Source organism: Nicotiana tabacum, chromosome 2 (assembly GCF_000715075.1).
Source record: "Nicotiana tabacum cultivar K326 chromosome 2, ASM71507v2, whole genome shotgun sequence".
Classification (NCBI taxonomy): Eukaryota; Viridiplantae; Streptophyta; class Magnoliopsida; order Solanales; family Solanaceae; genus Nicotiana; species Nicotiana tabacum.
The window spans coordinates 125,360,743-125,432,092 of NC_134081.1; the positions used below are offsets into that span (position 1 = coordinate 125,360,743).

At 39.5% G+C, this 71,350-nt stretch overlaps 6 protein-coding genes across 9 annotated transcripts; 4 read left to right on the forward strand and 2 right to left on the reverse strand.

The window, feature by feature from the left end:
• Window positions 1-7,117: 7,117 nt before the first annotated feature.
• On the forward strand, window positions 7,118-13,104 carry LOC107823210 (uncharacterized). Of its 2 annotated transcripts, none has more exons than XM_075239042.1 (11): window positions 7,118-7,357; window positions 7,630-7,734; window positions 7,818-7,972; window positions 8,064-8,157; window positions 8,743-8,813; window positions 8,902-9,008; window positions 10,099-10,220; window positions 10,461-10,549; window positions 11,254-11,313; window positions 12,274-12,378; window positions 12,474-13,104. In XM_075239042.1, exons 1-11 carry the CDS (start codon window positions 7,198-7,200, stop codon window positions 12,588-12,590), a joined length of 1,185 nt encoding a protein of 394 aa, XP_075095143.1. In that variant the 5' UTR covers window positions 7,118-7,197; the 3' UTR covers window positions 12,591-13,104. The 2 variants fall into 2 exon arrangements, with proteins under 2 accessions (XP_075095143.1, XP_075095139.1); XM_075239038.1 differs by having other exon boundaries at window positions 7,119-7,357; window positions 7,597-7,734.
• Window positions 13,105-16,686: 3,582 nt separating this feature from the next.
• On the forward strand, window positions 16,687-20,204 carry LOC107823208 (cysteine proteinase 3-like). The gene is given in 7 exon segments (NM_001326116.1): window positions 16,687-16,943; window positions 17,402-17,523; window positions 18,370-18,485; window positions 18,857-18,930; window positions 19,033-19,297; window positions 19,475-19,606; window positions 19,843-20,204. Coding segments are annotated over 7 exon segments (1,083 nt in total). The 5' UTR covers window positions 16,687-16,743; the 3' UTR covers window positions 20,017-20,204.
• A 526-nt stretch (window positions 20,205-20,730) lies between these two features.
• LOC107823209 (protein FIP1) lies at window positions 20,731-29,181 on the forward strand. Of its 3 annotated transcripts, none has more exons than XM_016649811.2 (14): window positions 20,731-20,915; window positions 21,994-22,085; window positions 22,158-22,262; window positions 22,406-22,455; window positions 23,201-23,267; window positions 23,802-23,874; window positions 25,533-25,588; window positions 25,772-25,868; window positions 26,093-26,177; window positions 26,502-26,564; window positions 27,126-27,185; window positions 27,776-27,868; window positions 28,656-28,718; window positions 28,816-29,181. In XM_016649811.2, the coding sequence occupies exons 1-14, from the start codon at window positions 20,866-20,868 to the stop codon at window positions 28,900-28,902; spliced, it is 1,041 nt and encodes a 346-aa protein (XP_016505297.1). In that variant the 5' UTR covers window positions 20,731-20,865; the 3' UTR covers window positions 28,903-29,181. The 3 variants fall into 3 exon arrangements, with proteins under 3 accessions (XP_016505297.1, XP_075095158.1, XP_075095156.1); XM_075239057.1 differs by lacking the exon at window positions 20,731-20,915 and adding an exon at window positions 21,748-21,847 and having other exon boundaries at window positions 21,994-22,081; window positions 22,158-22,315; XM_075239055.1 differs by lacking the exon at window positions 20,731-20,915 and having other exon boundaries at window positions 22,158-22,315.
• Window positions 29,182-29,448: 267 nt separating this feature from the next.
• LOC107823207 (uncharacterized) lies at window positions 29,449-37,908 on the reverse strand. The gene is made up of 15 exons (XM_016649808.2): window positions 37,547-37,908; window positions 36,786-37,031; window positions 36,109-36,233; window positions 35,763-35,973; window positions 35,434-35,559; window positions 35,110-35,366; window positions 34,476-34,583; window positions 32,132-32,273; window positions 31,877-32,042; window positions 31,499-31,656; window positions 31,082-31,405; window positions 30,848-30,922; window positions 30,649-30,718; window positions 30,388-30,545; window positions 29,449-30,150 (listed from the first exon to the last, which is right to left on the reverse strand). The coding sequence occupies exons 1-15, from the start codon at window positions 37,811-37,813 to the stop codon at window positions 30,001-30,003; spliced, it is 2,583 nt and encodes an 860-aa protein (XP_016505294.1). The 5' UTR covers window positions 37,814-37,908; the 3' UTR covers window positions 29,449-30,000.
• Window positions 37,909-44,455: 6,547 nt separating this feature from the next.
• LOC107823211 (uncharacterized) lies at window positions 44,456-45,372 on the forward strand. The gene has a single exon (XM_016649813.2). It carries the CDS (start codon window positions 44,536-44,538, stop codon window positions 45,160-45,162), a length of 627 nt encoding a protein of 208 aa, XP_016505299.1. The 5' UTR covers window positions 44,456-44,535; the 3' UTR covers window positions 45,163-45,372.
• Window positions 45,373-45,918: 546 nt separating this feature from the next.
• On the reverse strand, window positions 45,919-48,295 carry LOC107823206 (pentatricopeptide repeat-containing protein At1g11290, chloroplastic-like). The gene has a single exon (XM_016649807.2). The coding sequence runs from the start codon at window positions 48,190-48,192 to the stop codon at window positions 46,351-46,353; it is 1,842 nt and encodes a 613-aa protein (XP_016505293.1). The 5' UTR covers window positions 48,193-48,295; the 3' UTR covers window positions 45,919-46,350.
• Window positions 48,296-71,350: the final 23,055 nt, after the last annotated feature.

Sequence of the window (71,350 nt, forward strand, 5' to 3'; positions counted from 1 at the left end):
TCCAGAAGAAAGATGCAAAACAAAGGAAGACAATATTAGTAAATATTAGTATCACCACAATAATCATAAGAAAAATAGGAACACCATAAAATCTAGAAGAAAGATGCAGAGCAAAAGCGATAGCTAGTAAATAGGACATGCACTGAAAAGCGAAATAGTAAGACACAACATTGGCACTAGCTATCTTAGACAAAAACCCTACATGGCTAGTCCCACAATGGTACGAAGTAAGGCACGACTCGACTATATTAACCTATAACCCTAATACTCGACCTCCACATCTTCTTATCAAGTGTCATGTCCTTGGAAATCTGGAGCCTCGCCATATCCTGCCTGATCACCTCTCCCCAATACTTCTTAGGCCGCCCTCTACCTCTTCTCGTGCCCTCCACAACCAGTCGCTCACACCTCCATACCGGAGCATCTGGGCTTCTCCTCTGAACATGTCCGAACCATCCAAGCCTCGCTTCCCGCATCTTGTCATCAATGGGAGCCACATGCACCTTCTCCTGAATATCATCGTTCCTAATCTTATCTATCCTAGTGTTCCCACACATCCACCGCAACATCCTCATTTCTACTACTTTCATCTTCTTGATATGTGAGTTCTTAACGGGCCAACACTCAGCCCCACACATCATGGCCGGTCTAACCACCGCTTTATAGAACATACCTTTGAGTATCGGTGGCACTCTCTTGTCACACAAGACTCCAGATGCTAACCTCCACTTCATCTATCCTACCCCAATACGGTGTGTGACATCCTCGTCGATCTCCCATCCTTCTTGGTAACCGAATCAAGGTACTTGAAGCTGCCTCTACTCGGGATGACTTGCGAATCAAGCCTCACATTCACGCCCACTTCCCCTGGCTCAGCGCTGAACTTACACTCCAGGTATTCTGTCTTCGTCCTGCTTAGCTTGAAACCCTTAGACTCAAGAGCCTGTCTCCAAACCTCCAGCCTCTCGTTAACACCGGCTCGCGACTCATCAATCAGAACTATGTCATCGGCAAATAGCATGCACCATGGCACATCCCCTTGAATATGGTGTGTTAACGCGTCCATCACCAGGGCGAATAAGAATGGACTGAGCGCAGAACCTTGGTGTAACCCCATTACAATCGAAAAATGCTCAGAGTCGCCTCCTACTGTCCTAACCCGAGTCTTAGCCCCATCATACATGTCCTTAATCACCATAATGTAGGGAACCGACACACCTTTTGCCTCCAGGCATCTCCAGAGGATTTCTCTAGGAACCTTGTCATACACTTTCTCTAGGTCAATAAACACTATGTGCAGATCCTTCTTCCTCTCTCTGTACAGTTCCACCAACCTTCTAACAAGGTGTATAGCTTCTGTAGTCGAATGACCCAGTATGAACCCGAACTGGTTGTCGGATACAGACACTGTCAACCTCACTCTCGCTTCAACCACCCTCTCCCACACTTTCATGGTATGACTCAGTAATTTGATACTCCTATAATTGTTACAACTCTGGATATCACCTTTGTTCTTATACAATGGAACCACTGTACTCCACCTCCACTCATTCGGCATCCTCTTCGCCTTAAAAATAATATTAAACAACCTAGTCAACCACTCCAAACCTGCTCTCCCCACACACTTCCAAAATTCCACCGGAATCTCGTCTGGCCCGGTCGCTCTACCCATACTCATCTTACGCATAGCTCCTACGACCTCCTCAACCTCAATACGCCTACAGTATCCAAAGTCACAGTGACTTTCAGAATGTTCCAATTCGCCTAACACAATATCCCGATCCCCTTCTTCATTCAGAAGTTTATGAAAGTAAGTCTGTCATCTCCTCTTAATCTGGGCATCTTCCCTCAATACTCTACCATCTTTGTCCTTGATGCATCTCACTTGGTCCAAATCCTGAGCCTTCCTCTCTCTCTCAACTTGGCCAACCGGAATAACTTCTTCTCCCCATCTTTTTCCCCAATTCCTCGTACATACGACCATAAGTCGCAATCTTAGCCTCCGTGACCGCCATCTTAGCCTCCTTCCTAGCTACCTTATACCTCTCCATGCACACTCGCCTCTCCTCCTCACCTATGCTCCCCACTAACTTCAGGTACGCCGCCTTCTTTGCTTCCACTTTACCCTGGACCACTTCATTCCACCACCAGTCTCCTTTGTGCCCACCAGAGATGCCCGTCGAGACCCCTAACACCTCTCTCGCAGCCTTCCTAATACAGTCTACTGTCGCTGACCACATGGTGCTCGCGTCACCACTTCTCCTCCAAGCTCCCATAGCCGACAACCACCCCTCCAACGCTTGGGCTTTATCCTTAGTTAAGGCTCCCCACCTGATTCTCGGTCTCCCTCGAGTTGACCTTTTCCTCCTCTTCAACATAATACCAACGTCCATCACCAAGAGCCTATGCTGCGTCGCGAGTATCTCACCCGGAATCACCTTGCAATCCTTGCACAACCCTCTGTCACACCTCCTGAGGAGGAGATAGTCAATCTGAGTCTTCGCCACCGTATTTTGAAAAGTAACCAAATGCCCATCCCTCTTCCTAAAGCTAGAGTTCGCAATCACCAACCCAAAAGCCTTAGCGAAGTCCAACAACGATGTACCTCATCTGTTCCTTTCCCCAAAATCGAAGCCTCCGTGCACCTCGCCATAACCACCTGCGGTCGACCCAATATGCCCATTGAAATCCCCTTCTATGAATAACTTCTCAGCAGGCGAAACCTGGCGCACAATCTCATCTAACCCTTCCTAGAAGCGCCATTTAACCTCCTCATCTAGGCCCACATGCGGCGCATAGGCGCTAACGACATTTAGGGTGCACTCTCCAACTACCAACTTAATAATCATCAATCTATCATTCACTCGTCTAACCTCAACAATAGACTCTCTAAGTTCCCTATCCACCAAGATGCCCACTCCATTCTTACCTTTTTGGACTACTGAGTACCAAAGTTTATAACCGTCTGCGTCCCTCGCCCTCGACCCCACCCACCTTGTCTCTTGGACACATGCTATATTGACCCTCATCTTCTGGAGGATCTTCGCCAACTCTATAGATTTACCTGTCAATGTACCTACGTTCTATGAACCAATTCTCAACCTACAGACACCTTTGTTCCCTTTACCTCCCTTGCCTCTCGCCCCACCCCCTAAACCCTGCCCTAACTCCCGCCCCACCCCCCGTTCCCCCTGAGGACATGACCTCACTCGACCATCCCAGACCAAAGCCACTATACCTACGGCAGAGTAAGGGGAATCACTATCACACACAAGGCAACATACCAAACTAGAAGAAGACAAGTTGCAACAACAGATACACTAATACGGTAAATAAACTAGTACGAAGTAAGATGACAGTAATTTAACTCACACAACAAAGGAAATTGGAAAACGGGAGGTACCAACCCGCGAGTAGAATAGTAAATTCGAAGCAAGAACAATAGAACCTGAAGTCACCACAAGTGTCGAGAAAGGTGTTATCCACAACAACTATGTTTTGGAAGTTCACGCCCACTTCGCTCGAGGCTCACCGAAAAATTATCTCAACTGCCACCGCCACCACTGCAAGGCTAGATCAGTGCGCCAGAAAATAGGGAGGCGAGGGGTGGAAGAGACGAGGTATATGAACTTCTCTTTATGTCTCGTTATCAAACACATGTAGTTACTAGATCATACCAAAATGAAGGAAAGGTTTAGCCATAACATACCTTAACCTCGTTGAATCCTTAATAGCTTCCAAGCAACTCTTCAAACAACTCAACTCAGTCTACCATAGCATAAGGAGATTCAAAATCAGTGTTGAATAAAGGCTAAGTCTGTAACTTAAGCTAGTAGCTCATTTTATGTAAATTTGGGCAGCATCTCCCCTGTAACAAGGGACTCCTCCAATACCATATACCAACAAAAAAACCGGAGCAATACAATAAGAACAACATTAAAAATAGGGTACAAAATATTTCATTAACAAGTCGTCAACATATAACGACGAGAGGCAAGCTCGGATTGAATCCCTTCAGCACCCTTCAACCCCATTATCACCCCTTATAGTCTTCTTACATTAACTTAACAACATTATTAACATGACAATGAAGTAATTAATCAATGATTCCATCCTTGTATCATATATTTATAACAAAAGAAACAATCCACAACTCCAACTATCTTCAATTAGCAACTTTATTCATTTGTTCGTGTCTAATATATCCATTTAACTTAATCAACATCAAGATAACCTTAAGCACATGCAAGAACACAATACAAATACCTCCTACAGTAGTTTCAAGTCTAAATCCAAGTTATATTTAGCTTACAATATCCCTCAATGGCAATACAATAACATAGAAGTGACTTAAGCTAATCCAAGTATTATCTTATAGTTTATCATCCTAACAACTTAACCAACATCCAAGCAAGCTTAAGCACAATTAGTAGTATATTATACTCACCTTAGCCAGTAGCAACAACTTAAAATTTTAGCCAAACACAGCCCACAACTATCCTCAATGACAACACAACCTCAAAGAGGTGTTGTTTTTCACTAGAACTAGCTTTTGATGTTGAAATATGGTGTAATCCATTTGCAAGACTTGAAATAACGTAGGGTTGATATGAAAACCATGGGAGAGTATTTTACAGAACTTAAACCACTTAAAACAACCTCCCATATGAGCTGGAACCACCCAAAAATCAGTAACAACAAGAAGAACAAGAAACTTACTAGCGCGACGGGATTCCTGACACTTGATTTGTGTTGTTTGCCCTTTGTTTGGGTCTTGGATCATGATAAAACCTTGAGAGGGTATTTTTAGGTGTCTAGGGTCTGAAGATACTGAAAAATAATGAGTTAAAACGGGGTTGAGGCGTCTTATATATATCAATATATCTCAACCGCCATTGTGGGTCCCATAGAGAGCTTCTTGGCACAGTCTCCCGCAAATGCGAATATCTCTCTACTATGATGTCGTATCAATGAACGGTTTAATATGTTAGAAATTAGACCCATAGATCTTCAATTTTGTAGGTATATAACCCTATAATTCAAAGTAAATTTGGAGAAAATCGCATCTACATTTGGCCTAATTTTTAGCACATTTATGAATGTAACTTGTGATGACCTTTGCCAACTTTTGTTCCACAATTTGCTTGACTTAAAAATAAAACATACGACTATCATACGAATAAAATAACTCATAACATAACCTCCTTATATTGTTAAGCATCCTAGTCTCATCACAAAAGTACACGTTATAATATTCCTAACTTGTCGACATTCGACGAAACTTATTTTTTTCAATTTGTTTAGCTTCTTAGCCTTTCAACCATATTGGTACTTGTTATCCATGATCTTAAAGATTTGTAATCTCCAAGGTAACATGATTAACTTACTTTATGCACTCTCAAAGATGATCTAATTTCTGAGCTTACATCAATTGACTTACGACGTACTCTTACGTACGAAAACATGGGGTGCAACATAGTAATTCCCCTAGACCCCCCTTTGTAACGACCCGCTATAGGGTCGCCCCCTTAGGTTAGTATATATGCTTTTTAATGCTCCTTGTACTACTACGCCTTAATATAATTAGTTATCCCTTAAACCCAAAAAAAAGATATGATTTTGTGTCGTGCACAGTGGTGTAGCCAGGAATCTCGCCAATGGTGTTCAAACTTTAAATAAGTCAATAAATTTTTTTGTCGATAAATGGTGTACCAAATTTTTTTATAATCATTCTATGCAATATCTAGTTAAATAATAAAAATACTTGTAATCGAACTATAATTTTATAAATCAAAATTAACATAAAAAGACAACAATAGAAATTTTACTGATAAAAGTAAGCATAAAATTTTTAAAAAAAAGAGTCGAGAGGGTTTGTAATATGTACCCTGCAGAGAGCTTTTGTTGACGAAATTTTTGTAGAGCTTGACTTTTAAATTGTAAAATTTGTTTAAGAAATAACTTTTAATTAAAAAACTACTTTTATAATTAGTTATTTGTCTTTATATAAATTTCAAGTTCTAAGAGTTATTTTATTTAAATATAATTAGATTGAAAAAAAATCTAATAGATCATACATGCGGTGGTCTCCGTTTAATTTTGGCAAATAAAATGGGCAAATAACTTTGAACCCGTGAACAACATATCACTGTGAACACCCTAGATCGCTGGACTGCCTCATTCAACTATGTTAAGGGTGTTCAAAATATAATATACTGTCATATAAAGTAGTATTTGACTTATATACGCATTTCAAATTTTCAGCGAAAGGTGGCATAGTGTGGTTACCCCACTGGTCGTACGTTACTCGTAGTTCATGTTTACCAAAATACTAATAGGACAAGAAGAATAAACTTAAATAAATGCCATCCAACCGCTTAAACTAAAAATAGTCGAACAATGTATAATATAATGTATAATTCATAGATTACTATTTATGTCCCAATTTATGTGATACTCTTTTCTTTTTAATTAGTCCCAAAAAGAATAATACTTTTCTATATTTAGTAACAATTCAACTTTAAATTTTTCTTTTTACCCTTAGTGAAATAATTTATAGCCATAATAATTTATATGATTTGTTTTAGACCACAAGTTTCAAAAGTCTTCCCTTTATTTTTTAAACTCGTACCAGTCAAATACCTTCACATATATTGGGATGGAGGAAATATATGTGTAACCATATATAATTAATATAAAAACTATTTATACCGACTAAAAAAATAAAGAGTAAATCCGACCGGCTATTTCTATAAAGATCCCATAAGGATAAACACATATTGGTAGAAATGACACTAGGTTGTCACTCTAAAGTGCTGCTATTTAGGAAGTAGCCAGTGCGACCTGAATTTCAGTTTTTCTATTCAATTTTTCAGGACAAAAATGTCCTGAAGTTAAGAATTTTAATTTAAAATTTCAGGACAAATAAGTATCGGCTAATCTTTAAATAGCATCCGAGAATGGCTATCCATGGACTTGCCCCTACTAATTGCTAGTAAAAATGGACTACCAGCCCGGCCCAACAAGGTTTTTTTAATATGGATCAGGTAATTAGACTTCCTTGTTTGGACCATTTGATAAGTCCACACTTCAAAAATAAATGAACGGTTAGATCTACGTGACGAACACAAAAAAATTGGGGAACACCTGATTCTGTAGACATGTCACTCACGTTGTGAGGGTTTAGGCAAAGCAAAAATGCAAAGGGTTTTGAAGGCTCGCCAGCTCGTTAGGGTTTTGAGAAACTCGTCGTCTCCGATTTTGCTCAATTCAGTGTCACGAATTCAATCCCATTGTACCTATGAAGCTACTGAATCATGTCTCAACTCTTCTTCACGGCGTGGTTACTTTACCTCTGGTAATTATTCATTTTTGATTTGAGTAAGAGGATGTTTTCTTCTGGATTTTACTAGGTCAAAAATTGTGAAATGTGCAATTTGATCTATAGAAAGTATGATTGTTATTTGAAGATTTTCTAATTAATAAATTTTCAACGTAGACAAGTCTATACCTGAATGCTATAGTAAAGTTGTTTTCCGGCTAAATGACAGATTTGATTTACCGGTATCCTAAGATAGGTATATTATGGATAAACAGGTACTACAATTAATGGAAATTATATGCAAACAGAATGCAATATTCGGAGAAATGTATGTCAATGTGAGAAATGCTCTAGTATGCTCAAGGCATCATTTTCTACAGAAGCAGGGGCAGTTGAAAGTAGTAGTGCGACAGGTGATAGTTTGTTTTCGCGTATGGTTTTGAGTGGTTTTGATTTTTATATTTATATTTATTTCTGAATCGTAGTTTTAAAGCAGAGTCCGTGAAGGAACTGTATGACAAGATGCTGAAATGTGTCGTGGAACAAAGATCAGCTCCGCCAAATGCCCGGTTGTGGTCCCTAATACAAAGTTGTGCGAACCGTGAAGATGTTAATCTTTTACACGACATTTTGCAGAGACTTCGGATATTTGTTAGTCTCTTTATATCGTTGAATTTTTAGGAGGTCCTTGTTGATTTGCTCGTCTGATGGTAAGTAGCACGTGATGTATGTCTGAGTGCAGAGACTTTCAAATCTCCGTATCCATGAAAACTTCAACCGTGCCCTCTGCCAGGACATTACAAAGGCTTGTGTACGTGTTGGCGCCATTGACTTGGGTAAATTTCTGAGTTCTCTTTGCTATTCTTCAGTATTTAAGCTTAGTTGCTTGGTCCCATCATTTGTAGTGCAAACTTGTTAGTATCAGTAAGGAAGCTAGACTTTTAGACTGAAAGCGGAAGTGCATCTCATCACGTTGCTTTGACTCTGTACACTTGTTCATCCAAGCTAAGTAAATTTAATTTTTGTAAAAATTCTAGTTAAAATCTCCATTATTTTCCTGAGTGAAAACTCCCAAGTAGGAATATACTTGAAATATTTGAGTTTTTAAGAAATTTTTGTGGTTACAAACTTTTAAAAAGGGAAAGATTGACCATCCTAGGATTGGGATTGTTGCTGGGATGACACGCCGGATATGCTTTGGTCGTCTCTATGGATTTTCTAATGTGTAAGTTAAAGCTTTCTAGAAGACGAATAACTTGAGTAGGTCAATAAATGAGATGAAAGAAAAATTGCAAATATCATATGCAATTGATTTCTTTCAGTGGTATCTGAATGGATTGATGGATTGCTAAACTGAATCTTCAAGTATTTCTGCGTATTAAGAGCTTGTTGAGAGTGTTAAAGCTTCACTTTGTATACAGGTAAGAAGGTGTTGTGGAAGCATAATGTGTACGGATTGACTCCTAATATTGGATCTGCTCACCATTTACTGGTAATTTGGAGTTCTAGTTTGGCTTCATGATGTATGATATGTGTGTGATGACTAAGCCATGTAAAACTTTGGTGTTGTATGACTGCAGTTGTTTGCTAAACAGCATAATGATGTTAAACTGTTGGTAGAAATTATGAAACTGGTGAAGAAGAATGATCTGAACCTGCAGCCTGGAACTGCAGAAATTGTCTTCAGGTACTGATCCAGTATAAACTGTTACAGTGTTACCCAATATCTCTTCCCTCTTTGCTTTTTATTTTTGTTCTGTTGTCTAACTAAATCCCTGGCGAGCCTATTGTTCTTTACCAGCATGACACTTCTATATTTCTGAAATATGAGGATCATAATATCCATGAAATTGTCAATGTTCATTTCTTTTACTGACAATAGACATAATTAATCATGCTTTGAACACTCTTTCTGGGAAGAGGAACCTTTAGGACGGATAGGGGATTTTCTACTACTTTGGAAAAGAAGATTGATAACTATTTGAGTTGGTGAGCTTTTCAAACTTGCTTTCTCCATTCTAATGGTCTATTTGTTAAACTTAACTGTGCTGTGGCTTTCATAGTTTTATACACATTAATACCTTTATTTTGAGGTCAAGACCAATTTCGAGAATTGCACATTACGTTGCATTTTTTTCCAGCTGAATTGCACCCATTGTCACATCATGGAGCGATAAAGACAAAATGACCTGCTCTAGTTCAATAAAAATTTTGAGAACACAATTGAGTAGTAATCTGCTTTTTGAGATCAAGTTGTGTAGTCCTTCCTTAATTTTTGGATACTTCAGGCTAGGGCCCTAACTTACATCCTAGAGGTTTGTGCCGATAGGATGATAGATACTACAACAACAACAACCCAGTATAATCCCACTAGTGGGGTCTGGGGAGGGTAGTGTGTATGCAAATCTTACCCCTACCCTGGGGTAGAGAGGCTGTTTCCGATAGACCCTCGGCTCCCTCCCTCCAAGAACTCCCACCTTGCTCTTGGGGTGACTCGAACTCACAACCTCTTGGTTGGAAGTGGAGGGTGCTCACCACTAGAGCAACCCACTCTTGTCCGAAGATAGGATGGTAGATACTGTACTTATTTTGAAGAGGCATGTACGCAAAATGCCACTTAGCTATGCTAGTGTTAACATAATAATAGTATCTTAATTCAAGTAACAACAATTATCTTTATTATTATTATGTCTTGGCTGAGCTACAATCTGTTGCTTCCTTATACACTTCATTCTTTCTAAAAAGATCTTTTTACTTGTTGGATTGATTTACTGCAGCATTTGCTCCCAAACTGACAACTGGGACTTGATGTGTAAGTATGGTAAAAGGTTTGTCAAAGCAGGAGTGAAGCTACGAAAGACTTCCTTGGACACTTGGATGGAGTTTGCCTCAAAAATAGGTACTTGCTCTTCCTTTTCTCCTATTTAAAACTTAAAAAGGTTTAGAACATTATGTCAGAATCCTCTCATTTTATGCACGAGTACGGTGGTGGTTGGTGGTTAGTTTATAAAATTGCACCAAGTAATAGGGCGAATTTCTTAGTGGCTTCAGTTATGGGATTATAGTTTCCTGATGAATACTAAAGCTTACTGCTGTGGCTTTGACACTCTGCTGCTACTGCATCTTTGTTTCTCTGAAGGAGACGTGGATGCTTTGTGGAAAATTGAGAAGATACGATCAGAATCCATGAAGGAACATACTCTTGCAAGTGGACTTTCATGTGCTAAGGTAATTCGTTTTCGTAGTTTTGATTTATTTTACATTTCCTTTATCTGCCTCTCTTTCTTGTTTCAGCACAGAAATGAATGACCTAAAAGGGGATCACAATTTGTATCATATATCCAATTGGAGAAGTGTTCAAAACAATGTTTGACGCCTTGATAGAGTAGACTTGTTGACACATCTTTTGGTGCTGTCTTGCATTTAACACCACTGTCACTTACCTGTCGAAAGAACGTGCGTTTGGATTGTTCTTCATAGTTACACCTCCTTTTTCCCATCAGCTTATATTCAATTGAAATAGGCAGTCATAGCTATGTAACGACCCTTACTGATATAAGGGCAAGCTATCATGTTCAAAACATGGTTGATATATAGTGCTAGGCAAGTCTTTCCCCAGAGACCCAGTGTTTTTGACAGTCTTAGATCTGGATAATGGTAAAATGTAGCATCATTCGTATGAAAGCTGATTGGGGAACTCCTTTAACATTGGTTGTAAAATCGACTAGCTGATTGATTTCTATTTCTTGATGATGATTATGAAACTCATGTCTCCTCATCTTTCTAGTTGCTTACAAGCTGAGCTAGTGGACGTACTATTTAACATCTTCTTCTTTCGGCAAATGTATATCCAAGCACTGAAGAGGGACAGATGTGGTCTCACAATTGTTTCCTTTTTTGTCGATATTAACAATTTTTGATTTCGTTTGTAGGCTTTCCTAATTGATCACAAACCTGGAGATGCTGCTGCCGTCATTCAATTACTCAATCAGGTGCCTGCCAGTTTTTGCTTGTTTTGAAGTTTTGGAGTCTTTATTTTATTGTTCTATGGAGAGGGTGTCATCAAGCATGGCATAGCTTGTGCAATGGTTAGGATATTAGGCTGGAACCGGAGCTTTGTAAATAGTCTGCTCTAAGACAACTGGAATTGACTAATGTGCTCAAAATATTGTCCATCGTGTAGGCTACTGACTTCAGCAATTTGATAAATTACTGAAAATTCATTGTCATCCCCCATAATCATGTATACCCCCTCCCCCCTTTCCTTTTTCTTTTTATTTTTGGATAGTTGATCATGTATCCCCCTTGGAATAGTCTTTTTAATATCGGTAACCATCTCAATTATCGGCAGCGTCAAATGTTGGTTTCTTTTTTCTCCCAGTTTGAATAATTATGTTTTGAATTTTCATGAAGTGATTGACTGATATGGCAATCATGTATTCTATACGATCTAGCAGATATTGATTTCTTCAGTGTTCATCCAATCTTATTATTCTGATCTTCCAAATACTGGGTGGATTCTGATCTGTGATTAAAGACTGCTGCTCTTACAATGCTTAGTTCAATGAAGGGATGGGAAAGGGAAGAAAGAGGGTTTAAAATACTTTTGTTATCCTTGTTGAAGGTCTATGGGTCCTTGATTTTGTGCATTCCATCTAATTACACTGTGCTCGATAAACTAATGAAGAAGGTGGACATGCACTTCCATATATGCTTCTCCTCTTTTGCCTCTTTAACTGGACAAGCTAAATGAACTTACTCCTTCCCTTTCTCTTGTCATTCAAATTAGACTTGTGTAACCGTAACCAATGAATGACATAGATTATTATTGAAGATAACATATTATTCTCATGCTCTCGTACTCATCATATGCTGCAATACTTGGCCCTTGTTTCATTTCATGTATAAGTATCCTTTCTGCCGTACGCTTAAATGCTGGATGTTCATTGTAGACACTACCCGGTTCGAGAAGGGAAACTTTCAAGGTTGAACTTCAAAAACTAGTTGCAGACTGGCCTTTGGAGGTGATAAAGCGTCAAAAGGATGAGAAGAGAAAGGTAAGCTGTTTATGCATTTTATTTTGGGCACATATAGGGCCACTGTATTTGATTGTGCTGCTTATTCAATGTTGTCTTTGATGTTACCTTTCCAGGAGTTGGCTGCAATGCTACAACATGATATTCCTGCGATGCTCAGTGCATTGCCAAATATGGGCTTGAACTTGGATATAAATTTGGAAGATCTGACAAGAAAAGGTGTCTTATCTTGAAATTTGGGTGAATAAAACATCGAACTTCATGTTGTCCCTTCACTGTGTATTTTGCATTACGGTGAAGCAGCCATCTCAGTTTACTGCCTTCAGGAATATCTCCACATGTTTCAGTCTTCGCAACTGTGGTGCAAGTGCAACCGTTAGTGGCTTGAAGGTAGCCTCAGAATCCTCACAATTACTATTTAGCTTGAGTGAGGATTCGTATGAATCCGACACATTGAATTACCATTCTCATTAATTGACGTCCGTAATTTCTGCTGAATCATATATTGATGGGGTTTCCAGCTAGTTCAGAGTCCTTTTTTTCCCATTTTAGGTGTTCTTTGATATATATGGGGCTGACACTGCAGAAAGAGATGGTAACTTCTGAAGCAGTCAGAAGTTTTTGTTTGGAATCCTAGATATCTTCACCTTTACATAGTTAATGATCTATTTTGCACTATAAAACATGATTGTCCCTGCAATAAAACTAGAAGTTACTTTTTCAGTGGTATTTTTTTTTCTTTTACTAGACTGGGACTCGTAGGCTAAACCCTTTGTCCATAAATTTTTAAGTTGCTGTTTTGTATGTTAGGCGACTAGCTATGCTATCACTATTGTCTTTTAATAGAATTAGCAAATTGAACATAAACGAATATCGAACATGCTTTTAGATGGAATGCAGCATGTTTGAAATTCGTTATGGTACTTTTAAGTGGTGGCTAAATAGTGTTAATTTTGGATTATTAGGACTTTCAAGTGTTTAAATATGGAAAAATAACACTGTATAGCTTTTGTAAAAATAATAGTCTAAAAAATGTATAAAATTTGTATATTTTTTGTATATATATTTTGTATGTTATATACAAAAATTATACAAGTTTTATACACTTTTTTGGCTACCGGATGTAAATAATTTTTGGCGCCGGCTAAAGATGATAATATCCTTTTAAATATCTTTATACATGCGGTTTGATTCCCAAAAAGAACGAAGAAGGAAAAATCGGAATTCAAATCAAACATTAGTCATGTTTTTTTTTGGACATATTAGCGGTTATTTATATACCCTATATCATTTGATATCACGAGATTCAAACCTGCTTATCCCATATGCACTATTCTGAAACGTCAAAACATTCATCAAACGCCAAGCATGCCATAACACTAGAGATAATATTTTTATTAAGGTATAGTGATCTCGTAACAGAAGGAAGTTAAAATAATTAAACAAATGAAATCACTAACAAATACTAATATACATGAAATTAGTATTTTTTTTCTGTAAGATATATAGTAAAATTTATTTCCCTTCCGTGTCTTTCTATTATTTAGTAACAAATTCGCCTTGTCTCGTTCCTCTTATCCTCTAAAAAGTAAGTGAAAGAGATCTTCACTACTCCCTGTTTACTTTTAGTTGTCTAATTTTGACTGTGCACTTTTTTAAAGAAAAAATAAATAAAGTATATATATATATATTTTATAATCTTATTCATAATAATGATAACATTTCTAAAAGTCTTGAAAAATAATGTGGGGAACAAATAGTTAATTATAAGGGTAAAACGGAAAAAAAAGATTGTCGTCTCTTGATTTAGTATAGTGAACAAATAAAAATAAAAATGTATATTTGATAAAGTAGACAATTAAAAGTAAACGGAGAGAGCACTTCGCTATCGAGCTAGTATGATTGGTATTTGGGTGAAAAATATCTTTTCTAAAAGTGGCTGATTTTTTTCTTGTTTCCTTTTTCTATGTGACGTCTACTAGTGCACCACCAAGAGAAAATGCCAGATTCTTTACGTATTAGAAAATGGTGCTTTTGATAATGTTCTATATATTTATATATATTGCGTGAAGAAAGGAAGTGTTGTTTCGATCTGTCACTTTGATTATTTAATCCCACTACTAAGTGTCTTTCATCGTCAAAAAGTAAATAAAAAAAAAATCCTAAATGTGTGGTTTCTTCGTTAGCAACCATGCAGGCAGTTTTCTTGATTAGTTTTTTGCACTCCAACCATATAGTATGATAATATGAAATTATTAATAATAAGTTTGTTCCTTTTAGGTCTATATCTATGGTTGGTTTATTCATAGTTATGGTCTTACGGGGGACCTACACACAAATGAACTGAGCCGGAGTCAGGATTTCAATCTTATGATTCGGAATTTTATAAATCGCTTTAAGTTACTGAGTTCTAAATTAATAATTTGTATATATTTAATAAATTTTTTAAGACAAATATAGGGTTCGAAACAAAGTTACTGAATTCGGCCGAACGCGCTCTCGACTCTAGCTCCACCCATGCAAATGAATGCTAGCTAGATCGTTATACTAATATATGGGGATTGGTTAATTACTTTTTCTTAGGATTGTGGTGAGATGGATAAATTCCTCCATCCTTAATCAAAAAATTTTCGAGTTCGAGCCTGGAATAGATCATAAAATCATGATAGAAAAGTTTTTCCCTTTAAGTAGCTTTACTGAATACAGATTAATCGAGACCCAATACGAATACATTTAGAAACTCCTCCCCCCCCCCCCCCCAAAAAAATTGGTTAATTACTTGGTCCTACATTTAGTTTGGCTGACCTAAGAATCGTCTAGAAGGGAGAATTAATCAAACAATAGAAAATGTTGGAGCACCTTTAGTCGTCTTTGTTTTCTAGTATTATTTTTCAATACCCTCTCTTATTAATTTTTTTCCCGAAGTCATGGTCCCTTTCTTTCTACAGAAAAATTCAAACAAAATGACAAAACTACTCCATATACTTGAGTTTTCATTGGATAAACTTTAGATAATGTTGCCTTATTCTCTTCCAAAATGTCCACCACATATTGCTTCTTCAACTTTACTTATATGAATAAGTAATTTAATCCGGTGGCATTAGAATTTGATTTTGTTAAAAATATTATGCAAAAAAAATTAGTTATCAACCTACTGTAATTCTCCTTCTTTATTCATGAAGACAACAAACAATTGTGTAAGTTCAACCAACTGTGTACATAGGTTATCTTTGTATATATAAAAAATAAATATGAAAAAAATAATTCATTTGACCCAAAAAAAAAAAAAACTAGTGTACAAACTTCCAAACAGATTCCATAACGGAAATGCTGGAATAAAAAATTAACGTCAGCACCTACGCCATCTTTTTTCAACTTTGCGAGCACGCCAACACATTTCCCACCAAAAAACAATAGGCCCCATCGAAGATTCTTCCATAAGATTCTTCTACTTACTCAAAATATCTCTAAAGGATAAAGTTGTAAATATCATCGAGTATTAACCTAATTAATCGCTTATTTAATCGTTTAAATTAAATATAGCTAACAAATATATAATATGTGTATTTCATATACATTATATGTATAATCTTATATAATAGTGTCGACTGAGATAAATTGGTTCAAGATGAACTAAAATTTGGGTCATAGTCCAACCCGCCTAACTCTTAGCACACTTTAATTAATATGTATGTTTTCTTATGAAGTGTATAATTACTAAATAATATTTTTTTCTTTTGTGGTCATATATAACATATCAAACAAAAAAAATAAATTATTTCTAAGATATTTTGACAAAATTACTTATGGATCAATTTGGGCTAAAAATCAACCTCGCTTTAAATGGGTTGAGATGAGTTAGGTCAAGATGACATGAGTTTAATAAATGGGCAGGTCAATAACCGGCTCAACTTTGGGCGGGTCGGGCGAGTCATTTGGGCTTTGGCCAAATTTGACAGCCCTAATCGTATATAATCAATATACAGTCAAACCTCTCAATAACAATTTTATTTGTTTCGAATAATTTTTATTGTTATAACAAAGTATTGTTACTGAGAACTAGATTATATTATAACATGAAATTTTAATTCCAAAAAGAACTTAACCATTATAGATAGAGTGTTGTTACAGAGAATATAGTAAAATTTGATTGAATACTCGTTAAAAGAGTAAACATTTATATAATATAATCAATATATGCCGACAAAAAAAATTAAACAATAAATTTGACCCATTATAAAATGTCATGTCTGGGCCTTAAATGGACCCCACTTAAATAGAGGACAAAACCCACCTGAATAAATTCTCCACTATTCGACCAGTCTTACCATACACACACCCAATCCGTATCATTCCCTTCCCCACATTCTCTGAGAGGAGGTTCCAATGTCTCGTTTCACACTCCTACTGGCTCTCGTCGTCGCCGGTGGCCTTTTCGCCGCCGCACTAGCCGGACCGGCAACCTTCGCCGTTGAGAATCCGATCAGGCAAGTCGTTTCCGACGGTTTGCATGAGCTGGAGAACGGAATTCTCCAAGTCGTGGGCCAGAGTCGCCATGCTCTCTCCTTCGTTCGCTTTGCTCACAGGTATGATGATATCTACAAGGAAATGAGATTTTTTATTATTTGCTTATTAGTAGTGGAGTATGTTTTATTTTGAGTTTAAGTTCTATATATGCAGTGAGCATAATTTTTTTTTAACATAGTCAGATATTTATAAATAAATCTCTTAATACGCATTAGGTGGTATTGATGGGGTAAATTTTCCTTTTTACTGTGATATACTCCCTCCGTTTACTTTTTAACTGTCATATTTCGCTTTTGAGGGTCAAACTATCTAAACTTTGACCAACAACACTACAAATTATATTACTTTTGGTATAGTTTTCAAATATCTAAATTTTAATTTTAAAATATTAAAAAAATTTAATCCTATTTAGCTTCAAAGATTAGTCAAATTGATTCTCGAAGTGAAATGTTACAAGTAAAAGTGAATGAGGAGAGTATATAACTTAAATCGTTTTGTTTTTGGGATGTTATTTAAGGTATGGGAAGAGGTATGAGTCAGTTGAGGAGATAAAGCAAAGGTTCGAGGTATTCTTGGACAATTTGAAGATGATTCGATCGCATAACAAGAAAGGACTATCATACAAACTCGGTGTCAATGGTATAATTAATATTATAGCATAACGCTAAAGCCATGCTCTTTTCCTTTTTTGCTTTTTCTCTTTAGCTTAAGTGGAATCTTAATTTGTTGATTTGGAGATAACAAGTTATAGTTTAGTGATTCTTTTATTGGAATACTCTTTGTTTTTCTTCTTCTTCATATGGTAAGACAACCTTTTGGATTAAGATGTAATTATTATTATTGTTATAAGATAAGGTAACTATATTTTCCACTGTAGTATCAGTATGGTATTTGTAGTTTTCATATTTTATTACTAATTAATTGGTCTAGTTGCCTTATCATGTGTGGATATTTCATTCATAGTGTGTGGCTTGTGGGTACCCTTTCTCTCTCAAATCAAAAAACTTTTGTTTTCTTTTTAATTTTTTTTGTTTTAGGTCAATTCAAAAACTTTTCTCATAAAAACTAATCTTGCTTAAAGACCAAAAAAAATCTAAATTGAATTCTTATTTCTTCTCTATTCATTCATTTTTGGACATAAAAACAAAATCATAGTACATGGAAAGAATATAAGCACCTAAGCATTACAACAACAACATACCCAGTATTATCCCACACCGTCGAGTCTGGGGGTAAGTGTGTACGTAGGACTTACCTCTATCTTGTGAGGGTAGAAAGACTGTTTCCAATAGACCATCAGCTAGCACCATATTAATGAAAATAAGCACCTAAGCATTGGACTGCTCAAATGAAAAGTTTTTACAACTTAATCTAGTTGTGTATAGATTCAACAACAAAAGTTAGATAAATAAGTATGCATTTTATGCTTGTAAGTTCTATTATATATGGCCCTCATTGTTTATTGATTATTATGTTTCATAACAGAGTTTACCGACCTAACATGGGATGAGTTCCGAAGAGACAGGTTGGGGGCAGCTCAAAACTGCTCTGCCACAACAAAGGGCAATGTCAAGCTCACTAACGCCGTTCTGCCGGAGACGGTATATGCACTCAGAACTCCTCTGTATCTATTTCTCTGAGTTACTGATCTCTAGAGTTAAACTACTTTGTGATGATTTATTATTTCTAAGATTGTGGAGTGCTCTGAGTTTAATTATGCTGTAACTATAGAAACACTAACTAAAAAGATCTTGAATAGTGATCCTACAACAATAAATAAAATCCTCATAAAAAATACCACTAGATCGAGCACCAGTGATTTTCATATTCTGGTAAAAATCTTGGCTAATTGATCGAAGTGGGTAGCTCCAAACTCCAGTAGACTAGCGAGCATGTACTGAGTTAGTGTACAATTGCTTGCAAAAAGAAGTTTTTCTTTCCTAACCCCAAATTTCCAATTTCGTAATTATAGAAAGACTGGAGGGAAGATGGGATTGTAAGCCCAGTCAAGAATCAGGGAAAGTGCGGATCTTGCTGGACATTCAGGTGAGAATTAGTTAGAATCACATCATTGGACTCTTAAGTTGTAATTCCTGAAATTGCACTCTTAAGCTGAACTAATGGAAAAGGCATATGTCGATTTGGCAGCACTACTGGTGCACTAGAAGCAGCATATAGCCAAGCATTTGGGAAGGGAATCTCTCTATCTGAGCAGCAGCTTGTGGACTGTGCTGGAGCTTTTAATAACTTTGGCTGCAATGGTGGGCTCCCATCACAAGCCTTCGAGTACATTAAATCCAATGGCGGTCTTGACACTGAAGAAGCATATCCATACACTGGCAAGAATGGCTTATGTAAATTCTCATCAGAAAATGTTGGTGTCAAAGTCATCGATTCTGTCAATATTACCTTGGTAAGACATCTCCTTTCCTCTGGGATGGAACCAATCTTTGCCGGTGAATTATGTCGAGTGGATTCCATTCGTTAACTTGTTCAGTTTTTAAGTCATGAACTTATGCTTGCGTTGCTGCTTTACATCCTGAATGGTCAATAAGCATCGGTTGGATTCCATATATATGTGTAATTACAGGGTGCTGAAGATGAACTAAAGTACGCAGTTGCATTGGTTAGACCCGTTAGTATTGCTTTTGAGGTGATCAAAGGTTTCAAACAATACAAGAGTGGTGTTTACAGCAGCACAGAATGCGGCAACACTCCCATGGTAAGTCATCTGTCCCTAGGAACGTGATATGCAAATATATTGACATAGTTACCTAAATACAGGGGAAAGCTACAGCCGACCAAGGGTCGTCAGTTGAACACCCTTCACTTCACTGTCGTGCATATATTAAATCTTGAACACCCTAAGTGAAATTTATAACTTCGCTAAATGAAATTCCTGACTTTGCTAAATAGGCATATATACAATATTACAAACGTTGTGTGTTGCATTGGCAGGATGTAAACCATGCTGTTCTTGCTGTGGGTTACGGTGTTGAAAATGGTGTTCCTTATTGGCTCATCAAGAACTCATGGGGAGCAGATTGGGGTGACGATGGATACTTCAAGATGGAGATGGGAAAGAACATGTGTGGTATTGCCACTTGCGCATCCTACCCTGTCGTTGCCTGAGTTTTGAAGTTTGGAAATTGGTTTTTCCCCAAAGGAAAGTAGGGATAAATCCCACATTGTCCCAGTTGATGATACAACAGCATTCGAGCTCCGTTCTCAGTTTTATGTTCAAAACACGTATAGTACATACAAAGATGATATTGAATTTACAAAATTCCTGAAGCAAGTTATTTATACACAAGTTTAAATGTTTTTCTTCTTATTTTACGTTGGTTCCGCTTCCTCATATAGCCGAATTTAATTTGTTTGATTTTAGGTGTTACAGTTGTTGTTGGCCTTAATTTAATTGCTTACCATTGAGCCATTTAATAAAAAGATCCAAATGTCAGAATTAGGAACGAGGATGATTCACTTCAATTGGATGTAACTCACGAAATAAATGGACGACATGGCACAATCTGAAACTATTACCGAAGGAAGAACATATTTTTGGAAAATAAATTATTCTTACTACTATATGGGAAAAATTCTTCCTCAGGCTTGATGTTCGCCACAAATTCGAAACCCTCTTTATGCTTTCTCGGTCGAGTTCGTCTCACAGGTCTTAGCTAGTGTGATTATCTCTCCAGCATAATTTGCGAGTAGCTAATGCGGGTTCCTAATTTACAAAAAAACTATTGATAAGTAATACTAAAATTTACTGCAAACACGTTATCTAGAGTATTTATTAATTTGGCGTAAAAAAAATATAAGAGGAGAGTGGCAAGCATGGGGAATAAAAAGGAAAATTTAAAAATAAAATAACAAAGAGAGAGAGAGGAGAAATCTCCAAACTGGATATAGAAGGAAGCACAGTGGTTCTGTTTTGAACTAGAATTTCTGCAAAGCGAATTTCTCGACGAAGAAGAAATGTCCGCAGAAAGACGTTCTTCTTCTATCTACGAAAACGAAAGCAATTTGTAAGCGCTAATCCTCCAATCTACTCACACCATAAACACAATTCTCTACATATGCTACATTTTGATTTTGCCAATATCATTCCTCATCCTCAGTTTTCAGTTTTTAATTTCTCATTTTTGATGCCGTACTTTCAAAGTTGAAATATCGCAATGTTTGTTTATTACTTGTAATTCAGTTAATTTTTCTCTTTATGCTGGCTGAAAATTTAGTAAATACATGCTACGGCAATTTCTGCAAATATCTAATTGTGAATTCTAACTCATAAAAGTGGCTAGCATTATGGTGAACTCTACTTTAATAGAACAAAGTGTTGTTTGGCAAGTGACTTATTAGGATAATTATTTAAAATTCTAGCAATGTTTCAAGAGATTTTAATTATGTTTTCCCCTTTTCTGTTAATTTCGTATCACTGTCTATTATGTTTCTTTCATATAATCAACTAAACAAATATATTTGGGTGTCATGATATTCAAAATTAGCATCTAGACTGTAAATTTTGAGGTATGTATGTGCATAAGGAGAAGAAGGGGAAACTTAGGCTGATACAATAATGATGTATTAAGCAAAATGGGGGTTAATTACACAAAAGATCACTCAACTTAAAGTATAGTGCAGTAAAATCATCAAACTTATTTTTCTAGCCATAAAATCACTCAACTTTCCGTTAAAAAAAGGGCAGCCCGGTGCAATAAGCATCTCGCGTTCACGCATTGTCCCAAATAGGGCCGCACCTACCCTGATGCAAGCATCAGTGGCTTATTTCACGGCTCGAACCCGTGACCTATAGGTCACACGGAAACAACTTTACCGTTGCTCCAAGGCTCCCTTTCACACTCAACTTTCACTTGATTTCCTAAAGTATCATTCTTGCTGTTGCCAAAATCCAGTGAAGTTGGCCCGAAATCACCCCATTTCATTGCAATAATTTATGGTCAGCTATATGACTTGCTAAGTGAAATATACTGTCCAAATTAAAGTTATCCCTTCTCAAAAAAAAAAAAAAAAGTTATCCCCTTTTTTTTACTTAATATTGGAGCTTTCTTGCTGATAAAAGTCCCTGCTTCTTTTTAACTGTAGGTTCCTGGACATACTGGATGAGGCACCACTTTTTGGTAATAGGAAGCCTGCAAGCCTGATTGGGAGTGTTTTCTACTGTATCTTATTGGCAAGTAATACTACTTCAATTCGGTGTGCAAATTAGTCACTTATATGGGAGCTGATTAATAACAAATTCTAGGCAGGTTTTGCTGTTTTGGCTGTGGGAGCTACATGGATATTTCACCCGATCCGGGGATTAGTTTTCCAACTTCTTTGCAGTTGTAATGTTGCCCTCTTAGTTATCACGGGTCTGCTCCTATGAAATTATACTCTTCGGTTTATACTGTTTCATCTTGGCCAAGTTATGAGTTTAAAATCTCTTTCATCATTTGTATTTTTCCTGTTGTTGACTTTTCTCTAATTGCTGAACATAAATATTCAATATCTGCAGGCATTTTTCAGCAATATCTGGTATACCAAGTCCAGAAAATACGGTTGCAGGTGAGTTTTCCATTATGCATTACTATATTTTTTTTTGTAGTTTTGATGTCAAGAATGGCATTTTGCCACTATAATTCTTGACCTAGAGGTTGTGCAAGGGGAGAAAAATAACACAGGGGGTCAATGATTAATGTCAGCGCTACCTCATTGAATATAACTTTCTTTTCTCTCCTCATGTCCGTCCGCTGCCCCGTTCCCCCAAATCGACATGTACACAAAAGAAAACAGAATATTAAAAACAATCTCTCCCTAAATCATTTTGGTTAATATCATATCATATTTCTGTGAGGCTTTGTGCATATATTAAAGTTCGGTATGGTGCCAAAACATGCATAGCATTAAAGTTGCTCCACTTTCTGGTGTAAGCCACTGTGCATTCTTTGTATCTTCTTAATATGGTGCTACTAGATAGTTAAAGAACCTGACAGACGTAGGAAGAAAACCTGGTACCCAATCTACATGAGACTAAAGTTCGCGTGTCCACTAGCTATCTTGAGGTTATAAAGGAGTACAAGTCGGTTGACCAAGGTGACAACTTCTCTGTGCCATTTTCGCATAAAACTTTTTGGGATTCTGGGTATCTTTCTTGTCGAGAATGGAGGACTTGTATGCACTACTTGGATGACAATTAAATATTTTTCTTATTAAGATTGACAATTGCTTGTTTCCTTCTTATTTTCCCATAATCCAATCATCTGTTGTGAAGTGTCGAACTTTTGAAGTGCACAATGGTTTAATCTTGTAGGGTTACTGCGTTTTCAGCCAGAAGCTGAAGCACATTATTCGCCTACCGTTTGCGACAATTGCATATGGTATATCTCTACTTGGTTCTTTAGTTGTGTTCAGCCTTTTTTTGTGTACCATCCATTTTTTACTTTGTCTTAATCTCTAAATTTAACGTCAAAACAAATCTTGCTGTAGTGCTAAAATATATTGTTTACATGCAGGACTGGCTTGTTACAGTTGAATTGTGTGTTTTAGCAAAGCAATACAATCGTTTCCTTTTTACATTTATTAATTTGCATATGTGAATATTTGTGATGCATTAAATCATTCAAAATTTCTACCTTCTCAATGTCCCATCCCTTACTTCCTCGTAAAGAAGGGAAAGTACAATCAAGTAAATCTTGGTTAATCTGAATATTATTCTAGTCTTCTAAGAAGCTTGCTAATTTGCAAACTGTGATCCCTAAAGATAATATCCACAGCCTTTTGTAATTTGAAGAACACTTTGGGGAAGCACTAAGTTTGAATCTCCAACTTCCTTGAAGATTACATTTCTTCTACAATTATTTATATTTTTCAATCTGTACTTCCTATACTTAAAACACTTCGAACAATTGTAGGAACTGCTGCAATGCTGCTGGTCATGGTTTGGAATCCAGATATTAGCATCCTCTCCATATCCGCACTACTCAGGTTCACCTGCTAAGAACACTTGTGCCTTTTTATCCTCTGTTTTTTTTTTTTGCAGCTTCCTGCATATTGAGATGTTGTGTAGCCAATTTTAGCTGAGAAACTGGCTCCGGAGACCTTTTCCTTTTTGAATAAGAAATGTCAAGTTTGCTGCTGTTGAGTCTCCCACATCGGCTAAGGGACGGGGAACTTGGTCTCCTTATATGGCTTGGGCAATCCTCACCTCATGAGCTAGCTTTTGGGGTTGAGTTAGGCCCAATGTCCATATCTTTATCATGGTATCAGAGCCGGACCATCCCAATTCTTTGTTTCACCGATGTTGGGCCCCCATATTATATTGTCCATGATCCAGTTGGCAGGCCTGGGCGTGGGGGCTGTTGAGTCTCCCGCATCGGCTAAGGGATGGAGGACTTGGTCTCCTTATATGGCTTGGGCGATCCTCACCTCATGAGCTAGCTTTTGGGGTTGAGTTAGGCCCAATGTTCATATCTTTATCAGCTGCATACAGGACACTTTTGTCCTTGGTGCATTACAGTCTGTGGATTCGGATTTAAGAATAGAATTCTTATCATAGAATTTTAAGTTAAATTTTTGGACAGTTAAAGCAACCAGAATAATGATTACAACCAGTATTTTTGTTTACGCTCGATAGATAAGTAATACCAAACATACCATGGAAGAGTTGACAGAGAGATCAAGCCTCTTTTTTTGAGAAAGTGCAGAGAGATTGAGACTCTTAAATGGACTTTCTTGGAGCTTGGTGTATATTTCATGGGCTAAACAAAGGAGAAAAAAAGGATGAAGGAATGGATTTTCATTATATTTTTGTTTTGCTTTATTTTGAACTGGAAGAATACACAAAATAACATCTTCTACTCCAAACCTGAAGAATTTAGACACTGAATGTCCTGCAGAATTTTGTGAGAAAGAGCCACTTTTAATTCAAACTACCCCAGACAACTGACGCATGACGAAGAGTAAAATAAGGCAGATGGGATTGCTACTTCTACCTTTGTTTCAGCTTAGGAGCTCCAGTTCAAGGACTGAAATCAAATCAAAGTGGATGTGAACTATGAAAAGTTTCTATTGATCCAGGCAAATGAATAGGCCAAATCTGTTAATTGGGTCCCAAATCATTGGGGTTGCATTTTCTAATAATGAGTCAGGGCCTAAGCGTAGTCGGTGGCAATCTTCCTGGTGATATGCAGGACAAACATCGTCATAAGTTGTCCAAGTTACCAAGAATAGTTCCTTTTCACGAGTAAGAAACCGATGTATTTGCATAGGTCGCCTTTTCCGTATATGAATTCTTAAAAATGGACTAATATGATAGATCTGTCTGATATACAGTACTACCGACTCATAACAATCCAAATGGGTCTTAAATAGTTAAATGTCATTTATATGAGTAATAATTACTCTGAAGGTTGAACCTTAGGCTTGATCTAAATGCAGTTTCGAGGCCAGTCTTCAAAATGTTCAAGGCCTCAGCCAGATGTTAGGTGTAGCCATTTACGCTTCTATTATATAGAGAATGCTGCTATTGAAGCTTGCATTATTCATTGTGGTGGTACTGGAGTAGCTTCCTATAACTTGATTGCTTCATTGTAGCCTTGTGTTTCTAATTTAGAGGTTTGATGCATTTTCCACCACTTTTTCAGGATAATCATGCTGGTTGAAGTAGTCTGTGTTGCTTCTTTCATGACTCTCTATATTGGTGAGAGACCTCCTTTGTGGTTTTCCTTAACAAGACTCATTTCTCCACCTATATTTTTATAGTAAAGCCCACCCATGTCTCCCTACAAAGAAATTGCCTATCGTAAATTCCTAAATTTTGTATGTTATTAGGAAACATATTTAAAAAATGACATTTGTCAGGCTACACTTTCAATTGTCACAGGTTATGTTCATCAATACAATTCATTTCATTCCCAGCCCGATGTTTTGAAGTCACTTTATTCTCCACTTCAACCATCAAGTTCTTTGGAAGGACTGAGGTACTGCATTAGATTTACGCATATGAGTTTGTAGAAAAATCTTAGACGCCATAGTGGATGGATTTGCCATGAGTCCCCTGTAAAATAAGGAGCTTTGCAGACGCAGTTTTTATTGCACTTTTTAGCCCCATCTTTTTATTGTCAAAGCACATTACTCTTTCTGAGTCTATTAAGTGTGGAAGCTAATAATAATGATGGTTACCCGGGAGCCTTTTGTTGTATAGGTATCAAGATGGTGGTCGACTATCTGATCAGCTCATGACCTTATTGCAATATCAGCAAGAAAATATACACTTTCTGAATGAGGAGGTATGTGTTGATAAAGAAAACTCTGATACTCTTTCTTTAGAAGGTTCCAGGCATGTTTCATTGCAAGAAGAGAGTAAGGAAGGAACCGGTTTGAGCAGCTTTAGTCTTACTAGTTGGTGCATCAAGTAGTTAACAGCGCATACAAGTCATGTTTGGAAAGGAAGGTGGAGTTCTACACATTTCTAGGTCTTGGTTGCTGCAGGATGTGTCGATCTCTTGTGGCCAAAATAGGAAATTGAATAGCATTATGATTGGAAATTAGTCCTTGTTTCTTGTGGAATTATTTCCTTTATTTCTCTGAATTTTGATGTTTTTCTCCTTTAGATTCTAGGATTACAAGAATCCTTGAGCAAATATGAAAGGTCTAATGATGGGAGTGCACCTCAGGTAAGCTTCTCCTTATCGAAGTTGTTTTGCTATAAGAATCTCCTACCTGTATTCTCTAGAATAGAAAGAAGAATGTAACTTTTGACTGCATAGTGAGTCATAATTAAGCTATAAGTCAGTAAGGAAAACAAATAATTTGAGAAGGAGAAAGAAACCTGTATCAAGTATCATAAATCTGAAAGTGGTAAACATTCTTCCGCACTTCCCATTTTATAAGATCTCGGTGAAGGTATTTTCTGTTTAAGATTATGAAAAAAGCGCTTCACTTCTGTTATTGCTGTTGCCCAAGTTAGCTGGTAACAACCGTCTGAACAAGTTTCCTGATGACAAAACCAGGAAAGAAAGAAATAAAGTCATAGATGCTGAGCATGACATAATATACGCCAGCTGTTGCTTGTTTTATATTCTGTAAGATGATAATGTGGAAGCTATGTCATTTTAGTTCATTTACTGTGGAATTATTCAGTAATGAAATCAACCATCTTTGTGTGGTAATACTCAATTGTTATTAGAATTTGGGCTATGAATATGGTGAAAATAATCAGTCGCTTGGTATTGCAGGTTGATCTTGCCCACTTACTGGCAGCTCGAGACCAAGAATTGCGCACACTTTCAGCTGAGGTATTATTGGGGCTTGTGGTCTTTTGGACCTAACTTGTTTCTTACGAAATTAAGTGCCGCAGAGATGGAAGTACTTTTATCATGTGCAGAACTAACATGTAAAGCAGTAGTTCTAAGAAACAGACTGTGCAGAACTAACATGTAAAGCAGTAATTCTAAGAAACAGACGTAGTTGCTCAGGGGCATATCCATGTGGCATCCGGGTGCTCTACATTGTGGCATCTTATTTCAAACTCTTGAGAGTAAAGTTTATTTGGATCAGTTCTAAGTGGTAGTCCATTTCATATGACTCATGCCTTACTGGAATTATAATCTCACACTGATGAAAAATACTCTCGCTGATTTCTTTACATGAGGTGTAACCATGGTGGTTGTTGTTGTTTGAGGTGTAACCATTGCTTTTGAGTCCATATGTTCCTTCTGTTGATTTCCCTGATTCTGTTTGGTGTCCGTGGAGGGATTTTAAGGACTAATAGAATTTACTTGTCTCAGACATTTGATATTTCTTTCTTTCCAAGTAGAAGTTTTACCTCAGCATTTGTTGTCCTTTTAATTTTTTGGAATTATCTGCTGAAAGATTTGTGTTTCAGATGAATCAATTGCAATCTGAGCTTAGACTTGCTCGATCTCTAATAGAAGAGAAGGATGCTGAGATGCAGCGCATCCGAAGTACAAACAATCAGGTGTGTTTGAAACTATTTTGGAAAATAAACTTTTGGATTAGTGTAAATGCAAAATATTTGGTGTATTCAGAGATGGAGTTGCTTTTCTTTATGGAGAAGTGTCATTTTAAACGTAAGTTGCAACTTCGTGCTGCTCTTTTGTCTTCTTTTGCTGCAACTGTTGCTTCTTTGCCATTAAAAATGAATATGATGTACCAAAAGAAAAGTCAAAGTATTTGGCTAAGATGTAGGCTTTAACAGCCGAAAAGAACAATTCAGATTTGGAAGACATCATTCACCACCAATGGGTGATACCTTTTTGTATTTTTTCTGACCTTGGGACGGTCCTTGCTTCAACTGGTTACTTAGTTTCTTGGCTGTGATTTACCTAGGTGCTCATGAGTCCTACAATTTTCAGGCCGAGTAAGATTCAAGTTAAATGCCGACATTTATTCCACATCTACATTGATTTATAGTATCGCTCATTTATTATGAATATGATCAAAACGTTCTGCTTTCATCAGAGAAACATTTCAAGGTTCTTGTCTAACTTGAGATTATTATTCCGGATCTGCACTTAATTTCTTGTAATTTTGTATATTAAGCAAATTGACTTTGCTTTTCTTCATGCACTAAATTAGTGGTTATAGCTAAATACTAAATACTGTTATTCTAACTCCATCATCCATCTTTAGTATTTGGATTTCCATAATCATGCTAGTTTCTTTTACACCAAAAGGTTAGCATGATATTTCCTTTTTATCTGCTTTTTTTTTTCTTCCTGAATTCGATTTGGTGTTTGTAACAGTATGTAGAGGAAAATGAGAGGCTTAGAGCTATTCTGGGGGAATGGAGCAGCCGAGCAGCTAAGGTAGTCCTTTGATAATTGCTACAATGTTGCTTAGTAGTTATTATCTTTCCTTTGGTTAAAACTAATACATATACTATTGTCGTCTGCTGGATGAAAGCTTGAACGTGCTTTGGAGCTTGAAAGGATGTCAAACTTGGAACTGCAGAAAAAAGTAAACTCACTGAAAAGCCAAAGGCATGACTAAGTTCGATCAAGATAGCTAGCTGCTTGGTTAGCAACTTGTCACCTCACAACACACCAGCCGATTCTCTGTCTTCTTGGCTAGTAGGTCGAAGGGTAGTTTCGACAAAGATGATTACTTGTTAGTCTGTTACATAGGAGGATGCCGAGGTCCTATCTGCATATATACAGACGATTCTATGTTGATACAACGTTTTCAGCCTTCACTGCCATGTGTGGGTTTTGTGCACATTTTCTTTTTGTTTCCTGCTACAATGATTTTTGGAATTCTATCTCTTGACAATTTTGTTTTCCGGTAGCTCTAGGACTAATACCATTTGTTTCTTTTACCAGTCCTCATGATGGTGCTAGACATTGATATTGTGGTCTTCAAATGTATGAAAACACAAAGAACTCGGGATCTTGAGAAAATGAAGCACTCAACTGGATGTTTTTCCTCCTCTTGGAAATATGCATAAAATCAGTAGCATACTTCAGTGGAAATAATCCTTCTAAGCAGAATTGTTACCAACCACAACTGAAAAAGCAAGAGTCACTTTGGCAACTGAGGTAGAAACACACTTGGGGAACATTAAAAAATAAACTAAGGTTTTCAATCATGTTACAGGCTCCAGAGTCCAGACATGTAAAACCATACTGGCAACTGGGATTGTGCATCTTGAAGTTCTATCTCACCCATGGAAAACACTCTAGTTTATATGTCCAACCCTCTCAACCCCAGAAAAAACTTTAAAAGGAAAAATACACATCAATATGGAGATGATGCTGGAATGTTTCACGACCCTAAAATACAGTAAGAACCTTAATAGACCATGGAAATATGATACATCTCAAAAGGTGTAAAATTAATAGACTGGGAGAGAGTTGGGAAAGGGGCAGGGGCTTTGGTCAGACATTCTAGGTGTAGCTCTTTGGTGGGGTGATAAAAAGTAAAAGAGCTCCAAAGTCCAAACTGGCTCAGACATACTTTTGCATAGGTTACATGGTACCAATAGCTTTGCTAGTATTGTTCTTCTCTTGATACACACTTGCATAAATCATCAAGAGTTAAGACTTTGACACGAAATTCTACTTCAAAGAGCTCTGCATGTACTGGTTTCACTCACAACTGGGAAACATGATTAGTTTCATTTAGGAAGAGACAGCCGAAGATATAGTTGTAGAAATCTTTTCCTTTAACAGTTTCTCCTCCACCACCAAGAGCTTCAGTATCGTATTTGACTGCCCTACCACAGTCAGGGCAGTAGGTAATCTGCATCCAAAAAGATATGCATCTGGCTTTAGAGTTCATTGCAGATTGAGCTTAACGAGAGGGTCATTTACTGTCTCACTAAGATGACAATGACACAGAAAAATAGCAAGCAACAATATCCATAACCATATTTACAAAAGCAAAGATGATCAGTGACAAAGTCATGCTTTGAGCAGTTACAGTTCAGAAACTACCAAAATCGGAAAATGCTATAATAGAGGTAATTTGCTGTCATACCTCCAATAATTTAGGCTGAAAATGGCAATCAAGCATGACATCAACCCCATACATCGCCCTAGATTTGCTATGATGCATTTCTGGATGCACAACAGCAGCTGCTTCAAAAGCTGATTTAATCATACTTCTAATCCTTGAATGGATATCCAGCCAGTTAACTGCAACAAAGACAAGAGAGTGAGACTAGTAATTAAATCAGTGTCCTGCTAAATCCACATCAGACAGACAGGAGGAAATCGACGTATTAAAAAATACCCTCACCCTCATGTTCCTTCTCAAATTCTTTCACAAAATCTGGTGTATTCATATGGTTCAACCTGCCTCTGTAGTTCTAGAGGAGAATATTACGTTAAATGTCAAGAACCGAGTCAAGGAATGAAATCATGCAATTACATCATACTCAAATTAATTATGGAGCTGTGAAATCAACAAATAGTGGAGACAAGTAATCAGTACTTACCATAACAGTGAAATGAGTCTCGTATTCATCAAAGCTATGTTTCTCCAAAGTGTATGTGTTATTTGCCAATCTTACCTGAACGGAAAATAGAAACACAATTAGCGAGAGACGAGAAAACAGTTTCTAGAAAGGCATTTTATATGTACAACATAAAGTATTATCATAGTGAAACAGTTCTCTTTCCAACTTCTCGAACACTAAGACAACACCTACACCAATGAAATATGCACATACCCAGAAAACTTCTGCAAGGAAGATCTCCAGGGGATTCATACTGCGAACCAAAACAATATAGCGGAGATCAAATTTTCTCCCTTTAAATAGAGCAGGATGCTCAATGTACTTCTGACCGATTTTTGGGCCAGTTTCCATGAGACGGATAATAGCAGATAAATTGCTAGTTATTGTCGTATCAATAGTTCTTGCCATGTTCCATGGCTTCAAGATCCACAAATTGTCTAGTTTTTCTCTTTCACGTTGGTGAAAATCTCCAATAAGTTGAGTTAGCTGTGTCTCAAGATTATAAGTAGGCTGAAGCCATTCGACCAATCCATGAGCCTGTTAAGAAAGTGGACTAAATTTAGCATCAGCATTCTGCATAAAGAACAAGTGCTAAACCACTGAATATAAAAACATGAAATCTATGATGACCTTCTGAATAGTTTCCGCTAAATGATGTTTCATAACCAGGCAAGCCTCAAATGGAAATTGATTTATATACTGTTCATCATTTAGTCCTGCTGCCTTCTTTCTCTCCTCATCTATCTGCATGCTTGTCCATATAATGTCTGCATCTTTGGGCTCAGTTGCTATAAACACCACCAGTAATGTGAAGTTAATACATGTAGAGTCTTGAGCCAATAAAATGTTCATAAAAGTGCACTCAAACCACCAGTACACACTTTCTTGACTGTAAGCAATATGAGAGTGCATGAACATTAACGACCTAGTCCAGACAGTGAAAACGACACAGAAACAGTCAACAATCTAATAAAAAGGAAATACAGTGGCATCAGAATAAAGACATACTGATAACAAACTCAGGACGAGTCAGATATTCTTCCACTGGAGGTATGTCCGTGTACACGCGTAAAGCACTTCCATCACCAAGACGCAGGCTATTTGTAACTGATGACCCCTGTACTGGGCTGACAAATTTGTTTGATTGCAACTTGTTCTTGTATTTTTCATATTCCTGAAGAATAATGGAAACCAAATTTCATGTTGAGCATCTATATCCAGTTACCAAGATGAACAATCAAATCTGAATAAGTAAATACATACTTTGAGAAAATAGTTTTTTGGTGTATGGAACCAAGCAGTTAGGCGAGCAGATCGCTGCTTCTCTTCCCCAATACCAAATAGATAATCACGAGTGCACTCATCACCTTCTCGAACATCGTCAATCGGCCAAAGAATTGAGTAACTAAAATCATTTAAAAATTAGTGAAGTTTCATAAATATATGGAAGTTAGCAAAGTTAAGTTTAAACGCATAATAACTTCATCAGAGAAGCAGAAGAAGGGCGTATGCCAACTATGTTTTAATTCCCTCATCAGGCTTTCATTGGAAAAGGACCTTCAGCCTTCGGCCATAGAGGAGACTATGAGAAGGATAATATTCCAATATTCCCTTGAGTAGGATATGTTTGTTTTCCAAAATGGATCTTATTTACAGGCTAAGGTTTTCCCAAGGAGAGTTACTTAGCAACAAACTTTTTCCTCAGATCCACCTACTTTAATTGGAACAAAGGAAAAATAAGTGATACCACATGGTGTTTATTGATCTAGAGAAGGCGTATGACAAGGTCCCTAGGGACGTTCTTTGGAGATGCCTAGAGGTGAAAGGTGTGCCGGTAGCTTATATTAGGGCGATAAAGGATTTGTATGATGGAGCTAAGACTAGGGTTAGGACTGTGGGAGGTGACTCAGACCCTTTTCTGGTGGTTATGGGGTTACACCAAGGATCTGCGCTCAGCCCGTTCTTATTTGCCCTGGTGATGGACGCACTGACACACCATATTCAAGGGGAGGTGCCGTGGTGTATGTTGTTCGCCGGTGATATAATTCTAATTGATGAGACGAGAGGCGATGTTAATGAGAGACTGAAGGTATGGAGGCAGGTCCTGGAGTCTAAAGGTTTCAAGTTGAGTAGGATCAAGATGGAATATTTAGAGTGCAAGTTCAGCTATGTGTTGGGGGAAGCGGACGTGGAGGTGAGGCTTGACTCGCAAGTCATCCCTAAGAGATAGAGTTTCAAGTACCTAGGGTCAATTATCCAGGGAGATGGGGAGATCGACGGGGATGTCACGCACCGCATCGGGGTGGGATGGATGAAATGGAGGTTAGCGTCTGAAGTACCAAAGAAGGTGCCACTGAAACTTAAAGGTAAGTTCTATATAGCGGTGGTTAGACCGGTCATGCTGTATGGGCTGAGTGTTGGCCAGTCAAGAATTCTTATATCCAAAAGATGAAAGTAGCCGAAATGAGGATGTTGAGATGAATGTGCGGGCACACTAGGCTAGATAAGATTAGGAATGAAGATATTCGGGAGAGGGTGGGCGTGGCTCCCATGGACGACAAGATGCGGGAAGCGAGGCTTAGATGGTTCGGGCACGTGCGGAGGAGGAGCCTAGATGCCCCGGTTAGGAGGTGTGAACGGTTGGCTTTGACAGGTACGAGGAGAGTTAGAGGGCGGCCTAAGAAGTATTGGGGCGAAGTGATCAGGCAAGACATGGCACAGCTTCAGATTTCCGAGGACATGGCCCTAGATAGAGAGGTGTGGAGGTTGAGCATTAGGGTTGTAGGTTAGGGGGTAGTAGAGCATTTTTTCCTCGCTGTTCCGGCTAGTCTGATAGTGTTTTGTCTAGGACTGCTAGCGGTTTTTGTTTCATCACACTATTTTTATTATTTTTTTCAATTTTTATTATTACCATAATTATTGTCCTTCCACTTATTTGTTGTCTCTTACGATGTTGATATTATTTGTCTGGTTTCTATTGTTGTTACAGATCTTTAGTCTCTGAGCCGAGGGTCTCCCAAAAAACAGCCTCTCTACCTCTCCGGGGTAGGGGTAAGATCTAAGTACACTCTACCATCCCCAGACCCCACTAGTGGGATTATTACTGGGTTATTGTTGTTGTTGAAAAATAAGTGCAGTGGCGGAGCCAGAATTTTCGTTAAGGAGTATCAAAATATATAAAAGTAAACATACCAGGAAATTAAGGGGAGTCAATACATAGTATATATACATATAATTTATTTTTTTACCTAGCTACACATTGGAATTGCGCGGTGTCATTTGACACCCCTTCCTATAAGGTGGCTCCGCCACTGAATAAGTGATACGTTATTTGCTGTTTAAACAAAAAAGCATAACCAACATTTTGGATAGGTATCTGTTCACAAAAGTATAATAAAAAAGGATATACAATCTGAGCACTTTAGAGATTTATTCACAAAAAGGGCAAAACCTGAAGCCTGGGTACAAGAGGTATACGCAGCTACAAATCCCAAGTAGTCATCTAAACAAGGAATTTCTTGTGTACTCCAATATATACAAAAAGTCATTTACAAAAGAAGAACATCCAAATATGTAAGCAAGAATGCAGGTAGTTTAAGAAGAGAACCTCAAAGCTGATGCCAAATTGCCCTCCGGCATGTAGAGAAAAGGAGATACTCTAAAGTTTGGCTTGTCGCTGTGGCGCAAAGCAGAACCAAGTTCATCCATTACATACCTATGAGCACAAACAAACATGTTGATAAGAGGATAATACGCATATAAGCTTGAGTTCAGAAAACATTGTTAAGAATCACAAAAGCATTGTATCATATCATTATAGTCCAGCAACTTTGGCACAATCAAGTTGAAAGACTTCTTAGTTGCAATAGCAACTCTCACCAATTTAGTCAAAGAGTCAAGTTAAACATTTTACAAAATAGACAGAGGGATTCTGATCACATTGACATTTTTTAAATTCCAATTGCTAAAAGTCCAATAGTCTAACTTTACACAACTAGAATTCCTCCAACTTCAGCTCACAGAAAAATGTGCAATTTTTTTTAGATCCTGTAGAGTCTGTAGATGCAATCTTCAGAACCAAGCAAGAGAAAACAAGAAGCCCAAAGCTTCAAGATGCTGAGAATGCCTATTAAACCGAACTATTCATATTGCTTAGAGCAGATGTGTAAGGGAAGAAGGACACCACATGGAGATAACTTTGAGGATAATCAAATGAAATGGTAAATTTCTAGCTTGCATACCATACAGAGGTTTCATCAATCTTTTCTTCATCTGCAAGTCTATATGTCATCAAGTACAACCACATAGCATTTATGACACGATCTTCTAGAGGGTCTCCGGCAGCCCACTCAGGAAGACGTGGTTGCAACATTGAATCGACCACAGACTTCCCAGACTCCAATATTTTGGATGTGTTTACTCCATTTAGGAGAGAAAGATTAGGCAGGGCTTCAACAATTTCAGCAGCGCTTTCTCCTAAAGGCCCAGGAATATCAACCTGTTCCATAGTTTATATAAAAATCATTATGTGCTCACACTAAAGCAGCAGTAGTTAAAAGAGGTACCTCCAGAGAATCCAAGCAACTGAATCCTTTAAGAAGCTGCAATAAATCGCTAAGAGAATTCTGGTCCAATGGATTTCCACGCAGATTTATGTAAGAAAGAGATGGGATCTCATCAGGATTAAATGCCTGAGAAAACCAAGCAGCATAAACAGGAAAATATTAGAAGGATAGAGGAGCAACCAATACATCGATAAAAGACAGCCATAGTTTCACATTATCTCAAAGAATCTTACTATTCTTGGGGGGGGGGGGGGGGGGGAGGAGAGAGAATTTCATGATAAATTCAAAGCACCTTTATTTGGAAAGGTAAACGTAGTAATAGGCCTCACCTTGTTTATCAGATTGTGAATAGACCTGTTACTAAGGTCTAGAGATGTCACACTCTCCAAAGGATGATCTCTTTGATGGGCAAAGCCTGCATTTTCTTTGTCATAGATTCCACCACAAAATCCTAATGCCCACTCTCCATACTTAGATGTGAACTTTGAGTTGCAAATTTCCAAACCAGGGCAACCCTGAATGATTGCAGTCTCTGAATTACTATCCAAAGAAGGAAGAAGCATCAAATACTGCTCAAGCTTGCCAATAAGGAAATTGCTAACCGAGCATCAATTACTATTCCAAAAAAAACTCACTGCTTCATTGGACCTAGTTACTGAGCTCTTGGTAACTTACCTACGCTCCAAAATTGGATTATTGTTCAGCCAGAGAGCTTTAAGATTTTTGAGTCGGGTAACTTCCTTGGCAACAATCTCAACATCCTTCAGATTGTTGCTGCACAGGCTCAGTGCCAGTAAATTCTGATGCAAGAAAATTTAAAATTAAGAAATATAAGTAAAATAAAGCACCAAGTCAACATTGTTAAAAAGTGTGACAACAAACATAGTGAAAAGCCAAGACCCCACTTGTTGGAACTCACTGGGTTTGTTGTTGTTGTAACAAACATAGTGAAAAGCACCAATGCACTAGAGGTGACTCATTGCATACATTTTTTGCCCCTATAAGATAGCTAGAAGTTGAAGCTTCTAACACACTAATTTAAAAGATCTTCCATTATATGCATAATAAAAATTTCATAAAGAAATCTAGGCTAGCTATTATGTACAAGAAACCGCAGCTTGCATCTCTCATGCGTAGGGAAGGTGGGAAGAATCCTAACGCAAAGTAAGGCCATTAAAAGGGAACTACTTCTCCACGGATAAAACTCATGCTATCACAGGCACATATAAGCAAGCTTGCACAAGAACAGGGTTTGCAATTCCAAGTCCCGAGGAGCTACTTTGTTCCTATTTCTTTTTAGTTTCTAATTGATCAGGTTGATATCATAATTTAGAGCTATAAGGGAAACGTACAGGAAATTTATTAGGCAAATCAAGAGATAGAAGCATGTCATCATCAATGTCAAGTTCCTCAAGCTCCAACCACCTCGTAGCATCATCCCCGCCTTCTTTTATTTCTCTCTGAACTATTTCCACGGCACTCAGTTTAATACTATCCTCTTCGCCTGCACTGCCATCTACATCACCTGCTTCCTCAGCTGCACTATCTACACACATTAATGCAGCCATTCTTTCTGCTAAACCTGGAACTTCATACAACTGCATTATGAAATTTAAAGAAAAATACAAAAATTAATTGCAAATAACTGAAAGCATCGCCAATGAAATAACATCTACTTCATCACCAATTTTCCAGGATTAATTTAACACATGCTCACTAAATTTACTTGTTCTATCAGTAAAGTCATAAACCTATTTTTTGTCTCAGTAAAATCACAAAATTTTAATTTCTCCTGTTGTATCAGTAAAGTTGGAAAAAAAAAAAGTTGTATCAGTAAAGTTGAAAAAAAAAAGTTGTATCAGTAAAGTCACAAAACTATTTTTTGCATCCCAAAAAATTGTTGTCCGTCACATTAAAGCCACTGAACTTTACTTGTAACAGTAAAATTACAAACTATTTTTTGTTACATTAAAGTCACTGAACTTTACCCTGTTAAATGTAATGTACATAGTGTTTACGTATGTTTATCACTTCATTTTCATGTATTTGATTTATGTAATGTATACATATGCGTAAATTACTCCATTTTTAGAGAGAAAACAGTTTTAAAAACCTGCTTATAAGCATCGGGGAGACGAAAAGTCCAAGCGTGATCAACAAGGAAAAGATTAGAGTGCTTAGGCATGAAATCGGAAGTGAAAAGTAGCCTCCTTTGGCGGCCATCTTCGAGCGGCTCAATTTGGAAAAAGTGACCGCCGTCGAAAGTGTCGGAGGAGAGCTTCTGAAAGAGAAGCTTGTGGAGTGACTGAGGGATTCCGGCGGCCGCTAGGAGTACACCGTGGACTTTAACAAAGTCGTCGTAGGATTGGATTCTGCTCATTTCTGCTGAGTTTTGAGGGAAAAGCTCACTCGCTAACTCTGTGGACAACGGAAAAAGGGTTTACAGGGTTTTAGATGGTAAGGCGCTGTTTGGGGGTTCGTCTTATTCCTCCCGATAAAATGACAAAAATACCCACCTATGTTTGAGAGTAGGTTAAATTTTTGTTCCTTAAATATATTCTTGCGCACTTTTGATCCTTGTCTCTGTCATTATATTTAACTAACTTTACTATTGCGAAGATTGTGGGAATATAAATATTTTTATTAAAACACCAGAAAAATTCTATCAAATTCAACAAACTGTAATATCAAAAGCAACATCAAACACCATAAATAGCAAAATATGAAAATCTAATTTTTAAAGTACATGTACCCATTAAATTGGAAAGTACTTATCCCAAAGTTTTTATACTCAAGATTTGAACTTGAGCCATCTCACAAAATGTGAAATATTTTATTCATTTCACAATAATTTTTTGTGATTATATTATTATAGTAGTCTTATGTTATTTAATATTGTATTTGTTTGACCAAAAAGTGTAAATCTTTGATAAAACTAATTAATTTTATATAAAAAAAGATTAAACCTTGTTAATAATAATATCTTCAGATTTATAACTAGTCAACTCAAATAAAATCGGACAATGTTGGTAGAATATTGTGTACATTTAATGTTTCAAGATGATTAGTGATGGAAGAATATCAAGCAATAAATAAGAATAAATGGCATTAACGTAAATAAGGAGAATGATTCACCAAATATTAAATGAGGTGGATGATTACTCCTTCTGACAGTGATGAGTGATAGACAAGTGTAATAATATTGGAACTATTCTCGGATCTGATGGAAAAGTGTGGAATAATAGATAATCGAATCTTCTTAGAAAAGTATTGTTTGTATCTTTCCTAGAGATAAAGTCTTCTGCTCAAAAAGTGCTCTTATCAGAGAATGTTTTTTCCTTTTTCCCCTATCTCTTTTTCTATTTATATGGGACATACTTCAATCAACCCTAAAAGTACAAATACAGAGAATATTCCACTTAAATATCCTATTACAAAAACTAGCCATTAGCACTGCCATTGATACTCGACCTCGGCCGTTATTGATTGCTCGGCTACGAGCCATGTTATCTACTAGTCGACCTCGGCCACATCGCTTTCCATAATAACGCTCCATGTTAAATCCCACAAAGGCAGATTTTGACCTATACAGTTAGTCCATCCGCTTATTGATGTCGACCCTAGGCGACCTCGATGAGCAGACTCTGTTAGTTATGGTTGAGAAGTTTTTGGCGAGCAGGTCGAGTAGTAGCGTTTCGGACGGGAAAGAAATGTGGCCTTCCGTGAGCTGCAACCTAGGGTCACATCGTTTCAGAATGACGTCATGTCATCATGCGTCATTATTATGCATTTCCCCGATACATTATATCGTTTCCCACGCCTCTGTCGTTTCGATTCTTGAGCTGGGTAACGACGATTTGCTTTCTCGATATTAATGCTCGAACTCTTATAAATAGGGATACACAATCCTTTGATTCACTCTTTGCATTTTAAAAATCAGACCTTTATATCTTCTTCTTCTTCCTTACTCATTTAGACTCCCTCTTTTCTTGATCTAACTTCATATTCTTTCTTTCACTGATTTTGATGACTCCTGCTACTCTTGACTCTTCTGCGTTTACATCTCCTCTATTCACAAACAAAAATGGTTAACGTGTCTTCCAGTTCTGGGGGGTACCTGACCCTGTTCCTTTGGCAGTGCGCATGCCTCCCCATGATGATGGGGCTGCCATTATTGCAGAAGATGAAAGCTTTCCTATGGTGAAGGAATTAATTCCCCGTAATGAGAAGGCTAGAACTGACTTCTCAAAGCTGCCCAAGGACGACCTGAGGCCGTGGAGTCTGAGATGGATGCTGCTGCCCTTGCTAATTTCAGGGCGAAGTTCAAAATTCCAGCCCACATCGATCTAGTCTCATCTGGTAGTAATGTGGTGCAGATTTATTGCCTCGGGTATGCGTATTCTACGTGGGCTACTATTTTCCCTTTCTCCCATTGGCGGAGGAATTTTGCCGCTACTACAACGTCTGCCCGACTCAGCTTTCTCCTTATATATACAAGCTCATTTGTATGCTGATGAAGTATGCAGAATTGGCTGGCCATAGGATCTCTTTTCGCCACCTGATGCACCTCTTCGCGCCGAGTTTCCATAGGGGGACGATGTTGCACCTTCGTCACCGTGGAGGCAAAAGCTTGGTAGTGAAGATGGACGATAAAGCAAATCGTCGATTCTGGTTTAATTACTTCTACGTCAAGACTGAGGACGTGGTGGCAAATGCAAATGGATTTCTTGAGGCGTGAAATTATGCCCCTAAATATTTTTATTAAGTGCTCATTTTGCTCGTTTTAGTCGTAGCCTAATCATTCTGTCTTTTCCTCGTTCAGCCGAGACCGAGCCTCCTCTTTTGGTTGCGGATATTTACGATTGGGTTAGCCGGGTCTTGCCTCACACAGTGGGGATTCCTGAGTGGCCGTCCTTTTTCAAGAAGTTTGTGCCCAAGCTTTCAACGATCGGTGAGTCCGTCCGTCCGTACTCATACATATAGTGATCTTTTATATATGTCGCCCTGACCTTGTGGTCACATGTTCATTATGACTTTAAGTAAGAGTTGACGTTCTAATCTCTTTTGTAGGTCGAGAGTCTTCGAGGAGGCAGAAAGATCCTGCTCTGACATTCCGTAAGAGGAAAACTGTTTTTGTTCCTGCTGCTGCGGTGAGGCTTGCTCGGTCATCGACTACTGCAGCGGGTGTTTCTACTTACCCTCTACGTCATCTAATTGACGAGGACGATGAGGAAGGATCGTCGCCGAATAACGATAATTTTCTTCCCCGCAAGAGGCGACCTGTCAACATCGGCAAGAGAGTTGTCCGCGTGGGGAGTTCCATGATGGAGGATTTTGTCGTCAGAGAAACGACAATCATAGACCTCGGAGATGATGCCGAGCAGCTGCCCACAATTTCGCCGTCGTCGGGGACCGAGGGATATACGTTGCTCTCTGAGGCCGAAACAGGATTTGAAGGGCCGTCGGCGCGAGTCCCTGACGCCTTACAAGGGGGTGAGCCATCGACCTCGTTACCAGCCGAGGATCCTTCCTCTCGGGTTGATACAAATGGCAAAAGTGTAGCCGAAGAGGATTATGAGACAGGCTCCGACATGGACGTCGAGGAGGTTAGGATGATGGAGGAAGGACTCACCCGGCTCGAGGTGAGATTGGAGGGGACCATGCGGACTATTGAGATCCCTCTAGACCGGGATCTATTAGTTAATACGGAGGACGTGGTCCCTTCTCTTGGTCTACTTTGTTCTGATGTGGAGGGTAAGACCCTCGAGAAACTGAAGGATTCCACTTTGTCGATGAGCATAGTGGGCATTGCTTTTAGGGTAAGTTTGGTATTCCATTTCTATATTCATTTTTCATGTCGAATCTAGCTTTGTTCATACTCGTTATGGCTTTCTTTTCAGACCGTGATCTTGGAGATTGAAAGTTCCCGTCAAGATGAGAGGTGTAAGGTCATCTTCCACAAGATAGAGTGGAAATATCGCGGGTATCGTGAAAAGCACCGCGAGCTTTGCCGGCGGCTTGGTGGAAGTAGCAACTTCTGGGCTCTCCGAAAACTAATTGGTGAAGGTCATCAGAAAATGTAGCGAGCTCGAAGAGGCGTTGAAGGACAAAGAAGAGGAGCTCGATGTGAGCAGGGGGGTCGAGGCTCAATGCGCCGACCTTCAGGCCCAAGTCGTCTCATTGCGTGCCGAGCTGGAGGAGTGTCAACTTCGAGTGGCCGCTTTGAGTAGCGAGGTCACCGAGAAGGTGGAGGGTTTGGAGAAGGCGGGGTTGGCCCAGTTATCAGATGCGCATAAAGTGGAAGCTTTAGAGAACACGATCTACGTTCTCCGTTCTGAACGGGATTACGCTTTGGAGATGACTAGACTCATAGAGGAGAGGCTTGATGAACGGATATGGGAGTTAGAAAAATAGGTCGCAGTCCTTGGTGATCGAGTTGTTGCCCTCGAGGCCGAAAAGGCACAGTTACTGGCTCAGCCATCCTTATCCCGCACTTTTGATTTTCCTGATGTTCCTCCGGATTTGTACGAGGAATGGATTCACGTTGAGGGGCAGCTGGATATATTCAGGGATCTGATGGGAAATGGGGATGTTTCAAAAGCCGACTTAGAGAATGCACGTGTTAAGACACGTAAAGCTCGGTTTGCTTGTGGTTATGACCCCGCTTAAAAACCGATTGTATCGGGAAAAGTGTTGTTCATGGTGGTAAGCGAGGGGGGATTGAGTGAAGGGACATCTATCTGCCTAGGAAAACAGATGTCATCGTAAAGTTTTATAGACCTAAAGAACTTTATCTACTAAGTTGATACTTGGTAGTATTACGGTTGGTTAACTACTCATGTTCTGTCACCCAAAGTTCTTCCAGCTAACTGAAAATTTCATTTCCATAAATAGTATGCTGCATTTATGTACTTTTACTCGTAGAAACATCTTTTTCAGATATCCTTTTTGCTTTGTGCTTTGTTGGCAGAGGGAGTGCTAAACGTAAATGTTGTTTTGAATTTGGTTAATTGTTCGAGTGTTCTGTTCAGAATTTGCAATGCTAAAACCACTCCTCACTGTTTCTTTAAGACAGTGAGATCCTTTAGGTTTCCAAATTGTTTCAGCTTTAATTAGTAATCCCATTTCTCACCTAATCACTTCTTTTTTTTTTTTCTTTTTTTTTTAACTGACCCTTTTTTATGATTAGTAAGATCCAATGGAAACTGGAGGAGGCCTAGCTGCCGCTCTTTAGACATCAACGAGCCAAGTTGTTTCTTTTCTTAACCTCTTAGGCCTATTTGAGTAACTGCCATAGCATAGTTGCAAGTGGTAGTAGTCATGCACTGTTTCATGGGGTTGCGGAGAGCAATTGGGTGCTTAATATATACACTTGAATTGTTGAGTATTTCAAGTTTATTTTTTGGCCCAATGTATTCAAGTTTGATCTACATAATACTGTATCTCACTGAATTGCAGTAAACTAAGCATAGGCAGGAACAAAAAGGAGTGAGCAGCGCGTAAAATGGATATGTGGTCAACCATGGTGGGTTGTATAGCCAACGGCATACTTCATAATGTGTGCGTTCCTAGAGCTGACATCTTTGTGAAGTGATGATCATGTTGAAAATGCCAACTTATCTCAAATCCTGCTCTGTAGATTATTATTTTCTGCATTCTTTAGTTTCAATGGATAAAACTGGATCAGTAAAAAAAAGTTTTTCAATCTTCAGTTTTTGTACACAGTGCTTCTTTAGGCAATGCGGAAAATGTTCAAAGTAACCTCACTTGAAATGAAGGCTCTTTTGGACCGCGGAAGATTTTCTTGACTTAAATCATTGATTTGCCCAAAAAAATTACAAAATTATTAGACTCCCTCTACAGGCCGAAGGGTGATATTTGGGATAGCTAAAGTACACTAGTTAGAAGAAAGTGGTGTGGTGTAGGCTTCACATTTGAAGCCAAAAGGCACATAATTGATAGAGCAATGCAAATAACAACATACACAGTGTAATCCCACATTGTGGGGTCTGGGGAGGGTAAAGTGTACTCAGAACTTACCCTACCTTATGAAAATAGAAAGACTGTTTTCGAAAGACCCTCGGCTCAAGAAAATAATTCTCTAACTGATTTGAACAATTGATAGAGCAATGCAAGACAGTAATTTTGTGTTCAAAATTTGAAATTCATTCATGTCTTTTTGTCTCTATATTGGATAAGATGTCCTAAAATCATAATGATTGTGTCCTTGAGGGGATATCCTAATCATGATAAAACATGTTTATCTAGTACTCCCTCCGGTTTACAATAAGTGACCATTTTATTTTTGACACACTCATTAAGTAAATACGAACTCCTAGAGAAAAAAAGATGTATTCACTAAATTAACCTTAATTAATTGTTACCTTGACACATTCAAATATGTAAATAAAGGCAAATTTTGGAAAAATAAAATCAATTCCTTCTTGATTACTTAAGTGAACATTTATTTTGGACCAAAATAAAAAGGTAAAATGGTCAGGACGGGAGGGAGTAGTACCTTGTAGATTGTAGCAAGTCATTTAATAAATTAATCTGAATTATGAGGCTTGAATCATCTCATGGGCCCTTTAATCAACCTCCTTGACATTAACAACAACAACAACAACAACATCCCAGTAAAATCCCACTAATGGGGTCTGGGGAGGGTAGTGTGTACGCAGACTTTACCCCTACCCCGACGGGGTAGAGAGGCTGTTTCCAAAAGACCCTCGGCTCAAAAAGAAACAAAAATACAAAAGGACAAAAGGAGACAATATTAGTATCACAACAATAATCATATGACATTAAAAGCCACGAAATTCACAGAAATCTAAACGCTTTTTTAACGTTTACAAAACCTCAAAACGCTCACTTTTTCAAAACCAGAAGGAGGGAACTCCGAACTCAAACGTTGAAACATCAATCTAGACAAAAATGTGGGGTCTGTCCAAATTTAGCCGTTAAATGTTATAATGCCAGTATGTCACATATCTCCTCAACGGCCATATTCTCTATATATAGAAACTTCAACATTTCTACCTTCATCACCAAATATTATCACAATCCAAGTAGAAAAAACAAATACACTATTCATTTTCAGAAATGACTTCTTCAAAGCTTAGGCATTCTTGTTCCTTCCCAATTGTACTGCTTTCTTTTCTAAATTTCATTCTCTTCATTCTTTCTGCAGCTTCTGTAGCTCCAATAGTTGTACTCAAAACACCACCAACTTCACTTGGTTGGGCTTTTCTCATGGTTTCTGCCATTTCACTTCTTTCTTGTTTCATTGGTTTCTACTCTCAGCTAACTCATTGTTGCTTCATAACACACATATCCCTTCTCTTGGCGTCGTGCATTGGCCAATTACTCGGCATTTTGGCTTTGTTCACTAAAGAAAAATCGAGTCTTTCGATGCTGAAATCACCAAGAGACCCTAGAGAAGCAAAAGTTTTGGTGAGATTGGAATGTGGGGTTCTAATGGCCATGTTTGTAATGCAATTGGGAGTGTTGGTTTTGACATGTGCAGTGCAGAGTTGTTGGGTGAGAGATTATGAAGGTTTAGAAGCAGAGAGAGAGGCATGGTCAAGGAAGAGGAATCAGAGGATTGCTAAAGTTCAAGAAGAGTCAATGGCAAATGCAAACAAGATTTCTGAAATGAAAGCTAAGGAGTTGGATGAGAAGATTAAGAACAAGTATGGACAGTGGGTTAAAACTGATTTTGAAGGCTAAAATTCAAAGAGAGACAGATTAAGAAGGTTCTAAGAGGGTATTTATATATGCATTTGTGAGGTGTAGTACTTGTTATGATGATGTTATTGAGTCACTATAGGGTGGCTATTTGGAATTTGTGGATTGATTTTATTTGTGTAAAGCCTTGTTACATCTTCCTTTGTCTTGATGCAGAATGTTCCATTTAATTCAGTCACTTATACTAGCCAATTTCCAGTCTCTAATAAGTTCAAAATTCTTTAATTTCTGGGTGTTCTTTTTATTCTTTCTATTTTTCAATTTTAGACGTTGGTGGAGCCTTGACGTATCTGGTAAAGTTGATGCCATGTGACCAAGAGGCCATGGGTTCGAGCCGTGGAAACAACCGCTTGCAGAAATATAGGGTAAGACTGCGCCCGCGCATAGTGGGAACTTAGTGCACCAGACTGCCTTTTTTTAGACGTTGGTGGAGCAGGCTAGGAGGACGGGAGAAGCCCAAATAATATGCTTATAATGACTTTCCAGCCATGTATGTAATTGCCCAAATAATATGCTTATTTGGACGGGAGAAGCCCAAATAATATGCTTATAATGACTTTCCAGCACATGATCAATACAGAAGATATACACTGAATTGCATATTGTTACAGACCATAGAATAAACCATGCATGAGCTTGACAAAATGGTTAGGAAGAACCAGAAATTATCTATTCATTACTTTTAGAAAGTACAGCAAAGAGGTGATAATTAACTACAGCAACAGAAACTTTCTTTATACCGTGCAGTTAAGCATAAAAATTGATTTTAAAGAATGAAATTGTACACTTGGCTATACTTGGAATATTGAAAAATATGTGTCAATACAACGAATAGTGGACCAACACATGTTTACAAGAAATGGATATAGCAAGTACAATCTTTTCCATTCTTCCCACCTGAGCTAATATTCCATGGATAACCATCAAATTTGCCCAATCTTCAGAGGCATAGTTGGAGAGCGTAGTACAATTATGCTACGTAAGGAAGGATGGCTTGTTCCTGAAAGGGAATCTATAGATTATCTCATAATTGGTTGGACATAGGTGCAATGATTTACTTCACCAGCGAGGTCTCTGGTTCAAGTCCAGGATGGCCAAGCCGCAAAAGCATTCTTCAATGGACTGTAACAGATAATAATAATACTCTATGCTTAAAGAACAACAAGAGACTTAAAATGCTGCTTGCTTGTGCTTCAGTTGAACACCATGTTCACGCAGTGGAACTGTCGAGAAGTTTGAAATCCTTGACCCAGACAAAAATGTGTGTATCCGTTGATTTATCTCAACTGAACTCTTGCCAGGAATCTTTTCCGCTTCCATTTCTTCCAACAAAAACTTCAATCTTGCTACTTCCTCCCACCTCCCAGCTTCAGCATAGATATTTTTCATGAGTATGTAGAAAGGAACTGTCTGGGGATTTAAATCAAGTAGTCGATCTGCTACAGATTCTGCCAGCTCAAGATTGCCATGAATTTTGCAAGCACCAAGCAAAGCTCCCCAAACATCTGCATCAGGCTCAATAGGCATGTTCTCTACAAATTCATAAGCCTCAAAAAGTTGGCCTGCTCGACCTAGAAGATCCACCATACAAGCACATTGCTCCACACCTGGCACTATCGAGTATTCTGTTGTCATGCTCTCAAAGTGCTTCCTCCCTTCCTCTACAAGACCTGAATGCCGACAAGCTGTCAATACAGCAGTGAAGGTGAGGCTATTAGGTTGGATTCCTTCTTTTTTCATCCTTGAAAAGAACTCAAGAGCATCTTTCCCATGACCATGAGAAGCACAAGCTCCTATAATTGATGTCCAGGAAACCACGCTTCTACAAGGCAACCTGTCAAAAACATCTCTAGCCAATTCTATACTCCCACATTTTGCATACATATCAATAAGTGCATTTGTGATTGGAATATTGCATTCCAAACCTTTGCTTTTGACAAGGTCATGAATCCATTTTCCAGTACCAAGTGCCCCCAATCTGGCACAAGCCGAAATAACAGTAACCAATGTAATATAATCAAATTTTACCCCTTCATCTAGCATTCTCTGAAATAGCTTAATTGTAGCAGAACCAGCATCATTTTGCTCATAAACAGCAATTATTGTATTCCATGAAACCAGATTATGCTCCTTCATTTCAAACAAAGACCACGCGACGTCAACAAGTCCACACTTCCCATAGAATGCAATCAAAGCGTTAACTAGTGCAACGTCTGTTTCCACTCCTAACTTAATACTATAGCCATGAATCAACATTCCCATATCCAAACTCTCCAACCGTGCACAGGCGGGAAGTACACTCACCAAAGTAATAGCATTAGGCAAAGTACCCGAATTGACCATTTTGAGAAAATGTCCTAATCCCTTCTCCGGAATTCCATTTTGCACATACCCTGCAATCGTAGCAGTCCAAGAAACTATATTCCTCACTCTCATTTGATCAAACACCAACTCTGAATCCAAAGTCTCCCCACTCTGCGCGTACAGAGTAATCAAACAACTCTGTACAAACACATCAGATTCAAATCCATGTTTAATAATGTTACAATGTACTTCTCTACCTTCTCTCAAAGCGGATAACACCGAGCAAGACCGAAGCACAAAAGGGAATGTATAGTTATCAGGTAAAAAACCCTGTAAATGCATGTCTTTGTACAGGATTATAGCTTCTTGACAAGGACCCAGATTGGAATATCCCCGAATTACGGTATTCCAAGCAAACACATCTCTTTGAGGCATTTGGTCGAACAGCTTCCGGGCGTAGTCCATCGTGGGCGATAAAAAACAAGCCAAAGATACAAGTTTGGTACATACTGGGAGGTTGGTGAGGTAACCAGTTGTCAAAGCAAGAGCGTGTAACCGTTTGAGGGCTGCGAGGGAATGACATGAATTCAAAAGGTAGCTGAAAGGAAGGAATGGATGGTTGGCAATGGCATAAGTAGGCGAGTCAAATGGTAGGGTGAAGAGGGGCTCAAGCTTCCTGAGTAATGTCCTTAGCGAATTGGCTGACATGAAAAGAAGAAAGTTGTCATAATTGTACAAACATATGGACTATGCTCTCAATTTGGAGATTTAGCGGATCGGAGTAAACTAAAAATCAACGATTTTCATAAATACCAAGTATAACTTTGCTTACTATTTAAACCATATTAAAATTTATTTTTTCACTTTAAAACCCTTAAACTATAAGGGGTCGTTTGATTAGTTATGATGTGATTAATTATGTTAGGATTAGTTATACTAGGATTAGTTATGCTGAGATTTATTATCTTGGTATTATTTCTTATTGACTGTTTGGTATGTTGTATTAATCCTGAGATTATCAATTTTATTACTTTATCCTGGGATAACTTATCCTGGAATTATTATTCCATCCTTTGACAGATATAAGTTACCCAGATACTATTTTTAATCATGGGACTTATCCCAAGACCACTAATTAAACAAGGGATAAGGCAATATTAAATTTTTACCCAGAATTATTTTTGCTTATCCATCATTACGAAATGACCCCTAAGTATACATTATATATGAGGATAAATTTTAAATGAGTGTGATTAAACTGTTGTATTACTATTTGTGCATTAATCTATACCACATTCAATAGAATAGTTTAGGGAGGATTATGTGTATAGGCCAAAATCCACCCTAAGTATATTTAGCGTAATATGACATTAATGAAAGAGTCGATCGAGGTCACCCAAGAAGCAACAAAGTCATTGGCCGAAGTGTCGACATGAGCCGTAGTCGAGATGTCGACAAGAGCCGTAACCGAGATGTCAACAAGGGTCGAGGTCGAGGTTGAATATTGATGATAGGAGTTGTAACGACTAGTTTGTCAGGATAGGATATTAAAAGGGAATATTCTAGTGGATATTCTCTGCACTTGTACTATTAGGGTTTCTTAGAAAAATATCCCATATATATAGAAAGAATAGACAATGATACGGGAATGTAATATTCATCTGATAAGAACACTTTTCAGAAGAAGATTCTTTCTCTCTTGTGAAAATACAAAGATTACCTTTTGATAAAGATTCTTTCTCATATCATTCCACACTTTTCCATCAGATCCGAGGATTATTTAAACAAATCTTGGATCTTTCTGTCACTCATCATTGTCAGGAGTAACATTCGTCCAATCCATATATTATTGAGTGGATCACTCTCTCTATTTATTTAAATACTATTTATTGCTGGTTACACCATCCATTATTGCTCATACTTTAAGAATATTTTACACTTATTGTCATCAATCATTTATGAGATATGTCTCTCTTTCCCACACGTTTTCAAGATTTGCATTTAGAGTTATTATCCTTAACTAGATTTAACCCATTATTACATAAATTTAATAGTTTAGCCAAAAGTTATACTTTTTGGTCAAACAATTTGGTGCCGCCTGTGGGGATCTTCTAGCTAAGTCTTTTAGTTTCTTCTAGATCTACAATCGATACTGGTTATTGACGTAAAAAAAACAAGAACCTTTTTTTCTCTGCATGCATAGATCTAATATGGCAGGTAACAGAGAATAAAGAACGAGAATAATGAGTGACCTCCCAAACCAACCTCATGAACATTATCCACAAAAGCTCTGAAGCAGTGGACGAGGACACAACGCACAATGCCTCTGCTAGGCGAGGTGAATCACCCTTCCCCACTGCAGCATCACAAAATCTCTTAGTAAGACAGCCTCCACATCTGTGGGAGAGGAGGCACCATGTGTGTAAGGCCCCGTAAAATTTTTGCAAAAGAAAATAATATTTTGTGGTGCCGAATTGGTTTTACGTGTTGAGTATTATAGAAATTCTTCTCGGTGAGCTTGCGAGCCGCGGCTCGGACTTTTTGGGTTGAACAATGCACTGAAAAGTAAAGAAATTTTTTTGGCGGAAAAGTACATTTCTACGGTCCATTATGCGATCATAGAATCACTATGCGGACCGCATAATGGCCGCAGAGTGAGGCAGTTAATTGGGTCAGTTGGAAGTAGTTATGCGGTCGACTATGCGACAGCGTAACATTTATGCGGACCACATAGTGACCGCAGACTCAGGCAGATTTTTGGTCATTTTGGACACCAATTATGCGACCGATATGCGGTCCACATAAACATTATACTGTCGCATATGCGACCGCAGAACCTGTTCCGGAGCTTCATTTTTGGGATTTTAAAACCCGACCCTACTTCGTTAAATATACGTTTTGGGCCTTTTTGAGATATAATGTGATATTTTAGAGTGAGAGAGAGTGCCCTAGAGTGAGAAGGTGTTCTTCAAAAAATTGTTCTTCAATTCTTGCTCAAGTTTTGGAAGATTAAGAAGGCAAGCTCACTAGGTCTTCATCCTAGAGGTAAGATTCTACACCCTAAACCCTAATTTCGAAATCATCTGAAAATGGTTAATTAGCAAGATAATTTTTAGGCATAAGAGTTGATTATTTTATATGCATGTGATATCAAGGGGTGTAGGAAGATTGTTGAATTAAGCATGGTAAAGATTGGGTTGTGGGATGATGGAATTCTCCATAAAAGGACCTTGAAACCTTGTGCACACCTAGTGTTTGATAAAATGCTCAAATGAGCTAGAAACATGATCATCTTCCTAATTTTGATTTAATTTGTTATATTTCTAAAATAGATTGAAGTTGCTAAGAATTCCGAAACGTTTTAGAGTTTAAGGAATCTCAATTGAGGTATATTGGCTAAACGCTTCTCTTAGAATTGAATCCCACGATATTCATGTAAATTATGTAAATCCCGAGTGATTCATTATGAAATTGGCTATTCCGAGTAAGATTGGGTTGAAAGATATATGTTCAACAAGCATCCCAAATGCTCTATTCATGTTATGTTACCAATTGAGGATGTGTTAAAATATGGGCTATGCATTAATAATGTTTCGACTTTAAGTCAAGTTCAAATGAAGGCTATTATGCCAAATTTTGTGAAATATCTCTATGTGCATTAGACTCTAAATTGCTCACATGTGTACTACACACTTTGATTTGAATTGTGTTTGTTGTTGATGATGAGGATGATATTTGAAATTGATAAGGTGAGCATGAAATACTGAATATGGCCAGCGTGCCAAGAATGATCTTATAATTATGGCCACTAGTGCCAATGAAATAAAAAGATGTGAAAGTATTATAAAATGCGATGATTGATATAAAAAGGTTGATGTCTCAAATAAGACAGCCTAGCTGATCGGGTCGTGATCAGACACCATGTCGCACACATGGTGGTGATTGTGCTGGAAATTATAATTGAAATTGTGATTGTGGTCGATGTCCCTAATGGATAGCCTAGCCGATCGGGTCGTGATCGGACTCCGTGTTAAAGACGGTGGTATTGATATTGAGAGTAATTGTGGTTGATGTCTCTAATGAGATAGCCTAGCCGATCGGGTCATGATCGAACTCCGTACTGAGAATACGGTGGTACTGGTATTGTGGACAATGGTATATCGATACTAAAAATCTCCCAATGTGAGATATGGAAATTAATTTGAACACTGTCTTGATCCTAAATTGAGGTTTGATGTTAATTAAGGCTTTCATTGATATTATGATAATCTTGTTTGTATTATTTGTCATTCTATTGAGAGCGTGTTTAGTTATGCATACTAGTGCTATACGACAATACTAACGTCCCTTTTGCCGGGGGATCTGCATCTTTCAATGGATGCAGGTGGTTCCACAACAGGAGATATTGGTCAGTGATAGCAGTGCACCTTCTTCCCAGCTGACTTGGTGAGCCCCACTTCATTCCGGGGTCGTGAATCTTTTGTACTTTATGTATTCTCTTTGAGGTATAGCCGGGGCTTTGTTGCCGGCATTATCATTGTACTCTTCTTTATCTATAGAGGCTCCGTAGACATAATGTGGATTGTGTATTGGTGCTGGGAAAGACAAACTATGCTATGTTGTGGTTGTATTACTTGTCCATTTGAGACTTTAAAAATGATAAAACTTATGGTAAGAAATTGGTAATTGCATACATGACCACTTTATTGTTTAATTAAGGAAAACATATATTATCTTTATTCATGAATGAGTTTGGGTAGAAGGAATCTAACAGGCTTGCTCGGCCGGGTTCACTTGGTTGAGCGCCGGTCGCGCTCCTCGATTTTGGGGCGTGACAAACTTGATATCAGAGCCTAAGGTTTTAAAGTATCCTAGGATGTCTCGGAGCCATGTCTAGTAGAGTTCTAATTATCGGTGTGTTGTCGACCACATCTATAATTAGGATGCTAGATGGACATTTAGGAATAATACCATTCTTTCATGTTCTTGATCGTGCGATAAAGCTGGTTGTAAGATTGTTCCTCCTTTAACTCATGCGTTGCTCTAATTTTCAGTACATGACACCTAAGAAGAAGGCAAGAACTGGCCAAAGAGCCAATGTCACTCCAGGAGTGACAGTTGACCCTATAATTGATGATGCGGGTGAGCACCCGAGGAGTGAGAATATTCCTCCAGTTACTATACTGCCTGACTCTACTACAACTAATCAGACCGCACCTGTCCCTACACCTACAGAAGGTGCAACAGTTCCTCCAACTGATATACTAATTCCACCTCCAGTTCCAGCTCTCGATTCTGGTGTTTCTAATGTTGATATTAGGGGATCCATACAGATGTTGGCTCAAATAGTGGCATCCTAGGCCCAGAGATCAAATGTTGCACCCACTTCTTCCAGTCAGCCAGGGTATTCTACTAGTTCCAGGGTGAACAGGTTTCTCCAGTTGGATCCTCCAGTATTCACAGGTACTAACCCAGAGGAAGATCCCCAGGACTTCATTGATGAGATGCACAAGACTCTTCGAGTTATGCATGCTACTGAGACAGAGGCAGTGGAATTGGCCTCCTACCGCCTGAAAAAGGTGGCATATTCTTGGTTTGAACTATGGGAGGAGTCCCGTGAAGCAGGGAGCCTCCGGCGAGATGGGGTGAGTTTGCTGATGCCTTCATTGATCATTTCTTGCCTGCTGAGACTAAGGCAGCCCATGCTGCTGAGTTTGAGAACTTGAGGCAAGATAGCCTGAGTGTGTGGGATTACCATATGAGATTCTCGTACCTGTCTAAGTATGCTATTTACATGCTGCCCACTATGGAGGCTAGAGTGCGTCAATTTGTACATGGCCTTAGTCCCTTGGTAATTAATGAGGCTGCTACAGCTGCCTTGAATTCTGATATGAACTATGAAAAGATGGTGGCATTCGCTCAAGCCACAGAGACCCACAAATTAAGGAACAGAATGGAGCGAGAGGGTAGTAGTAAGGCCCGGTCTACGGGCAACTTTAGTGGTTCTTCTGGTGGCGGCAGGTCAGCCTTCAGAGGAGGGTCGTCAGAGCCATCACAGTCCTTTGCTCAGTCTTCGGCTAGTGCACCGCCATCAGGGCCCAGTCAGCAGCAACAATGAAGCCGTTTCAGGCCCAGTCAAGGCAACAAGGGCTCACATCAGCAGGGTCGTCATGGTGGTAGATTCCAGCAGCGGATGAGGCCCCCATGCCCTAGGTGTGGAAATATGCACCTAGGAATATGCTACATAGACTTACCCATATGCTACGGATGCGGATTGAGGGGTCATATTCAGAGGGATTGTCGTTCGTCCCGCCAGGGTGCGGGCAGAGGCACGGTACAACCAGCCAGTTCTGCAGATACTACATCCACAACACCTCCTCTAGCTCGAGGCACTCCAACACCTGCAGGGCACGGTGCAGCTAGGGGTGGAGCACAGAGTTCGGGAGGATCCGACCGTTTCTATGCTATGAGAGGTCGCCAGAATTCAAAGGCTTCTCCAGATGTTGTTACGGGTATATTGACTGTCCAATCTCATGATGTATATGCTCTTATTGATCCCGGTTCCACTTTGTCATATGTCACACCTTATGTTGCTATGTAATTGGGGATAGAACCAGAACAACTTTATGAGCTGTTTTCTGTATCTACTCCGGTTGGTGAGTCTATTTTGGCCGCGCGGGTTTATAGGGATTGTGTTGTCACGTTGTGTGGTAGGGACACCGTGGCCGATCTTATTGAATTGAGAATGGTCGATTTTGATGTGATAATGGGGATGGATTGGCTTTATTCATGTTTTGCCAAGCTTGATTGCCGAACCAGAACTGTTAGCTTCGAATTTCCAAATGAGCCAGTTATTGAGTGGAAGGGTGATGATGTGATGCCAAAGGGTAGGTTTATTTCCTACCTTAAGGCCACAAAGATGATCAACAAGGGATGTATTTACCATTTGATCCGGGCTACGGACACCGATGCTGAGGCACCTACACTTGAGTCCGTGCCTGTTGTGAATGAATTTTCGGGAGTATTTCCGGATGAACTCCCTGGGATCCCACCAGACAGGGAAATTGATTTTGGGATTGATGTGATGCCAGACACGCATCCTATATCTATTCCACCCTACAGAATGGCACTAGCAGAATTGAAGGAGCTAAAGGAACAATTGAGAGATTTGTTAGAAAAGGGTTTTATCCGGCCAAGTGTGTCGCCTTGGGGCGCACCGGTCCTTTTTGTAAGAAAGAAAGATGGGTCGTTGAGAATGTGTATTGACTATCGGTAGCTTAATAAGGTCACAATCAAGAATAAGTACCCACTACCAAGGATAAATGACATGTTTGATCAATTGCAAGGTGCCAGGTACTTCTCCAAAATTGATTTACGATCCGGGTATCACCAATTGAAGATCATAGAGTGGGATATTCCGAAAACAGCTTTTAGAACCCGATATGGGCACTTTGAATTTTTGGTGATGTCTTTTGGGCTAACAAATGCCCCAGCAGCCTTTATGGATCTTATGAATCGAGTTTTTAAGCCATTCCTCGACTCTTTTGTGATAGTGTTTATTGACGATATTCTTGTATATTCACGAAGTCGAGAAGACCATGCCGATCATCTCAAGGTAGTTCTGGAAACCCTACATCAGCACGAGTTATATGCAAAGTTTTCAAAGTGTGAATTTTGGCTTGAATCAGTCATATTCTTGGGTTATGTAGTTTCTAGTGAGGGAATTAAGGTTGATCCTCAGAAAATTTCAGCTGTGAAGAATTGGCCGATGCCTACAACTCCAACAGAGATTCACAGTTTCTTAGGCCTAGCTGGATATTACAGAAAGTTTGTGGAGGGGTTTTCTACTCTTGCCTCTCCATTGACTAAATTGACGCAGAAGGCAATTAAGTTTCAATGGTCAGATGCTTGTGAAAAGAGTTTCCAGGAATTGAAAGCAAGATTGACTACGGCGCCGGTGTTGACTCTACCAGAGGGTATAGATGGATTTGTGGTATATTGTGATGCTTCAAGAATCGGGCTTGGGTGTGTATTAATGCTATATGGGAAGGTGATAGCTTATGCTTCTAGGCAACTAAAGAATCATGAGAAGAACTATCCAACACATGATTTAGAACTTGCGGCAGTGGTATCTGCATTGAAAATTTGGCGTCATTATTTATATGGGGTCCATGTTGATATATTCAAGGACCATAAGAGCCTTCAATATATTTTCAAGCAGAAGGAATTGTATCTGAGGCAGAGAAGATGGCTTGAGTTACTCAATGACTACAACATTGATATCCTATATCATCCGTGAAAGGCCAATGTTGTGGTTGATGCTCTTAGCCGGAAATCTATGGGTAGTTTGGCTCACTTGGAGGCATATCAGAGGCCATTAGCCAAGGAAGTTCACCGATTGGCTAGTTTGGGAGTTCGTCTTGCGGACTCTAGTGAAGGAGGGGTAATTGTGCAAAATAGGGCTGAATCATCACTTGTTGTGGAAGTCAAAGAGAAGCAATACAACGATCCATTGTTGGTGCAGTTGAAAGAGGGGATTCATAAACATAAGACCATGGCCTTTTCTCTTGGAATGGATGATGGTACACTAAGGTACCAAGGGCGACTCTGTGTTCCAAATGTGGATGGTCTACGGGAAAGAATTATGACTGAAGCTCACACTTCTAGGTATTTCGTGCACCCATGTTCTACGAAAATGTATCATGATCTTAAGGAAGTCTATTGGTGGAATGATATGAAGAGGAATGTGGCAAATTTTGTGGCAAGTTGTCCAAATTGTCAATAAGTGAAGGCCGAACACCAAAGGCCCGGTGGGTTGGCACAGAACATAGAAATTCTAATGTGGAAGTGAAAAATGATTAATATGAACTTTGTGGTAGGATTACCGCACACTCCGCGCAAGTTTGACTCAATTTCGGTGATTGTGGATCGACTCACGAAATCAGCACACTTTTTGCCGGTTAAGTCTACCGACACAGTGGAGCAGTATGCTCAGTTGTATATCAAAGAAATAGTCAGGTTGCATGGCACCCCAGTTTCCATCATTTCTGATCGGGGTGCACAATTCACTGCTAATTTTTGGAAGAAATTTCAGCAAGGTTTGGGTACTCAAGTGAATCTTAGTACGGCCTTTCACCCGCAGACTGACGGGCAGGCAGAGCGGACTATTCAGATGCTTGAGGATATGTTGCGCGCTTGTGTTATAGACTTCAAAGGTAGCTGGGATGATCATTTACCACTCATAGAATTTGCATATAACAATAGCTATCATGCTAGCATTCAAATGGCACCGTTCGAGGCTTTATATGGCAGGAGATATAGATCTCCCATTGAGTGGTTCGAAATTGGGGAAGCAGATTTGATAGGGACAGACCTTGTGCATCAGGCTATGGAAAAAGTTAAAATCATTAAGGACTGGTTGAAGACTACTCAGAGTCATCAGAAATCCTATTCGGATGTTCGTCGTAGAGATTTGGAGTTCCAAGAAGATGATTGGGTATTCTTGAAAGTTTCCCCTATGAAGGGTATACTGCGATTTGGTAAGAAAGGGAAATTGAGTCCGAGGTATGTCGGACCGTACAAAATCATTCAGAGGATCGGTGAGGTGGCATACAAGCTTGAACTACCACTTGAGATGTCATTAGTACACCCGGTGTTTCATGTGTCTATGTTGAAGAAAGTAGTTGGAGATCCGACACTCATTGTTCCGGTTGAGACTATTGAGGTAAATAAGAAATTCACTTACGAAGAGATTCCGGATTCTATTATTGATCGGCAAGTCCGGAAATTGAGAAATAAAGAAATTGCCTCCATGAAAGTGTTGTGGCGAAACCAACAGGTTGAAGAGGCTACTTGGGAAGCCGAGAAAGAAATGAAGAAAAAGTATCCTTATTTGTTTGAATAACTGTGTATTTATAAAGTTATGATCTAGGAAAATTATAAGACTTACTTTCTATGAATTTTGTATCAATTGTACAATTGGCGTTAAGGGTGTTTTTTTCTGGAAATACATTGCTTATGAGGCCACAATTGGTGTTATTTTGTATTATGTTACGTTGTTGGATTACCTATATGTTGTTAGGATGTATTTCTGGGGCTCTCTGACAGGTGGATAGGCCTAGTTAGAAAAGTAACTCTGGCAAAATTTTTGGAAATTTAGGGAGTTAGTCAAATTTGGGATTGCTGGTGTGTGGTATGACAAACTGAGTTACATAAGATGCTAATAACAGATTTTGACCCTCATTCGAGGACGAATGATCCTAAGTGGGGGATAATGTAAGGCCCCGTAAAATTTTTGCAAAAGAAAATAATGTTTCGTGGTGCCGAATTGGTTTTACGTGTTGAGTATTATCTTGGACTTTTTGGGTTGAACAATGCACCGAAAAGTAAAGAAAAATGTTTGGCGGAAAAGTGCATTTCTGCGGTCCATTAGGCGATCGCAAAATCACTCTGCGGACCGCATAATGGCCGCAAAGTGAGGCAGTTAATTGGGTCAGTTGGAAGCAATTATGCGGTCGACTATGCGACCGCATAACTGTTATGCTGCGCAATATGCGACCGCAGAACAGTTATGCGGACCACATAGTGACCGCAGACTCAGGCAGATTTTTGGTCATTTTGGACACCAATTATGCGACCGATATGCGGTCCGCATAACCATTATGCGGTCGCATATGCGACCGCAAAACCTATTCCAGAGCTTCATTTTTGGGTTTTTAAAACCCGGCCCTACCTCGTTAAATACACGTTTAGGGCCATTTTTGAGATATAATCTGACATTTTAGAGTGAGAGAGAGTGCCCTAGAGTGAGAAGGTGTTCTTCAATAATTGTTCTTCAATTCTTGCTCAAGTTTTGGAAGATTAAGAAGGCAATCTCACTAGGTGTTCATCCTAGAGGTAAGATTCTACACTCTAAATCCTAATTTCGAAATCATCTGAAAATGGGTAATTAGCAAGATAATTTTTGGGCATGAGAGTTAATTATTTTACATGCATGTGATATCAAGGAGTATAGGAAGATTGTTGAACTAAGCATGGTAAAGATTGGGTTGTGGGATGATGGAATCCTCCATAAAAGGACCTTGGAACCTTGTGCACACCTAGTGTTTGATAAAATGCTCAAATGAGCTAGAACCATGATCATCTTCCTAATTTTGATTCAATTTGTTATATTTCTTAAATAGATTGAAGTTGCTAAGAATTCCGGAACGTTTTAGAGTTTAAGGAGGCTCAATTGAGGTATGTTGGCTAAACTCTTCTCTTAGAATTGAATCTCACGATATTCATTTAAATTATGTAAGTCCCGAGTGATTCATTAAAAAATTGGCTATTCCGAGTAAGATTGGGTTGAAAGATATATGTTCAACAAGCAACCCAAATGCTCTATTCATGTTATGTTACCAATTGAGGATGTGTTAAAATATGGGATGTGCATTAATAATTTTTCGACTTTCAGTCAAGTTCAAATGAAGGCTACTATGCCAAATTTTGTGAAATATCTCTATGTGCATTAGACTCTAAATTGCTCACATGTGTACTACACACTTTGATTTGAATTGTGTTTGTTGTTGATGATGAGGATGATATTTGAAATTGATAAGGTGAGCATGAAATACTGAATATGGCCAACGTGCCAAGAATGATCTTATAATTATGGCCACTAGTGCCAATGAAATGAAAAGATGTGAAAGTATTATGAAATGCGATGATTGATATAAAAAGGTTGATGTCTCAAATAAGACAGCCTAGACGATCGGGTCGTGATCGGACACCATGTCGCACACATGGTGGCGATTGTGCTAGAAATTATAATTGAAATTGTGATTATGGTCGATGTCCCTAATGGATAGCCTAGCAGATCGAGTCGTGATCGGACTCCGTATTAAAGATGGTGGTATTGATATTGAGAGTAATTGTGGTTGATGTCTCTAATGAGATAGCCTAGTCGATCGGGTCATGATCGGACTTCGTACTGAGAATACGGTGGTACTGGTATTGTGGACAATGGTATATCGATACTAAATATCTCTCAATGTGAGATATGGAAATTAATTTGAACACTGTCTTGATCCTAAATTGAGGTTTGATGTTAATTAAGGCTTTCATTGATATTATGATAATCTTGTTTGTATTATTTGTTATTCTACTGAGAGGGTGTTTAGTTATACATACTAGTGCTATTCGACAGTACTAACGTCCCTTTTGCCGGGGGCGCTGCATCTTTCAATGGATGCAGGTGGTTCCACAGCAGGAGATATTGGTCAGTGATAGCAGTGCACCTTCTTTCCAGCTGACTTGGTGAGCCCTACTTCATTCCGGAGTCGTGAATCTTTTGTACTTTGTATATTCTGTTTGAGGTATAGCCGGGGCCTTATTGCCGGCATTATCATTGTACTCTTCTTTATCTATAGAGGCTCCATAGACATAGTGTGGGTTGTGTATTGGTGCTGGGAAAGACAAACTATGCTATGTTGTGGTTGTATTACTTGTCCATTTGAGACTTTAAAAATGGTGAAACTTATGGTAAGAAATTGGTAATTGCAGACATGACCACTTTATTGTTTAATTAAGGAAAACATATATTCTCTTTATTCATGAATGAGTTTGGGTAGAAGGAATCTAACAGGCTTGCTCGGTCGGGTTCACTCGGTTGAGCGCCGGTTGCGCTCCTCGATTTTGGGGCGTGACAATGTCATACCCCAAACTCGGGGAGCGCGACCGGTGCTCAACCGAGAGAATCCGGCCGAGCAAGCCTGTTATATATCCTTCTACCCAAACTCATCCATGAATAAAGAGGAGATGTACTCCATTAATCAAACACTGAAAAGATTTTATTAACAACTTCCTTTTCATTCCCATTAGCAGCTTCATTCATAATTTCCAAAATATTACGAGTTTATAGAATTAATGAAAAATATGATTTCCAAATACCAACATTTCTAGTTCAATTCCCAATATCAAACACAACCCACAACCTGTCTATGGAGCCTCTAAGTACAATAGAAGAGTAATATGAAAATGCCAGCAATAAGGCCCCGGCTATACCTCGAAACACAGTACATGAGAAACAAAAGATACTTGACCCCGAAATGAAGTGGGGCTCACCAAATCAACTGAAAAGAGTGTACTGCTATCACTAATCAATGGCTCCTGCTGTAGAACTACCTGCATCCATTAAAGATGCAGCGCCCCGGCAAAAGGGACGTTAGTACTGTCGAATAGCACTGGTATGTATAGCTAAAAGTCATCTTTCAAAATAGAATACCCATATAAGAAAAGGCAACACATAGAAACATCAAGTCACAATCAACAATATCCAAATGTCCAGTTAAAACATAATAATTTCCAAAATATGAAGATAACATTGTGAAGTGATAATCAAAATATGATGATAATATTATTTTTGGTTGGGAGATCATTATCACCGATATACCGCCATCTTTGTTAGCATGGAGTCCGATCACGCCCGATCGGCTAGGCCATCTCCCCACGAACAATGTGTTTTGACATGTGATGCGAAAGAAAGTTGTTACCAATAGTAGTACCACCATATGCGTAATATGGCGTCCGATCTCTACCCGATCAGCTAGGCCGCCTTCCCACATATGTCGCATGGGTTGACTTTTCCGATCCACAATTGTTAACAGTTTCATCCCAATTAAGGGGAATAATATCACAATTTCTCCAATATTTTAATTTCATCCCAAATAAGGGGAATAATTACAATCCACCCCTACACCGGCACGTGTAGTTTCAGGTGTGGGCCTTATGACCCACCCTTCCTCGGTTTTGCTAATGATGCTCCCAAAAATATTTTTTTTTATTTGATTTGCACACAGAGGTAACATAAATACAATTGTACTCACCTCAACATCTTTCACACTGTATAAATTCTCATTAGTATTTCCAATCATTCACAACGACAATATTATACACCATTTATTCTTGCAATACTCTTCCCAAGAAATGACAATGTACAATTTTAACACATGAGTATATAGAACTCGAATCACACTGGATATATTTATAAAGCAAAGCATTAGTTAAAGTAGCCACTAATGGGTATGAATTGAGTACAAAAGCTCTTAGGCAAATTCTATTTTCCAAATCACTTTTAAAACAGTGGAGTCGAAGCTCACTTCATATTCTTTATCGCATCCTCTCAAATCATTTGCACTACTAGCCACAATCATAACTTAAATTCTTAGCATGTTGGCCACACTCTACATCCCCGATTCACTTATTTCACTACCAACCATCTTTATAGATTATCAACAATAAGACATTTCCCATCAAGACTTTAGGTACACATATGAGCGATTAAGAGTCTTAAGAATATTGATATTTTATCATACAATTTGGTATCATAACCTTCATTTGGAACACCACTCAAAGACATAGCATTTTAATACACTTATCATTCTTGAACACATTCCCAAAGGATAACATAATATGATAGGAACATTCGGAACAAGTTTTGATTACACAATTCTCGACACTTTACTTATTCGGGACAATCGAATTTATTGGGAACAACTTGGAATATAGAATAAGGAACTTGAGACAACCATACTTGGAACTTATGGGAACATCATGGAATTCAATTCTAAGAGATAAAGTTTAGCCAACATACCTTGCTTTGAGCTTTCCTTAAATTACTACAACGTTCCGTAAATTCTAGCAATCCCAATCTATTTTGAGACATAACAAAATTGAACCATTATTAGGAAGATATTCATGGTCTCATCTCATTTGAGCATTTTATCAAACACTAGGTGTGCAAATTTAACTACAAGGTTCTTCTACAAGATTTCCTTCCCCACAACCTAATATTTACTTATTTGAGCTCAACAATCTTCCCACAAACCTTATTAGTACAAACATGTATAAATAATACTCTTACACCCGAGAATCATACTCCCAATCACCCATCTTTTACCCCAAACTCGAAATTGAAGACTAGGGGTTTGAATCTTACCTCTTAGATGAAGATCTTGTGAGATTTTCTTGTTGGATTTCAAAGCTTGGGCAAGATCTTGATGAAAAAAACACTTTATCTATTTTATCTCTCTAGAACACTCTTACTTCTCTCTAAAAAAAACCTCAGATGATTGCCCCAAAATAAGCTCCAAAGCCTATTTATCAAAATGGGGTCGGGTTATGAAAATAAAAAAATTAACCCTCCGAAATCAGGTCTGTGGTCGCATAACAGACCGCATAATGGCTATGCAGGTTGCAAAATGCACTGCAAAATCGGTGCCAAAAACTAGATTGTACTGGTCCATTCTGCGACCAGTTTGCGGTGGCATAACCACTTCTGCGATCACATAATGGTCGCAGAATTGGTCGCAGAATCACATTCTGCCAGCCTTTGGTAATTTGGTCATAACGTCTTGTAGGAATATCCAAATGACGAACGGTTTAAAGCATTAGAAACTAGACACATATACCTTTCTTTTGATAGGTAATAGACCATATAAATCTTCATATTAAGATATTTATGCTCATTTGAAGTTAGGTCTTATGCGAACTCACTTGAAACTTTATCCCATCATAAAATTTTTAACTTGACTTAGCCTTGGGGATCTTCTTAGACCATAAACTATTATTAATGAACCTCATACATATATTATCATTATCAATTAATATCATTCATATAATAGCCTTATCTACACATAAAATAATATAATTAGCGCACATCAACTTTCTTAATAGCGCTTAAGTACTTCAAAATTTTCCGGGGTGTTACACACCACCAGCGATAAAGAAGCTCCTTGAGGCCTAGCTAATTGATACACTGACCAGCGTCCTCCAAAATCCCGTTCAGGACGCGGACGCAGTAAACGCAAGAACTTGTGCTACACCACCAGTGAATGGGCAACATGATCAACCTCCCCCCATGACGACATGTATTACTCACAATGTCATTAACAATGCAGGCAACGACGCTCTCACAACCATTCTGAAAAGGATGGAGGAAATGGAAAATAAGAACAAGGCACTTCGAGACCAAATGAGAGAACACGAAGAAAGGGTTGATAAGATACCGGGCGCTCCTAAGCTATTGCCGAAGAGAGATGCCGGTCGGTTCGTCGAGCAGCCGTACAATGATAGCGCTGCCCCACATGCCATACCAAAGACCTTTAAAATGTCGCCCTATCTGAAAATATACAATGGCACAACTGACCCCGATGATCATGTGACCCATTACGTCACCGTCGTAAAAGGCAATGACCTCGCCAAGGAACAAGTATCCTCCATTCAGCTAAATAAATCTGGCGAAACCCTCACAGGAGGTGCATTAACCTGGTATTCGCAACTTCCTGCACGTTCCATCGAAATCTTTGAAGAAATGACCGATAAGTTCGTGACGGCCCATGTCGGGGCCAAGAAGGTCGAGGCAAGAGTAAACGAAATCTTTTCTATCAAAAAACCTCCGGAGAAGAATGACCTTGCCCAATGTATCGAAAGGAATGGCGGTAGCTGTTTTCAAAACGGTCTAAGCAGAAATGGTTCAAGGGCGACAAAAAAATTATTAAGTCGGCATATGAAGTATCCCCTAATAACTTGGGATGAAATACATAATCCATATTGTGCCTAAGTCCGAGCAAACGAAGATGACCTCAATGGTCCGACCCATCAACTAACCTCGATACAAGAAGAATCTAGTAAAGATTGGAGAAATGATATCAGAAGAGATCCTGTGGCCTCATGACCAAACCGGGAACCGCATCTCCCATATTTCAGAACTAACGATGCGTCCTCATCTCGCCATGAAGAAGACCCATCACGATCAAGAACTGGGACTCACCGGAATGAGAGAGGTATGCCCATTTACTATCCGCTCACAATTTTTACGTGTCACCTACAGAGATCGTCTATGCCTTGGAGAAGCTCGGACCGAAGGTAAAGTGGCCATAAAAGATGAGGTCGGACCCAAATACCAGAAAATCAGACGCCCTCTGCGAGTTCCATCAAGAGCGAGGACACAAAACCGAAGATTGCATTGCCCTAAGACCGGAGGTCGTAAACATGTTGCGACAGGGACACCTCAAAGAATTGTTGAGCGATCGGGGAAGGACCAACTTTGCCAGGGGACGTGAACAATATCAAGGGATGCCGAAACCGCCCTCGCCAGCCCGTACTATCCACATGATCATCGGTGGCAGGGACGACACTTCCATCAACAGTGTGAAGTTACCAATAAGCTCAAACGGTCGATCACCCACGAATGGTATGATAAACTAGAAGAAAGTATCATTTTCGATAAGTCAGCTACCAAAGGTTTGGCTTTCCCTCACTATGACGCCCTCGTTATTACTTTACGGTAGACGGATTATGGTAGACGATGGCAGCGGCGCGTGTATTATCCATCCTCAAGTACTCGCATAAATGAAACTCGAGGACAAGATAGCGCCACGCTGCATCACACTAACAGGCTTTAACAAAGCAGTTGAGCGAACGTCTGGCGAGATCACAATCCCCATCCTAGTGAGTGGCGTCATTCTGGAGACCACATTCCACATCATGGACTAGGACATGGCATACAACGCCATCATAGGGCGACCATAGATTCACACCATGAGAGTTATCCCTTCCAGCTTATACCAAATCATCAGATTCCCAACTCCATGGGGGATATTCAGTATACGAGGGGAGCAATGCACATCCCAGGAATGCTACTGCATCGCACTAGACTTCACGTCCACCCAACAAATAAAGGATAAAGAAAAAGAGGCATAACAATCAACAGGGTCGAGGTCGGTAAGCGATGACAGCGAGGACGTCATCTAAGACCCTGATATGGTCGAGGATGCAGGATCGATTATAGAGGATCTCAACCCCGTTCAACTAGACAGCAACGACCACAGCAAAAAAGCTTACATCGGCTGCAAACTTCATAAACCGGGTAAGTTTTGTGAATTTTTAACTGCTAATGTGGACTTGTTTGCTTTTAGCCATGCAGATATGCCAGGTATCCCAAGGGATATCTCCATGCACAAATTGAATGTCAATCCGCTCTATCCCCCGATGAGGCAGGTTCGGCGTAAGTTCAACTCCGCAATCAATGACGCAATGCGCGAAGAAGTGGAAAAATTGTTGGAAAATGGCTCTGTCAGGGAGTCGAAGTACCCCCAATGGGTCGCCAACATAGTCATGGTGAAAAAGAAGAATGGCAAGTGGCGGATATGCGTAGATTTCACTGACCTAAACAAAGCTTGCCCCAAGGATTCTTTTACATTACCTCATATCAACCAACTAATCGACGCAACAGCTGGGCACGAGTTGCTAAGTTTCTTGGATGCCTACTCGGGATATAATTAGATCCTAATGAAGGAAGAGGACCAGGAAAAGACGACCTTCATCACCCACCAGGGGACGTACTGCTACAGGGTCATGCCTTTCGGACTGAAAAATGCATGGGCAACTTACCAAAGGTTGGTAACGAAGATGTTCAAAGAACAACTCGGAAAAATGATAGAAGTCTACATCGACGACATGCTATTCAAATCTAAAAGAAAAGAAGATCATATTGAACACTTGAGAGGAGCCTTCGGCATACTCAGGCAATATGGCATGAAACTGAACCCCGATAAATGTGCATTCGGCATGGCCTCAGGGTAATTCTTGGGTTTCCTAGTGTCGCAGTAAGATATCGAGGTCAATCCCGACCAAATCAAGGCCATTGAAGGGATACCAGAGCACTTGACCACCAAAAAGCAGGTCCAGAGGTTGACTGGCCGCATTGCCGCCCTTTTGAGGTTCATCTCACAAGCCTCTGATAGGTTCCATAAGTTCTTCGGCGTACTCAAAAAGGAGAACGGCCTTCAATGGACCCCTGAGCGCGTCCAAGCCCTGAAGGAGTTAAATATGTACTTGTCCTCGCCACTGTTGCTCTCAAAACCAGAACCGGGACAGCCCCTCCTCGTCTATCTCGCCGTGTCCGAAGTAGCTGTGAGCGCAGTCCTGGTCCAAGAAAATAAAGGTACGCAATCTCCTATCTATTACATTATCAAAACACTAGTTGATGCCGAGAGAAGATACCCCCATCTTGAAAAACTGGCTCTGGCCTTGGTCGTAGCTTCACGAAAGCTTAGATCGTATTTCCAATGCCACCCCATCTCGGTCGTCATGACTTTCCCTTTAAGAAGTATTTTACACAAACCCGAGCTATCGGGAAGGTTGGCCAAATGGGCCATTAAACTGAGCGAGCATGATATTACATATCGGCCACGAGCGGCGATAAAGTCACAGGTCCTCGCAGACTTCATCGCCGACTTCAGTGCGAAAATAATGATCGAAGTCGAAAAATAAGCCGTCCACACTTCCCCCAAACACAAGACCTCTGGGTCCTGTACACCGATGGCGCGTCTAACGCGTCATGATCCGGGCTGGGACTCGTACTCGAAGTCCCAGCAGGCGAAGTGATTTGCCAGTCCATATGATGCCCGGACATGACTAACAACGAGGCCGAGTATGAGGTCATAATTGCAGGACTGAGACTAGCACTCAAATGCGGGGCGAAGCGACTAAGATTGCGCTGCGATTCTCAGCTCGTGGTCAACCAAGTCATAGGGACTTTCCAAATCAAGGAGCAAAAGTTACAAAAGTACCAGACCGAAATCTACAAGCTACTACCCGAGTTCGCAATTGTCAACTCGACCAGATCCCCCGAGCACAGAACATCGGGGCGGACGGCCTCGCCAAATTAGCCGCAGATACCAAAAACATTACCACCGGAGAAAGAAATATGGTCTACCTCCTCAACTCGTCGATAGATCTAATCGAGGTAAGAACCATAAACCTGACTTGGGACTGGCGCAACCGTATTATTACATATTTGCAGGACGGCGTACTCCCCAACGATAAAAAAGAGGCAAAAAAGTTGTGAATGCAAGCACCCAGATACAGTATCATCCACAACGACCTGTACAAAAGGATATACGGCGACCCTCTAGCGAAATGCTTAGGCCCAAATCATACGCGGCACGTCCTTGAAGAAGTACACAAAGGCCACTTTAGACCTCACTCCGGCAATCGAGTTATAGTCAGACGCCTCATACGGGCAAGGTATTACTGGCCCAGCATGAAAAAGGAGGTCGCGGACTTCGTGAAAGAATGCGAGCAATGCCAAAAATATGCCCCAATGATCCACCAAGCAGGCGAACACCTACACTCAGTAACTTCCCCTTGGACGTTCATCAAATGGGGAATGGACATCGTGGGGCCCCTCCCTGCAGGACGAGGTAACGTACGATTTCTTTTGGTTTTAACTGACTATTTCTCTAAATGGGTGGAAGCAGGAGCATTCGCCTAAATACGCGAACATGAAGTGATCACCTTCATATGGGAAAACATCATATGCCGTTTTGGGCTCTCCAAAGAAATCAACTGCGACAACGGACCCCAATTTGCAGGAAAGAAGATCGCCGACTTTTTTGGAAAATGGCACATCAAAAGGATACTCTCAACGCCTTATCACCCCTCGGAAAACGGGCAAGCGGAATCCTCCAACAAGTCAATATTGAACATCATGAAGAAGAAACTTGAAGACACCAAGAGACTGTGGCCGAAAATATTACCAGAAGTACTCTGGGCCTACCGAACAACACCAAAGGCGAGCACATGAGAAACGTCATACTCGTTAGTCTATGGGACTGATGCAGTAATACCGGTCGAGGTTGGGGAGCCTAGCCTAAGATACTCCCGCGAAAGTGGACCCCAGAACGATGACAGTAGAATGCAGGAACTCGACGAAGTCGAGGAACGAAGAGATATGGCCTACGTGAGAATGGTCACCCAAAAGCAACAAGCAGAACGATATTATAACAAAAAGGCAAAGATCAGACCACTCAAAGTCGGGGACTACGTGCTTAAATCCAAAACACAAGCAAGCAAAGACCCGCGGGAAGGCAAATTAGGAACAAACTGGGATGGCGCCTACAAAATCACGGCAACAGCAAACAAATGGTCATTCACACTAGAAACAATGGAAGGAAAGCGACTACCAAACAACTGAAATATTACACACCTCAAGTACTTCAACTTTTAAAGGATGAGGTCCCCAAAGTCGCACTTTTTTCCCTCACTCGAGTTTTGTCCCAATTGGGTTTTCTCGAGGAGGTTTTTAATGAGGCGATGACGGGGATACTTCACGATTGAAGTGCTCATAGACGAAAGCACCGGATGGCTAGTTCATTGCTCGATCTTTCAATATTTTTCCAGTTCGACCGATGAAGGGACTTGGGACTCGGACTGAAATGCCAGCTGGCGCCCGAAAAATATGAAAATCTCTCCAAGTATATGAACAAAACATAAATACATGAGTTTATTTCTGTTTTCCCCAAGCGCAGGTTACATTCGACCTCGTTCGAATTAATGCCTATATCGGCCCTCGACCATAACTAAGCGCAGGTTACATTCGACCTCGTTTGAAATAACGTCTATATCGGCCCTCGGCCACAACTAAGTACAGGTTACATTCGACCTCATTCGAATTAACGCTTATATCGGCCCTCGACCATAACTAAGTGCAGGTTACATTCGACCTCGTTTGAATTAACACTTAGTCGGCCCTTGGCTATAACTAAATACAGGTTATATTCGACCCCGTTCGAATCAACACCTAATCGGCCCTCGGCCATAAACAAACAGGTGGTGTGTTCGACCTCGTTCGAACTAACACCTAATGGCCTTCGGCCATAATCAAACCTAGGCTTTGTTTCAACCTCGTTCAACCTACTCAAACAAAGTTATTATGACTAAGGCAACCAAGCAACAAAATCAAAAAAACATACAAACCCGAACAGAAGAAAAAGAATCATGTACGAATAACAGAACTAACATTTCATACTTAGATTTTTTTTTTACAAAGGCTCGAATACACGCCTACAAAAATACACACAAGTCTGTAGCTAAATAAAAAAAAGGAAAGGAAAAATAACTAATCGTCGCCTGGCCCATCAGCACCACCAGCTTGATCGTCCAGGCCATCTCCATCTGCCTCTTCGCCTTCGCCATCTCCATCGCCAGCGGGATACTCATCCTCGTATCAGGCATCATGTTCAATCTGATCCACGCTCGCACCCTCCTCGTCATCACCGGTCTCTGGTGTAGCGGGATCATAGCCACAAGCAAATCGAGCTCTACGTGCCTTAGCATGGGCATCCTCGAAGTCGACTTCTGAAATAGCTCTCACCTTCATCAGATGCCTAAATATATCCAGCTGAGCCTCGGCGTGAATCTATTCCTCGTACAAATCCCGCGAAACATCAGGAAAAGCAGAAGCATGGGAAGAAGACACCTGAGCCAATAATTGTGCCTTTTCTGCCTCGAGAGCAACAACTCGATCACAAAGGCCTGAAGCCTCTTTTTCCAGCTCCCCTATCCGCTCATTAAGTCGCTCCTCTTTGAGCCTGGCCTTCTCTAGAGCACTATCCCGCTCAGATCGGAGAACGTGGATCATGATCTCCAAAGCCTCCGTTTTTCCCGTAGCCGACAACTGGTCCAACTCCGCCTTCTCCAAACTCGCTACTTTCTCAGCGACCGCTTTGAGTTGACACTCCTCGAGCTCGGCGCGCAATGAGACTACTTGGGTCTGAAGGTCGGCACATTGGGCCTCGATCCCCCTGCTCACCTCAAGCTCTTCCTCTTTATCCCTTAACGCCCCCTTGAGAATGCTGCATTTTCCGATGACTCTTACCAACTCGTCATCCTTCTCCTTCAGTTCATCTCGGAGAGCCTGGAAGTTGTCTCTCTCACCGAACCGTCTGCAGATCTCGCGATGCTTGTTATGGTATTCACGATATTTTCGCTCCATCTTCTGAAAAATTGCCTTACGCCTCTCCTCTCGCTGGGCGCTCTCAATCTCCAAAATCACAGTCTGAAAGGAAAATAAAAAATGAAGAGTAAGAATGAAACTCTGAACTCATCATATAATAATGAAGAGAGATCGAAAAACTTACCCTAAGAGCGAGGCCGGCTATGCTCCTAGATAGGGTGGCATCCTTCAACTTTTCAAGGTTTTTACCCTCCACATCAGAACAGAGGAGACCAAGAGAAGGGACCACATCCTCCGTGTCGACCAGCAAATCCCGATCCATGGGGATTGCAATAGTCCGCGTGGTCCCCTCTAACCTCACCTCGAGTCGGGTAAGTCCTTCCCCCATCATCCTTACCTCCTCGGCATCCATGTCAGAGCCCGTCTCGTAACCTTCCTCTGTTACGCATTTGCCTTTTAAGTTGGCCTTCGAAGAAAGATTCTCGACCGGTCGCGAGGCCGATGGCTCGTCCTATCGCAAGTTGTCAGGGACTCTCGCCGATGGCCCTTCAAATCCCATCATGGTCTCAGGGAGAGATATACCCTCTTTGGCTTCAGACGATGGCGAAATCACAGGCGGAAATTCGGTGTCACCTCCAAGATCTATGGTCGTCGTTTCTCGGATGACGAAATCCTCCATCACTGATCTCCTCTTGTGGGGAAGCAAGTTACTTCCTCTCGGCGACGATTCCTCTTTATCATCCTCGTCTACTAGATGATGCAAAGGGGAAGTCGGGAGTTCTGCTGCAGATATAGTCGATGATCGGCTAGAGCTAGCCGCGTCAGAAGAAGGAATAGAAGCGGACAATCGGGCGGACCTGGTCGCGGTCATAATGGGAACAGACCCCGAAGAAGAAGCAGACTTACTCTTACGAAATGAAGGGGGATGGGCCTTCGGTCTATTCGAATGTCCTCGGGATGAAAAAGAAAGATTAAGAGACTGTCACTTCATATGCAAAACTATAACGAGCAAGCGTCCATGAGGCCAGAACAGTATAAAACAATAATAAAAATACATAGATGAATGAACTCACTGGTCGCGGAAGA

Bases quoted from the DNA above. Each gene is read 5' to 3' on its own strand.
- LOC107823211 (XM_016649813.2), top strand. From the start codon at position 44,536: ATGACTTCTTCAAAGCTTAGGCATTCTTGTTCCTTCCCAATTGTACTG.
- LOC107823210 (XM_075239038.1), top strand. From the start codon at position 7,198: ATGCAAAGGGTTTTGAAGGCTCGCCAGCTCGTTAGGGTTTTGAGAAAC. The intron at 7,973-8,063 runs GTTAGTCTCTTT...GTCTGAGTGCAG, and splicing joins TGCAGAGACTTCGGATATTT to AGACTTTCAAATCTCCGTAT. The intron at 11,314-12,273 runs GTGCCTGCCAGT...TGTTCATTGTAG, and splicing joins TCATTCAATTACTCAATCAG to ACACTACCCGGTTCGAGAAG.
- LOC107823206 (XM_016649807.2), bottom strand. From the start codon at position 48,192: ATGTCAGCCAATTCGCTAAGGACATTACTCAGGAAGCTTGAGCCCCTC.
- LOC107823209 (XM_016649811.2), top strand. From the start codon at position 20,866: ATGTCCGCAGAAAGACGTTCTTCTTCTATCTACGAAAACGAAAGCAAT. The intron at 22,263-22,405 runs GTCTGCTCCTAT...CAATATCTGCAG, and splicing joins TGCCCTCTTAGTTATCACGG to GCATTTTTCAGCAATATCTG. The intron at 25,589-25,771 runs GTGAGAGACCTC...CAATTGTCACAG, and splicing joins TTTCATGACTCTCTATATTG to GTTATGTTCATCAATACAAT.
- LOC107823207 (XM_016649808.2), bottom strand. From the start codon at position 37,813: ATGAGCAGAATCCAATCCTACGACGACTTTGTTAAAGTCCACGGTGTA. The intron at 31,657-31,876 runs GTATGTCTTTAT...TGGTGTTTATAG, and splicing joins TCGTCCTGAGTTTGTTATCA to CAACTGAGCCCAAAGATGCA. The intron at 31,406-31,498 runs GTCATCATAGAT...CTTTCTTAACAG, and splicing joins TAGCGGAAACTATTCAGAAG to GCTCATGGATTGGTCGAATG.